This window comes from Oncorhynchus mykiss, chromosome 20 (assembly GCF_013265735.2).
Source record: "Oncorhynchus mykiss isolate Arlee chromosome 20, USDA_OmykA_1.1, whole genome shotgun sequence".
Lineage (NCBI taxonomy): Eukaryota > Metazoa > Chordata > Actinopteri > Salmoniformes > Salmonidae > Oncorhynchus > Oncorhynchus mykiss.
The window spans coordinates 14,286,644-14,337,802 of NC_048584.1; the positions used below are offsets into that span (position 1 = coordinate 14,286,644).

The 51,159-nt window shown below is 43.4% G+C and overlaps 1 protein-coding gene and 1 long non-coding RNA gene across 9 annotated transcripts in view; both read left to right on the forward strand.

Moving 5' to 3' along the window:
* LOC118942038 overlaps positions 1-7,970 on the forward strand; it is a 21,508-nt gene extending 13,538 nt beyond the window's left edge. The window contains exon 3 of the long non-coding RNA XR_005037932.1: positions 7,298-7,970. This is a non-coding gene — a long non-coding RNA (uncharacterized LOC118942038). The remainder of the gene's footprint in view (positions 1-7,297) is intronic.
* A 6,280-nt stretch (positions 7,971-14,250) lies between these two features.
* On the forward strand, positions 14,251-49,985 carry LOC110499018 (pleckstrin homology domain-containing family A member 1). Of its 8 annotated transcripts, none has more exons than XM_036955862.1 (13): positions 14,251-14,393; positions 32,627-32,799; positions 34,443-34,499; positions 35,228-35,273; positions 37,518-37,615; positions 38,872-38,994; positions 42,739-42,879; positions 43,471-43,539; positions 45,011-45,075; positions 45,412-45,475; positions 45,663-45,752; positions 46,484-46,554; positions 48,153-49,985. In XM_036955862.1, exons 2-13 carry the CDS (start codon positions 32,659-32,661, stop codon positions 48,388-48,390), a joined length of 1,203 nt encoding a protein of 400 aa, XP_036811757.1. In that variant the 5' UTR covers positions 14,251-14,393; positions 32,627-32,658; the 3' UTR covers positions 48,391-49,985. The 8 variants fall into 8 exon arrangements, with proteins under 8 accessions (XP_036811757.1, XP_036811758.1, XP_036811759.1 ...); XM_036955863.1 differs by having other exon boundaries at positions 46,484-46,524; XM_036955864.1 differs by having other exon boundaries at positions 46,484-46,541; positions 48,153-48,275.
* Positions 49,986-51,159: the final 1,174 nt, after the last annotated feature.

Consider the following 51,159-nt stretch of genomic DNA (forward strand, 5'->3'; position numbering starts at 1 on the left):
CTTGTAAAGACTTAAAGAAAACATTTGACCTCTGTCATTGCCAACAAAGGGTATATAACAAAGTATTGAGATAAACTTTTGTTATTGACCAAACACTTATTTTCCACCATAATTTGCAAACAAATTCATTAAAAATCCTAAAATGTGATTTTCTGATTTTTTTTCTTCTCATTTTGTCTGTCATAGTTGAAGTGTACCTATGATGAAAATTACAGGCCTCTCTCATCTTTTTAAGTGGGAGAACCTGCACAATTGGTGGCTGACTAAATACTTTTTTGCCCCACTGTATGTAGATATTCCATAAAAATCATCCGTTTATAGCTTCATTAGTCATTTACAACATTAACAATGTCTACACGATATTTCTGATCAGTTTGATGTTATTTTAATGGACCAGAAAATATGCTTTTCTTTCAAAAACAAGGACATTTCTAAGTGACCCCAAACTTTTGAACGTGAGTGTATATATCTATAGTATATATACTGTATATATTCGATTTTCCCAGAACTTTAAAGTGGTCTCATGATGTGGTTTAAGCATTGTTATGGATTTACAATATCCAGTTTTGTTGTTCTATTAACAAAGTGTGACTTTGAGAGCAAAACCCAGAAAAATGTAAAACCTGTGAATTTCTGACTCGGTTGACAGCCTCGTTTACCTGTTCCAATAGTAGGCCTACTATTAGTCTACTTGCACAGTACCGCTTGGGTTGGCCTAACTGTGAAAGACCAATATGGGATTTATAATTTCAAGTCATTCAGAGTGTCACTGTTACTCATAGAATGTTTTGTTTTTTTGTGCAAAATTATAGTATACCCACTTTTCCAGGCACCACTACACCCGGTCACTTAAAGACCCTGGCCTGAATCGTAAATAGAGCAGACATGTATTATGGTCTATAACGGAGGTGACAGACAATACATGTGTGATTGACAGGTGCCTAACGGAGATGATAAATAAGATCAGCTCTTCCACTGTGTGTGACTTTCGTTGGGTACCTACCTACTTGCAAGGTAAGCTGGGGTAGATATGGGTAAACAAGTTGCTTCTCAAAAATATACAGTAGGGGGAGCCAAATCTCCTCAAACACATGTCCATTGCTTGAAAAGCAAAAAAGGAAAGATTATAACCGTAAACAGGTGCTAAGTGGCATAGGACCAATTTGTGGTCATCATTTTTGCTTTTCAAATACGATTCTCCATCAAGAGTACTTGTGGTTGTTGTGGAATACCTGAAGAGCCCCTGCTACTTTTCCTCAGCGTGTACACTTCTGTCTGAATTGTGTGTCCATCCATGTTTGTCTGTTGTTGTTTCTGTGACATTTTGTTTGTGTGCATGTTGATATATGTTTTTGTGCACATCTGTGTGAGTGTGTGTTTGCTTATTTTTCTGTGTAACGAAACCAGTCTTCAGAGAGCACGTGAACGATGGCTGGAGCTTTACCGGGTGACTGCGTTGATATGTTTCATCTACCTTAGAGACTTACCCTTTGAACTCCTCCACGAGACCTTAAGCTCACCCAGGTAGCTGCTAGGTGCTAGTACCACCCTTAGAGTAATGTCAAACTTAAATGACACCCTATTCGAGTCATAACTCACACAGTTGGTTGTCTATGGCCTTCTCTGGCTCCCGAGTGGCGCAGCGCTTTAAGGCACTGCATCTGAGTACTAGAGGCATTACTACAGACCCTGGTTTAATTCCAGGCTGTATCACAACCGGCTGTGATTGGGAGTCCCATAGGGCGGCACACAATTGGCCCAGCGTCATCCGGGTTAGGGTTTGGCCGGGGTAGGCCGTCATTGTAAATAATAGTTTGTTCTTAACTGACTTGCCTAGTTAAATAAAGGTTAAATACAAATATTCTCCAGGGTCTTTGCTGCCTGTGAGTACCAGCTCCTGAAGACAGTGCTGTACTGGGCATTGCTACAGTGCAGCTAAGATCCTGCTCAGATCCTTCCCTACCATAGGTTTGTTATGACCTTTTTCTCCAGGTAAAGATCACATAGGGCTCAAGGTGGGAGTCTTCAGGCGTAAGTTTCGTTTTATGTCCATTCAAGTGGAGGGAATTCATAGACAGTGGTGTTAAAGTACTTAAGTAAAATCATATAAATTACTACTTTAGTAGTTTTTTTTAATATATGTACTTTAATATTTATATTTTGAACTGGCAGACTCACTAAACACAAGTGCTTTGTTTGTAAATTATGTCTGAGTGTTGCAGAGTGCCACAGGTTATGCGTCAATAAAAAAAATAAACGATAAATGTGATGTTTGTTTGCTTAATATAAGTAATTTGAAATTATTTATACTTTTACTTTTGATACTTAAGTACATTTTAGCAATTCAATTTACTTTTGATACTTAAGTATATTTTAAACCAAATACTTTTTCGACTTTTACTCAAGTAGTATTTTATTGGTTATTTTCTATTACGGTATCCTTACTTTTACTCAAGTATGACAATTGAGTTCTTATCCACCACTGTTCGTAGGCAACTGTCCATGGAGAACGTGTTCGTTCTGTTTGTTTGAACATTGATTCTGGTAGACATGTAACTACACTGTCCCACAAGCTTTCTCTCACTCTCTCATGCTCACACTCTCTCTCTCTCTCTCTCCCTCTCCCTCTCCCTCCCCAGTTGGCCGAGGGCTGGCGTCTTCCTTATTTTGCTCTTGTTAACTTAGCGCATTAATTCATGTTCAAAAGGCCTTTCATAGTGCAATGTGTTCATTATTACTATGTCGCAATGGTGTAAGGAGAAGGACTTAACTAAAGACAGACCTGTTGGCCGTGGCCTCTGTACGTGACTACAACACTCTGGAGCCCGTGTCCGTCCCATCGTGCAGCTGGAGACACATGCAATGTGTTGTTGCAGGGGCCGGCGGACTAGTGGTCCTTAGGCGAGCAGACAGTTTTAATATCAGTTTGATATTAAAGAACCACACAACGTGACTAGCCTCCCAGTGTAATTCTGATAAACAGCCTCCTCTACGGTGAAAACCAAGCACAGTACACACCTTGGCAAATGCCTAAGTGGGCAAGCTCCCAGGCAAATTACAAGCTCTCAGCCTCTGCTTAGATTCCTGGAATCATGGTGCGATTCATTCTGAAACTCTGCAGATGTCTTTTCTTTTTATTGACTTGAGGCACTGAATGTATTCGTCAACATTACATGAATCTCAGACCACTGGCGCCAGCCATAGATTATCACTGGCGAGTTGTGATTTTGTTTAGGTGTCACATGGTAACTGTTAACTGCTTCCACGTAGTTGCTTTTTAATTGTTTGGCATTCATCAGAGGTGGTGTTTGTGTGCGTGCGTGCGTGAAAGGGTAAATGTGAGTAACGTTATGGTGAGTGTTCGCTCGATGATGAACCCTTAACTTTGATCCCCAACTCTCTTGTCCCAGCTTCACAGTGGGGGAGACATGCAAGGAACAGATTGCTCCCAACATGCGGTGCGCCTCAGCACGGATATTAAGAGGGCAAGTCTAAATTACTGTTACGCACCTTGGTAAAAATGGCAAAAGGTGAAAACAAATTTGTTTTTTTAAGTCACTGGTGCTATTGTTTTGGCGTCATCCTCCAGGAGCCTCAGTACTGCACTCAAAACCATTGAACTGTATGGCTTCTACTTCCTGCCCAAAGCAGCCGACGTGAGAAAGCCAGACTCGCATGGCTTCTCTTTCCAGGTCAGGGTGCATCGACACTGTGTCTGCGTCTAAAATGGAATACCATTCACTATGGGCCCTGGTCAAATGTGGTGCACCATCGGTGATGATTTTAGCATGTCAATCTTGGTGGGGCAAACTCCCCCCAAATTTATTTTGATGCATGCCAGCAAATTCACTACTAATAGTGACAAATGGTGCTCACAAACTGTTAGGGCCTACATAAAGCTGTCCCGACAGCAGAGCTTTCTTTTCAGCACCATGGAGTGAATCCTTACCACCGCTACACCTGGCTATCAGCGGAGCCTTGTCTGGCAGCGAAACAGCCTCCTTTACTGACTTTCAAAAATATATATTGCTGATATGGCTGACTTGCTTAAACAAATGTTGTTTCTAATGACAATTGAGATGTACAAGCTATGGCATAAGGGAACGATGAGTGGATAAGAGGAAATCCGTCATTTCGATGAAGACATCAATGAGCGCGCTAAGACGGACATAGTCAATATCACGATTTGTTCAGCACTTTGGAAATGTACAGTGACAGAATTCAGAACATGAGCCTTTTCACAATATTCTCCCTGAACACCAAATCAGAACCGTAGGATAAATAAAGGGTGCATATAAGCAGACAAGAAAAGCTCTCAATATTCAATTACATTTCTCTAAAACAGGCTATAGGCTACATGTGCACCACCAAGTCAGAACAGTAGGCTAAGTTATGAAGGGAAAACGGACCAAATTATAAGGGTGAGGCACATGGGATACTAACAGCTTACTACACAACAAACACTTGGTATTACTTTCTTAGCTACGGTATACATATCTCCCTGGCATATTGCATCATTTTTGCAGCAGCATGCAAGACGTTTTTGGACTTACCATGTTGTGCTGTGCTCACTTGAACAGGAAAGTGGCGTGGCGGTTCTTCTTATGGGCAAATTTTGCCTGGCATTCTCTGGATTTATGCTGCTTTCAAGACAACTGGGAACTCTGAAAAAAACAAGGTTGAATCATGACGTCAGTGATCTTCAGGTCTGAGAGGCTTGAGTTCCCTAGTTGGATGACCGTTCAAATGTATTTTCCAGTCTTAGCTATAAAATATATATTTGAGTTCGCACTTGTTTTGAATGCGGCAGAAGTCATGCTGGATTGACAGCATGGCCAATGTATTCAACCTTTTCTGGCCCATGGTGTTGCATTTGAATGTTTATCCTTTTAAGCTTGGAAAAGAGAGCCTTAAACCCAGACTTGGACTACACACCCTCCCCACTGAACAGCAGGCTAGTGATTGCTTTGCAACACGTGCAATTAGCCACTGATTCCTTCCAAAACACTCATTGTTAAATTTGCAATTTACAACTTGTGTAATGCTTATGTCCAATTTGCCGATGAGCACTGATACGTTTTATCTATAATTTCTCTTCATATGACAAGGATTGAAAAGGATTTGCCAGTAGATTGTCGACTTGATTCATGATGAAAAAAAAATGTTTTTGCTTGACAGGTGGGACTCAGCCCCACCGGCCCTGAATGATGGGTCGCCACTGTGCACTATAAAGGGAATAGAATGATATTTGGAACACAGCCTGTGTCATCAATAAATGCTTAAACACATGCGTCAGACAGACAGCAACTCACAAAGAATAATCTACCGATCACTGTCCATGGTCCTGAAATTGCGACATGTGAATCGATGATACACTTTCCGTGGTGCCAGAGCATGTAGCCTACAGCTTTGCTTTAGCTAATGGATAAATGTTTATTGGTAGGCCTATCTGGTCGTCATTGTCTTATGTTAAGCCTAACATTTCACGAAAATATACACAGTGTCGCAAGGCTGCCATGCTGGCTGGCGGCAATAATGTTGTTACTTGTTCAGTAATGAAAGTTGGAAATTCAAACGTTGCAGATTGCAAAATGTATTTCTGTACAACAGCATACTAATTAGCAACCAATAGATTATTTTTTAATTATACAAACATGAACTGTTCTTGTTAGAAAGCTGTGCGTAAAACCAGTCTTGTTTATGCCAGATAACACAGTCAGTCCACCCTCCACACTAGCATACTATGGATTGTTTCATTATGCGGGTCTAGCCAACCATCTATATACAGTATTTAGATGCTATTTATAATATTTTTTTATAAAAATGACACATCAAATAGCCTAAGAATGAGGGAAAAAGTAGTCAGCTTGATGACAAATGAATCCATTATTGTTGAACTCAGCAGGTTTTGTCTGGCTAATAGCCTACACAAATGGGCTGCAATCTCTGGATACATCAATTGAATCAAATTAAATCCAATTTTAGAGACTCTCACCTGGTCTTCTGAGGTCCTGCTTCTGCTTCGCTCTTTCTTTCTTTTAGAAAAACGTCCCCTTGTTTGTACTACATACAGTAGAGGCCTATAGTAGTCAAATGTTTTCAACACGGCCTGTAGGTCCAGGTTGCGGGCCCGTTTTCCTCACTGAGAAGAAACATACTTGGCTTCCTAGTAAATATGGATATTATAGTTTATGAATGACTTTTTGGAGGGTTAATGTCAAAATGCTTTTCAAACTAACACCACTAGGTGTCACTAGGACTATTAGAACCATAAATCAGGATATTTGCCCTCAAAAGTGGAAAGGGGGATACAACTGAATGCCTTCAACTGAAATGTGTCTTCCGCATTTAACCCAACCCCTCTGAATCGGGTGCAGGGGGATGCCTTAATTGACATCTACGTCTTCAGCGCCCAGGGAACATTTGGTTAACTGCCTTGCTCAGGGGCAGAACCACAAATATTTACCTTGTCAGCTCGGGGATTCAATCCAGCAAACTTTTGGTTACTGGCCCAACGCTCTAACCACTAGGCTACCTGCTCAAGTGCATATGGCAAGGTTAAAAGCAATAAGCAGCAGATAAATTACACAAAGTAAACACAATATTGAACGAGGAGTGAATGGCTGTGTACCTGTGGTCCACTGCAGAGACTGAGACACTGGGACCTTGCCATGTCTGTGCGGGCGTGTGAGAGGCACCCCTTCAGTATGATAACAGAGCTGGCCGTGTCCTATCAGATCAATATGCAGGCCCGTGTGCACGGCCAGTTCAAAAGTAGTCCCATCAACCAGGAGTTTGGGCTGAGTAAGAGCACCTGCAAGAGCCAGGTATGGAGGGATGAGAAGGGATGATGCAGGAAAAGGGAGCGTGGAGAAAGTGTTTCTGAGATTTCAAGACAGGAGATAGGGTCTAGTACTTTCAGGATATGAGTACTGCAATGTTGTGGTTTAGTTGGATAAAAGTAAATTGATAATTTGGGTAGCTTAAACAAGCTGGGGAGGCAGGGTAGCCTAGTGGTTAGATTGTTGGACTAGTAACTGAAAGGTTGCAAGTTCAAATCCCTGAGCTGACAAACTCTGACAAGGTACAAATCTGCTGTTCTGCCCCTGAACAGGCAGTTAACCCACTGTTCCTAGGCCATCATTGAAAATAAGAATTTGTTCTTAACTGACTTGCCTAGTCAAATAAACTTCAAGATGATTGACTCAAATACTAGCTAACAGGGCATTGTATTCAAATTGATGTTCTATTTAAAGGGTCCTGATACTGCTTTACCTCTTCTTTCCTCTGTGTGCAGTTGTTCAAGGCCACAGCTTGCCCATCTTTGTGACCTTTGCCCTCGCCTTCCCTGCAGTCTGATCCCCTGCCAGACAGTCTCCATGGTGCTCATTATCACACTTCCTGTCTGATTTAAAGTATACAGACATATCCAGGCAGGAGGACTTGTCTCAGTGGTGTAGCCTTGATAGAAAATAAGATGTGGTTATCTGTTAGGCAAACAGCCTGTTTTAACCCAAGCCAAGATCAACCAAGATATGCCCATTGACAAAACCAGTTAAAAGAGACAGGTCATGGTTTTACTCTGTCGATGTAAAAGGGACACAATTACAGTAATTAGACAAGGAGCAGAGTCATGCACTTGGCAGTAGCGCACTATACAGTGCACTACTTTTGACCAGAACTCTATGGGCCCATAAAGGGAATATGGTGCCACTTGGGATGCAAACTGTGCTGGCTGCAATGTATCCTAACCACACAACCTGGTCTCAGAGCGTTTTGTATTATTATGTATATGTAAATCCGAGACATTCCATTTAGTATGATATGTTAAGTTTCGTATGGTATGTATTAATTTGTGGATGTATGATAAGTTACGAGTTACTTGTATGTATGATATGTTACAAATTTTCAAAAAGTACAATATTTTAAGATTTTGCAAAATGTATGATATGTTGAGAATTCCAATTTGTTGTTGCTAACATTGGGTAGGCAGCTAATGTTAGCTAGATGGCTAACATTAGCTAGGCTAGGGGAATGGTTAGCTAACATGCTAAGTAGTTGCAAAGTAGCTAATTAGCTAAAGTTGTCTTTGATGAGATTCAAACACGCAACCTTCGGTTTGATAGACATTCACACTACATGCCTACCAATCCACCCACTCTCCTTTCATGTTTGCTTCAAGTAACCTTATGTCTTATGTAACCACAAACTATGGTGTTGAACGCTGAGCTGTAGTCAATGAATAGCATTCTCACATAAGAGTTCCTTTTGTCCAGGTAGGAAAGGGCAGTGTGGAGTGCAATAGAGATTGCATCATCTGTGGATCTGTTTTGGCGGTATGCAAATTGGAGTGGGTCTAGGGTTTCTGGGATAATAGTGTTGATGTGAGCCATTACAAATCTTTCAAAGCACTTCATGGCTACGTACGTGAGTGCTACGGGTCTGTAGTCATTTAGGCAGGTTGCCTTTGTGTTCTTGGGCACAGGGACTATGGTGGTCTGCTTGAAACACGTTGGTATTACAGACTTAATTAGTGACATGTTGAAAATGTCAGTGAAGACACCTGCCAGTTGGTCAGCTTAAATAATTGCCGCCATTGATTTCAATTAATTTTACGTAATTTTTTACTTGGTTTGCATCATATTTCTTTGCATACTTTCTGTTGAAGTTTGCATCGATGCATGCTTCAAAATATGTACAAATGGAGTACGCATTCGAGAAGTGCCCTCCGCTTCGTATACTTTGATTTGGACTCATACTCTGACCAACTCATGCTCGGAGCATGGTAGTATGCATTTTGAGAAACACCCATAGTTTCACCTGACTGGTATCACAACAGGTAGAGTAGGGAACTATGGAACATTCAGGAACATGAGAGTATGACGTTGAATCCCATTAAAGGAACACTATTTTGAAAATAGTTTTATGTGAAATGACACTTTCTGTACTGTTTTTTAAATTTAGTTAGGTATACACTTCTGTCTCACGCATCCTAAACAATGCCATATATTCTGTTTTCAAAAAATCGTCAGCCTGAAGGCAAAAAAGAGAAGCATGATGTGAGAACCTGGTATTCCAACTTATTTTAGACTGCCACAGAGTTTTGATGAAAACAGTGGAGAAAATAAAATATCTATCTGATAATCACACACTGCTATTTATTGCTGACAAGCAGATGTCATTAGTGTGCAATGTAAACCGATAATGAAGCTCTGTGTAATTAACTGTTTTCAGCACAATTTGATGAAAGCTCTGAAGCCTTCAGAAAGCCTCGGTCTCCAATCACTACCGCTTACTATGTTACATCTAGTGTATGAGACCAGGCTGAACCACAAGGGGCATTGCACACCCTCTCTGGGGAGATAGCTCTTTGAAGGCAGTTGCTGGCCTTGTGGTGAGCAGTTGTCTGGAGGCTTTATAAATGTTGATCCATGTGGTTCAGGCCCCTGCTCTACCAGGAAGCAGAGTAATAAGTCTGTGTCTAAAAAATGCTGACTGTCAGTGGGTAAAATTCTGACCAGTGGAGTTATGTACTGTAGGGTAAGGTACAGCTGAGAAAACACAAATGTAGAGCCGCCCAGGAAAACAGAGGTTTATTGGCAAACTCATGAGTGAATGCAGTGGCGGTCTGTGACATTTAAGATGAGGGAGGACGATACATTTTTTTATGAGCATGGCCTTATTTCTATTACAGCATATTGGATGACTTTCATTAATTTTCCATTCACCCACCTCAATGTAACATTGACTGGTTTAGGCTGCTACATGATACAAAATGTTGTCCAATACCCATCACAAGGTTACTACAACCTAGCCTATGAATGAAAGTTTACAACGTAGGTGCACAGGTCCACAGAATTGGTTTAGTAATCAAGGTGACAGTGACACATTCAATATAGCAAACTCTTGCCTGCATCTAGCTGATCTTGCGCGTTAGTAAACCTGCTACAATCATACAGTACAGTGTACAGTCAGCAAGCAGTTTAACAGTTATACCGGCGGGCCCCAGTGATAATTAATAAAGCTTACCTTAACTTGGAAGAGTTCCAGTGTTGGATAACTGTAGCCAGCTAGCTAACATGACATCCCTCTGTTTGAGCTGGGTGTTTGAGTAGGATAAACTAGCTAGCTGCATTCCCTAGCGAAGTGAAAGTGAAACAAAATGCTCTCTCTTTCTTATTTCTCCATCATTTTTAAAGGAATCAATTTCTTCAAAACTGTTCAACTATTGTCTTTCTCTCTCTTTGAGTCAACTACTCACCACATTGTATGTACTGCAGTGCCAGCTAGCTGTATCTTATGCTTTCAGTACTAGATTAATTATTTAATCCTTTATTGGGTGGTCAACATGTCAGTTCATGCTGCAAAAGCTCTGAAGTTGTCATAACTACTGTGCATATGGAAGGGGGTGAAAATCATGAGCCTCCTAGGTTTTGTGTGTAAGTTAATGTCCTCCGGCTACACCATGGTGCTACCCTACAGAGTGCTGTTGAGGCTACTGTAGACCATTGCAAAACGGTGTGTTTTAATCAATTATTTGGTGCTGTTAATATATTTAGTCTAGTTTAATCTAAAAAGGATAACTTTTTTAAAGATGGTCATCCCCTTCCACCTCTGAGGAGCCTCCTTGAGTGACGGATAAACATGGTTCGTATTTATATACACCTTGCAGGAGCACTTCATGTGGATTGGCTGTTTATTAGATGTACAGTTTTCGTCAGCAGGTCATTAGCAGGGCCTGCCAAGACTCAACATTTCTCATTTCTGTTACCACGGATCTATCCAACCTTTTTATGCGATAAAAAAACAAAACATTCAAGACAGGCCTAATGGAAACAGCAAATTTGTGTTAACTTCCACAGGGATGCTGGCCCATACTGACGCCAATGATTTCCATAGTTGTGTCAAGTTGGCTGGATGTCCTTTGGGTGGTGGACCATTCTTGATACACACGGGAAGCTGTTGAGCGTGAAAAACTCGGGCAGCATTGCAGTTCTTGACACACTCAAACCTGTGCGCCTGGCACCTACTACCATACCCTGTTCAAAGTACTTAAATATTTTGTCTTGCCCAATCACCTTCTGAATGGCAAACATACACAATCCATGTCTCAAGGCTTAAAAATCCTTCTTTAACCTGTTTCCTCCCCTTAATCTACACTGATTTAAGTGGATTTAACAAGTGACATCAATAAGGGATCATTGATTTCACCTGGATTCACCTGGTCAGTCTATGTCATGAAAAAAGCAGGTGTTTCTAATGTTCTGTATGCTCAGTGTATGTTGCATGCATGGCTAATGTTTAAGAGAGCTTCAAATATAGGAAAAAAGGGAGCATGGTTTCTCTGTAGTTGATGTATTTTCACATGGGCAGACTGCCACTAAGGAAGAGTCCAATCCTGTAGCTCCTATCGTGGACCAGCCTAGAACTGAGTAGATATTTCTACTCCGTTCAAATTCAAAGTTGGTTACACTGCTGCGCCATGCTCCCTAAGGCTGTGCAATATAAAACACCCATCATGTCAGGATGCTGTGCAATATTTAACCGACCACTTATGCCGGTGAGCTAATTGCCATGGAAAAACTGGTGTCTGCATATCACAAGGGACTGTCAAGAGTGGATTAAGCGATGGCTCAAAACCCAAATTGCATCTATATTCCGATCTCTCCTTTGAGCCTATGATCTCCTTTTTTAGGTTAGAGAGACTGAAAATGCACTGTAGTGGAAATGCAGTGCACAGCTCCCACAGTGAGTGGGTACGAGAGGATTCTAGGTCACACTGTCTGCCTGTTTTAGCGCTCGTGTGCATCTTGCTCACATCTTTAAACTTGGTTAAACTCACATCTTCACAAAGACCCTACTGTCTAAACACAGAAATGCACTGCATCCGAGAGCAACTCGCTGCATATTAAGGATCGGTTGAGGGCTGGGAAGTCCCCCTGTCAAATGTAAAATGGTAAACCAGATGTTGTTTCCTTGTTATGCATTCATCCAGTCCCAAGTTGCGCCCTGATAGAGAGCGAGACATGGCACATATTTCAGTCAATGTACAATTCTCAGGAAGGTATTCGTCAGGAAGTAACTGGGATGCTCTGACCAAAGACCAAAATATTTTGTACCCAAGAAAGTGAATGTAACTGAACTAAATGACTATTTCCCCGTAGCACTCACTTCTGTCATCATGAAGTTCTTTGAGAGTCTATTTAAGGATCATATGATCTCCACCTTCCCTGACACCTTAGACCCACTTCAATTTGCATGTAGCCCCAATAGATCCACGGATGCCACAATCGCCATCGCACTGCACACTGCCCTATCCCATCTGGACAAGAGGAATACCTATGTAAAAATGCTGTTCATTGACTATTGCTCAGCCTTCAACACCATAGTACCCTCCAAAATCATCATTAAGCTCAGGGCCCTGGGTCTGAACCCCGCCCTGTGAAACTGGGTCCTGGACTTCCTGGTGGTGAAGGTAGGCAACAACACCTCCACTACACTGATACTCAACACGGGGGCCCCACAAGAGTGCGTGCTCAGCCGCCTCCTGTACTCCCTGTTCACACTTGACTGCATGACCAAGCACGTCTCCAACTCAATCAACAAGTTTGCAGACAACACAACAGTGGTAGGCCTGATTACCAACAACAACAAGACATCCTACAAGGAGGAGGTGAGGGCCCTGGAGGGGTGGTGCCAGGAGAATAACCTCTCCTTCAACATCAACAAAATAAAGGGGCTGATTGTGGACCTCAGGAGACAGCATATTAGGACAAGTCCGGAGTATAAATATATATTTCTTAATTTCATTTTTTTAATTTTTAGATTTGTGTTGATTGTTAGATATTACTGCACTGTTGGAGCTAGAAACACAAGCATTTCGCTACACCCACAATAACATCTGTTAAATATGTGCATGCAACCGATAACATTTGATTTGATTTGTAGCATGCATCCTTTTTTACTGGGAGGCTATGTGAAATAGTTTTATTTTGGTGAGTTAGAGGGGATATAAAAGTCTGTGATAGGTTTGAATTCTGCTGGCAAAGGACCTTAGTGGCTTTTCAGAGAGCAGAGTAGAACAGAAAGGATCCGGGGAGTAGAATAGAATAGACAGAAACCAAATTAAATAGAAGAGAAGGGAACATAATAGGCAAAGGTATGATAGGTTTGAATGAATCTGTCTCATTATACGTTTTAAACATATGAACTAAGGTGGGGAAATTGAATATGTGGCCTCAAAAGTTTTTATTTTTTAAAAACCTAACCTTTATTTAACTAGGCAAGTCAGTTAATTAAGAACAAATTCTTATTTACAATGACGGCCTACACCTATGCGACTCCCAAACATGGCCGGTTGTGATACAGCCTGAAATAAAGGTTGGCCTGCTGCATAAAAATATTAATACTAGCCTACTCTGACCATAAAAACTGTAATCTCTCCTCTACACCCCCCCACCTGCCTGCCCTCCACCTATTCCTAAAACGTTGGGATAGGAAGGAAATGTGTGAAGCTAGCCACAATAGGGAATAAAAGTTCTCCATTGAAAGTCATTTCAAAATGATACAAATAGCGATATGCCATATTTGTGCTAGATAATGTTAAACATTATGATCTTATATAAATTCAACAAAATATGCTATATGAATGTTTAGTACATAGTAGGTTGACTGGTGACTTAATGTTGCTAATTTCACATCGATTTCAAAGTCCAGCAATATGTGCTACGACACAAATATTTGTGAAAACCCTGCATAGTTGTGTTCTGTGGGTGTCACCGAGTAGGCTGATACCCCATTTCATGGGTGCACAATCTCTAGTTTAGGCTGTACAGTCCAATACGTATGTTCAATACACACAATAGGCTGTGTAGTGAGCTGATTTCCCACAGTTAAAGTTCCCTAATAAGCTCTCTAATAAGAGCTAAGTTGCTAATATTTTTGTAAACTCGACGTAGTTGTATTCTGTGAGAGTCACCGAGTAGACTGATAACCTATGAATGTTGCACCCTTGGAATGGGTTGTGCTGTACAGTGCATACAAGCACGCCCCAATGCAATTCTAAAGTCTAATATATCCACAGTGCGATTTTTTAGTGTTAAATTAGTTGTCTTTTGTTGCATATATATTACAACATTCAGACCTTGTTTAGCATGATTATTGTAAATATGGCATGATTCTACTATTTGCATCCGTTTGAATCACTTTCAATGGGGGGGTGGGGATTTTATTTTGAAGGCGAACCGCAAATTCCTCTATTGTGGCTTATCCTTATTGTGGCTAGCTTCACATAGATGAAATATACGTGGTGGAGAGATGTGCTGAAACTCCTTTCGGTTCATCCAAAAAGATATCTCAAGCTGCCAATAGCATTCCCGAAAGAACAGAAATATGTAAGTATACCCGAAAGGTTCTTTATTGTGATAGCATTCGATGTTAGGACACAACGTAGCTTCGCATGAACACGTAGAGCTCGAGGGACATTGCACGCACCCTGAATGTAAATATAGCCTACATAGACCATTTTACAGTAGCCGACTATATTCGATGTTACACTTTTTGATACTGTGTACCAGTACATTGTTATAATCAAAGTTATTTTATGCAATGTTACTGTCGCACATGATATTTAGGCCTATGTGTTTCTCGTCATATCGGGGAAGTATTTTGGTTGTGTGGAACTGTCCTCAATGTGTCTCTACTGTCTGTTATTGTTGTTAATACAAACTGCTACGTAACAGTAGCCTATAAATCTATCAAATTCAAAAACAACCCGCTAAACTTGATCTACAATGGGCAATTCCACGTGAACGGAATTAGGCTGAGAGACTCCGATTTTTCACTTTATGCCAAACAAAAACCATTGATTTCAAAGTTTAACAAATCATACAACTCTATGCACAAGGACTACGTTGGAGCAATTTACACATACATTTTCACAAAAACACATTTACTTGGAGACCTTTGCAGATGCAACGTTTGGGAACAGTATTACGGTTTTAAAAAATCTACCTCACGTTTTCCAAAAACGGTTCATTATCTCCTCAGAATTAAGATTCAAAGATGTCTGCAGAAAGAATGTGGTGTCAGCTATGACATGACACCTTGACTTTCAGAACATCTATTTTGGTTATTGAACTACACTGTCAGTGAAGTGGATTTACACCCAGTAACATAATTAAATCATAGGTCCCCCTTTCTGTACATAATAAATGATTAATTATGGATATGAACGTCATTCTCTACACCGGTGATGCATCCTGAATTGGTACACAAAGGTAGAAATATGCAATATCATCCTTTGCATATATGGGTATTATTCTACACATTGGCTATTATTCTAATGAGCTCCTCCCCCAAACAAGACTACATTTTGGTTGCTCAGTAAAATACCAAATCTGAACTAGAGGTCGACCGATTATGATTTTTCAATACCGATACCGATTATTGGAGGCCCAAAAAAAGCCAATACCGATTAATCTGCCGATTTTTTCCCCCCCTTTTTAACATTTGTAATAATGACAATTACAACAATACTGAATTAACACTTATTTTAACTTAATATAAAACATCAATAAAATCAATTTAGCCTCAAATAAATAATGAAACATGTTCAATTTGGTTTAAATAATGCAAAAACAAAGTGTTGGAGAAGAAAGTAATATGTGCCATGTAAAAATATGTGCCATGTAAAAATATGTGCCATGTAAAAAAGCTAACGTTTAAGTTCCTTGCTCAGAACATGAGAACATATAAAAGTTGGTGGTTCCTTTTAACATGAGACTTCAATATTCCAAGGTAAGAGGTTTTAGGTTGTAGTTTATATAGTATTTATAGGACTATTTATCTCTATACCATTTGTATTTCATATACCTTTGACTATTGGATGTTCTTATAGGCACTATAGTATTGCCAATGTAACAGTATAGCTTCCGTCCCCCTCCTCGAACCAGGAACACATCGGCAACAGCCACACTCGAAGCATCGTTACCCATCGCTCCACAAAAGCCGCGACCCTTGCAGCGCAAGGGGAATAACTACTCCAAATCTAAAAGCGAGTGACGTTTGAAACAGTATTAGCGCACACCCAGCTAACTAGCTAGCCATTTCACATTGGTTACACCAGCCATTAGGCTGATAGACTTGAAGTCATAAACAGCGCTGTGCTTGCGAAGAGCTGCTGGCAAAACACACGAAAGTGCTGTTTGAATGAATGATTAGTCAGACTGCTCTATCAAATCAGACTTAATTATAACATAATAACACACAGAAATACGAGCCTTTGGTCATTAATATGATCGAATCCGGAAACTATCATTTTGAAAACCAAACGTTTATTACTTCAGTGAAATACGGAACCGTTCGGTATTTTATCTAACGGGTGGCATCCCTAAATCGAAATATTCTTGTTACATTGCACAACCTTCAATGTATGTCATAATTATGTAAAATTCTGGCAAATTAGTTCGCAATGAGCCAGGCAGCCCAAACTGTTGCATATATATACCCTGACACTGTGTGCAATGAACGCAAGAGAAATGACACAATTTCACCTGGTTAATATTGCCTGCCAAACTGGATTAGTAGTTATAACTAGTGATTAGGATTGATTGTTTTTATAAGATAAGTTTAATGCTAGCTAGCTATTTACCTTGGCTTCTACTGCATTCGTGTAACAGGCAGGCTACTCGTGGAGTGCAATGGTTAGCGCGTTGGACTAGTTAACTGTGCGGTTGCAAGATCGGACCCCTGAGCTGACAGGGTGAAAAACTGTCGTTCTGCCCCTGAACAAGGCAGTTAACCGACAGTTCCTAGGCAGTCATTGAAAATAAGAATGTGTTCTTAACTGACTTGCCTAGTTAAATAAAAGATATAACAAATATTTTAATTTTTTTAATAATCGGAAATCGGCGCCCAAAAATACAGATTTCCGATTGTTATGAAAACTTGAAGTCGTCCCTAATTAATTGGCCATTCCAATGAATCGGTCGACCTCTAATCTGAACCAATCATAGACGTCTATATTTCACAAGCCTAGACATCACAGTATGGCACAATAGAGTACAGTAGAGTTCAGTACATTATACTGTACTCTAGTGTACTGCACTCTACTGTACTTTTCTTTACTGTACTATACTGTGCTTCACTGTTCTGTCCAAGAATGCATAATCGTGAGGGATCTAGAGAGCAGCTGTAGCTTCGAGGTAACTCTACCTGAAAATACAGTACATGATCCAAGTGATTCGATAGTTGATATTCAGCAGTCATAAACGTATGCCTTATTTACTTTGAAGAACTACAAAATAGGGATTTTGTAAGACAGCAGCTCTATAGAGATGAATGAAATAATAGTCATCAAATAAAACAAATGTAATATTCACAACTGAAATATTTTTGTAAAGTAATGTGAATAAATATGGTTAATAAGCAGTAATGGGCAGTCACTACCATCATGGGACTTTTATTCATTGATTTATTCTGTGTTATAGCATTCAACCAAAATAATCTAAACCAAAATGGAAAAAACTATTTTTTTTAATAATCAAGCCAAAACCACACTGACTTCCAGAAAGCACTAATTGCTCAGCACTATAAATGATGATCCTACATCTGTATATGGGTCATTCTATAGAAGTGGTGCAAATTGGTGGTTAAAAAAAGCACATTTTCCCCAAACTTTCAGTGCATATGTCTTCCAACATATTTCAGGTAGAAACACCTGTACAAAACAGTGACTTGCGAAAGTATTCCCTTGGCCTTTTTCCTATTTTGTTGCCTTACAACCTGGAATTAAGATAGATTTTTTTGGGGGGGGTTGTATCATTTGATTTACACAACATGCCTACCACTTTGAAGATGCAAAATATTTTTTATTGTGAAATAAGACAGAAAAACAGTACGTGAGCGTGCATAACTATTCACCCCCCCAACCCCCCAAAGTGAATACTTTGTAGAGCCACTGTAACGGTTTTCTTGTGGTGAAGGAGAGGCGGACCAAAATGCAGCGTGGTGGTTATTCATGTTTAATTTATAAAGACACTATACATGAATAAACTAACAAAACAATAAACGTGTGAAAACCTAAACAAACACAGAGACAGGAACAATCACCCACAAAACCCAGCACCAAACAGGCTACCTAAATATGGTTCCCAATCATCGACAATGACTAACACCTGCCTCTGATTGAGAACCATATCAGGCCAAACATAGAACTAGACAAACTAGACATGTAACATAGAATGCCCACTCAGATCACACCCTGACCAACCAAAACATAGAAACATACAAAGCAAACTATGGTCAGGGTGTGACAGCCACCTTTTGCAGCAATTACAGCTGCAAGTCTCTTGGGGTATGTCTCTATAAGCTTGGCACATCTAGCCACTGGGATTTTTGCCCATTCTTCAAGGATTTTTCCCCAGTCTTCACGGCTCCAGCTCCATCAAGTTGGATGGGTTTCGCTGGTGTACAGCAATCTTTAAGTCATACCACAGATTCTCATTTGGATTGAGGTCTGGGCTTTCACTAGGCCATTACAAGACATTTAAATTCTTCCCCTTAAACCACTCGAGTATTGCTTTAGCAGTATGCTTAGGGTCATTGTCCTGCTGGAAGGTGAACCTCCGTCCCAGTCTCAAATCTCTGGAAGACTGAAACAGGTTTCCCTCAATAATTTCCCTGTATTTATCCATCATTCCGTCAATTCTGACCAGTTTCCCAGTCCCTGCTGATGGAAAAACATCCCCACAGCATGATGCTGCCACCACCATTGGGATGGTGTTTTCGGGGTGATTTTGGGATTGCACCAGACATAGCGTTTTCCTTGATGGCCAAAAAGCTCAATTGTAGTCTAATCTGAGTACCTTCTTCCATATGTTTTGGTAGTCTCCCACATGCCTTTTCGCAAACACCAAACGTGTTTGCTTATTTTTTTATTTTAGCAAGGGCTTTTTTCTGGCCGCTCTTCCGTAAAGCCCAGCTCTGTGGGGTGTATGGCTTAAAGTGGTCCTATGGACAGACACTCCAATGCCCGCTGTGGCGCTTTTGCAGCTCCTTCAGGGTTATCTTTGGTCTCTTTGTTGCCTCTCTGATTAATGCCCTCCTTGCTTGGTCTGTGAGTTTTGGTGGGCAGCCCTCTGTTGGCAGGTTTGCCATATTCTTTCCATTTTTTAATAATGGATTTAATGGTGCTCTGTGGGATGTTAAAAGTTTCGATTTTGTTTTTTATTTTTTATAACCCAACCCTGATCTGTACTTCTCCACAACTTTGTCCCTGACCTGTTTGGAGAGCTCCTTGGTCTTCATGGTGTCTCTTGCTTGGTGGTGCCCCATGCTTAGTGGTGTTGCAGACTCTGGGGCCTTTCAAAACTGGTGTATATATACTAAGATCATCTGACACTTAGATTGCACACAGGTGGACTTTATGTAACTAATTATGTGACTTCTGAAGGTAATTGGTTGCACCAGATCTTACTTAGGGGCTTCATAGCAAAGGGGGTGAATACATGTGCATTATTTATTTTTCATTTCACCAATTTGGACTATTTTGTGTATGTCCATTACATGAAATCCAAATAAAAATCCATTTAAATTACAGGTTGTAATGAAACAAAATAGGAAAAATGGCAAGGGGGATGAATACTTTTGCAAGGCACTGTATATACTACTGGCACACTTTATTTGAAATATTTACCTGAATTCTTTAACACCACTAAATTTGTCACTACATAAACATAGTGAAAAAGTTGCAATAAAGGGAGAATCATGCACCCTGGTGATCATTTTGATTAAGCTCACATTACAAATTATTTTTAGAGATGTTATTTGCATACCAAATTGACAACATAGTAAAGACATGATTTTTAACCTAATTTTCGAAACCTTTTAAATTTAATTAATAGATATCATCTCTTGTTCTCTGTAAAAAATGTTAAATGTTGATTGTATGAATCTGAAACTTAAATGATTGAGTTATTTATGTATCTAATTCATGATGTTGTTAGATGTTTCAATTATCACTTTACCTATCTTTATTTGGCACAATAACAGGCATTTTGGTGTCAAGTGTCAATCATAGAGAAATGAAGGACTGTAGATGGATATAACTTGTTTTAGTATAGACATTGCCATTGAGGGCTTCCACTGTTTAAAAGTAGTCAACTGGGTGGGAATTCCTATGGGTTGGGAGTGATCAGCCAATGATAAGAAAGCATTGTCTTCTTCAAATTGGGTTGCCTATGGTTTGTAAACCAAAGACTAAGGTAATATCCAGGAGCCAAGACCAAGATCTATACCAGGACATTGGTACCAAGAACAAGACCCAGTGAGTTGAGACCATGACAAGTTAAAGACCGAGTTGATGTAGTCCATTGGCCTTGATCCAGTGTACATTGGCCCTGTCTTCAATTGTAAGAAACTCAAGTACAGTAAACTTGAGAACTGTACATTAGGTTACAGTACAGTGGAGCAGAGTACAGTAGAGTACATTACAGCAGTGGTTCTCAACTGGTTTTTTATCGGGACCCAAATTGAACCAGGTTGTCTGTCACAACCCAATATTTGCATAAAACAAATAGGCCAAAATGCAATCTGGAAAACTATTTTTAGTGCCTAATTGATAGTAAATGTGACAATTATGACAAGGGAACAACATTCCCACCTTTTCCATTGTTTATAATTAAATTTTGCCCATAGTCTTGATTTAAGAATATTAATAAGCTCACTGGTTTGAGACCACAAGATCAACTAGATCAGCTAAATAGCGTTAATAGCTCTACATTCAAAATACTGGGATTAAAGAAAAATTGTTCAGGGATGAAGTTATTTAAAAACTATTTAAAAAAAAAAGTATATTCATTATAATTTCTGAACACTCTCTACCTGGTTTTAGTCATTTCAGTTCAGACTGGGGTATTTTTTGTTCATTAACATTTATTTTTTAGACACCCGCTACCCACTCAGAAACCATTCAAAAATGTGGGTTGTGACCGATCAGGTGAGAACTGCTGCATTACAGTACAGTAAGTAAGTATAGATGTCTATGTTTTGGCCAATATTTGGGCTCTTGGAGAGTTTGCGCTCAGTTGGTAGAGCATGGCGCATGCAACTTGCTGTCACAGACGCCATAATGGCACAGATACAAAGATGAGACCTATATACATACAGTGGGGCAAAAAAAGTATTTAGTCAGCCACCAATTGTGCAAGTTCTCCCACTTAAAAAGATGAGAGAGGCCTGTAATTTTCATCATAGGTACACTTCAAATATGACAGACAAAATTAGATAAAAAAAATCCAGCAAATCACATTGTAGGATTTTTTATGAATTTATTTGCAAATTATGGTGGAAAATAAGTATTTGGTCACCTACAAACAAGCAAGATTTCTGGCTCTCACAGACCTGTAACTTCTTCTTTAAGAGGCTCCTCTGTCCTCCACTCGTTACCTGTTAATGGCACCTGTTTGAACTTGTTATCAGTATAAAAGACACCTGTCCACAACCTCAAACAGTCACACTCCAAACTCCACTATGGTCAAGACCAAAGGAGCTGTCAAAGGACACCAGAAACAAAATTGTAGACCTGCACCAGGCTGGGAAGACTGAATCTGCAATAAGTAAGCAGCTTGGTTTGAATAAATCAACTGTGGGAGCAATTATTAGGAAAGGGAAGACATACAAGACCACTGATAATTTCCCTCGATCTGGGGCTCCACACAAGATCTCACCCCGTGGGGTCAAAATGATCACAAGAACGGTGAGCAAAAATCCTATAACCACACGGGGGGACCTAGTGAATGACCTGCAGAGAGCTGGGACCAAAGTAACAAAGCCTACCATCAGTTACACACTACGCCGCCAGGGACTCAAATCCTGCAGTGCCAGACACTGCTTAAGCCAGTACATGTCCAGGCCCGTCTGAAGTTTGCTAGAGAGCATTTGGATGATCCAGAAGAAGATTGGGAGATTGGTAAAAACTCAACTTGTCGTGTTTGGAGGACAAAGAATGCTGAGTTGCATCCAAAGAACACCATACCTACTGTGAAGCATGGGGGTGGAAACATCATGCTTTGGGGCTGTTTTTCTGCAAAGGGACCAGGACGACTGATCCGTGTAAAGGAAAGAATGAATGGGGCCATGTATCGTGAGAATTTGAGTGAAAACCTCTTTCCATCAGCAAGGGCATTGAAGATGAAACGTGGCTGGGTCTTTCAGCATGACAATGATCCCAAACACAACGCCCGGGCAACGAAGGAGTGGCTTCGTAAGAAGCATTTCAAGGTCCTGGAGTGGCCTAGCCAGTCTCCAGATCTCAACCCCATAGAAAATCTTTGGAGGGAGTTGAAAGTCCGTGTTGCCCAGCAACAGCCCCAAAACATCACTGCTCTAGAGGAGATCTGCATGGAGGAATGGGCCAAAATACCAGCAACAGTGCGTGAAAACCTTGTGAAGACTTAAAGAAAACGTTTGACCTCTGTCATTGCCAACAAAGGGTATATAACAAAGTATTGAGATAAACTTTTGTTATTGACCAAATACTTATTTTCCACCATAATTTGCAAATAAATTCATAAAAAATCCTACAATGTGATTTTCTGGATATTTTTTCTCATTTTGTCTGTCATATTTGAAGTGTACCTATGATGAAAATTACAGGCCTCTCTCATCTTTTTAAGTGGGACAACTTGCACAATTGGTGGCTGACTAAATACTTTTTTGCCCCACTGTATATTTCTATGGTGTCTATTGTTTCAATTTTGACCGTTCCGGTTTGGACAATTTTTTAAAATGTATTTTGGACTTTAAAGAATCCACATAGCTAACATATGGCTGGCTATCTTTAATATGGACAGATGTATGTCCAAGGAAACATATATATTTAAATCCCAAAACGGTAGTTCGAAAAATACATGAAGATATACCAACTTGCGTGCTCATATCAACTTGCGTGCTCATATTCTCCAAAATGTATGCAGACAGACTACTCACCATGTGGCCATGCTGGAGAAGTGTGCAATCCCATCACATGGAGATATTTGTAGGGGTGTGGCTTAAGGCACATTCATTCTACAATATTTTTATGTACAGTTGAAGTCGGAAGTTTACATACACTTAGGTTGGAGTCATTAAAACTCGTTTTTTTCAAACACTCCACAAATTTCTTGTTAACAAACTATAGTTTTGGCAAGTCAGTTAGGACATCTACTTTGTGCATGACACAAGTAATTATTCCAACAATTGTTTCCAGACAGATTATTTCACTTATAATTCACTATATAACAATTCCAGTGGGTAAGAAGTTTACATACACTAAGTTGACTGTGCCTTTAAACAGCTTGGAAAATTCTAGAAAATGTTGTAATGACTTTAGACGCTTCCGATAAGCTAATTGACATACTTTGAGTCAATTGGAGGTGTACCTGTGGATGTATTTCAAGGCCTACCTTCAAACTCAGTGCCTCTTTGCTTGACACCATTGGAACATCTAAAGAAATCAAGACCTCAGAAAAAAAATTGTAGACCTCCAAAGGTCTGGTTCATCCTTGGGAGCAATTTCCAAATGCCTGAAGGTACCACGTTCATCTGTACAAACAATTGTATGTAAGTATAAACACCATGGGACCACGCAGCCATCATACCACTCAGGAAGGAGACAAGTTCTGTCTTCTAGAGATGAACATACTTTGGTGCCAAAAGAGCAAATTAATCCCAGAACAACAGCAAAGGACCTTGCGAAGGTGTTGAATGAAACAGGTACAAAAGTATCTATATCCACAGTAAAACGAGTCCTATATCGACATAACCTGAAAGGCCGCTCAGCAAGGAGGAAGCCACTGCTCCAAAACCGCCATAAAAAAGACAGACTACGGTTTGCAAGTGCACATGGGGACAAAGTTTGTACTTTTTTGAGAAATGTCCTCTGGTCTGATGAAACAAAAATAGAACTGTTTGGCCATAATAACAATTGGTATGTTTGGAGGAAACAGAGGCTTGCAAGCTGAAGAACACCATCCCAACCGTGAAGCATGGGGGTGGCAGCATCATGTTGTGGGGTGCTTTGCTGCAGGAGGGACTGGTGCACTTCACAAAATAGATGGAATCATGAGGAAGCAAAATGATGTGGATGTATTGAAGCAACATCTCAAGACATCAGTCAGGAAGTTAAAGCTTGGTCGCAAATGGGTCTTCCAAATGGACAATGACCCCAAGCATACTTCCAACGTTGTGGCAAAATGGCAACAAAGTCAAGGTATTGGAGTGGCCATCACAAAGCCCTGACCTCAATTCTATAGAAAATTTGTGGGCAGAACTGTAAAAGCGAGCAAGGAGGCCTACAAACCTGACTCAGTTACACCAGCTCTGTCAGGAGGAATGGGCCAAAATTTACCCGACTTATTGTGGGAAGCTTGTGAAAGGCTACCCAAAACATATGACGCAAGTTAAACAGTTTAAAAGGCAATGCCACCAAATACTAATTGAGTGTATGTAAACTTCTGACCGACTGGGAATGTGATGAAAGAAATAAAAGCTGAAATAAATCATTCTCTCTACTGTTATTCTGACATTTTGCATTCTTAAAATAAAGTGGTGATCTTAACTGACCTAAGACAGGAAATTCTTACTAGGATGAAATGTCAGGAATTGTTAAACTGAGTTTAATGTATTTGGCTAAGGTGGGACAGCTTTTTTTTTTGAGAAAGATGTTGAAAAAGTGTAAAAAATTCCAAGTTAGATCAGTATCTTTCAATGTAATAATACTCAGTGTTTCCCCTAGGATATTTTTTTGCATAGTTGGTAAAGTTAGCATGGGTGGCGGGGTAGTGGGCGTGGCCAATGCTGTAGCCCTCTCCTCAGATTGAGTTTATTTTTTTTTAAAGTTGATGTCTTGCAGTTGTACACATTTTGGCATGGGACTGAGAACATTTTACAGTTTTAAAGCTAATTTCCTGCAATTCTACACATCTTGCCAGGGATAATGCCGTGTTCTTATGCGATCTGAGTAACTCAAACATTATAACAAAATCTATGCCATTTTTTTTTATGTTAGAGTCTCTCTTTTTTTTGTGGTTGTTGTTAGTTCTCAAAGATGATCTTATAAGTATTATCTTTTCTACAGACTTTATCTGGTTTTAGTCGTTTAAGTATACACTGAAAATGTTTTACCATCCTTATTGTTATTTAATCATATATTTTGGAGTAGCGGCAAAGATTTAGCAGTGGCGTCCCGCTAAATTAATATAGGGGACACATTGATAGTAATATTAGAACAACTCAAGATGTTCTATTGAATTTAAAAAATACGAAAATCAGTAAATTCTTTAGTTTCAAACATGAAGTTTGGGAGTCAGAGTTTGGGACAGCCACCTCAATAAAAAATAACTGTATAAACAATACATTTAACACTAAATGAATTTAAAAAATATGTTTCCTATTGCCTTCGATTAAATGATAGCATATCATGATGTGAATAAATGTTGGGAGTTGGAGTTGGGACTGCAATTTGCAGCACTTCTGTAGAATCACCCATTTAGGGAGTAGGTTGCCATTTGGTACACAGACCAAGTGTGCTGTGCTGCTATGTCTGATGGAAATAGTGATGCATACTTCAGCCGAGGCGATACTCCCACAAGTCCACTGTAACAAGGTTGAGGCTGCGCCCTTCAACCACAAGACAGCTGTTTGAATACAAGCCAGCACAAGTGGGCAATGCTGTAACATAGTAGTCACACCACTGTTATGGTTTGGGGTTTTATAGGGAAATAGATGTCATACATTTTGAAAGACCATCTCATCATTCTGAAGACAAATGGGAGACATTTTAAAGTTGCTAGGCCTGAAGAAAGTGGAAAAACAAACACACATTCATACAATGTGTGTAATCAACCACGGCAAGGAGGGTCTTTCCACCTGTGCCGATGTTTGTGTGTAGCCAGCCTATATCATTCTGAAACATATTAACATATCTACCATTGTCTGGAGCTGAATGCAATGGAACCATGTCATTTGCATCCTTTTCATATAGGCCTACATAGCACACTGGCTGAGAACACCTACGCCAGAGGAATTTCAACCTTTCCAAATGTAGCAGTAGGTCTTCATATACTGTACAGTCAACTAAGCAGACGATTGTATTCAGTGAAGTGACAGGAAATGGAAATAACACATTGAAGTATTACAATGCAAATGTACTTTTTCAATCCGTCTGTCTGCGTATTTCAAGACCTGGCATATGAGGGTGCAGTGAGATACCCGATGGGTTGGACGATACTCTTCTCGTCAATCGTCTTCAAATCCATTTACCCGTAAATCAACCAATCCTCCAGCGTTAACACAATGGAAAGGTCAAATTCTTTATTATCTAAATGCTGAAAGTGCGTGGGCGACGGAGAGAAACTGATGGTGCAGTTTGAGGCCATGTGGTGGAGAGTGATACGGGCGCTGGAGATGGGGGGGTGTGAGCAGGTGGGTCCGGGCAGAGCTGATGTCGTGCATGTTTGTATGCATCTGCATTGTTATCATTTTGGATGTGCATATTTTGTGTTATAAAAAATCAGTTATCACAAATAAAATATTTTATAAAAAGAAATAACACATTGTGAATGTGAATCAGTGGTGTGAGCAGGTGGTTGATGTGGCCAAAACCAATAAAGGCCAATCGTCTAGAAAAGAAACTCCACATGTTTAATATAATAATATTAGCTAAAGTAGGCCTAACCATGTTATTACACCAATCAATTCAACACTGATGGGAGTGAAGAGTGTATTTCTGGCAAAGTCCATTTCTTCTTACTTCATACCTGTACGTTACTCGTTTTGTTTGCCCAAAAAACACACAATGACTCTTTTGAATAACCGAAAACCCCAAACCACACCTTTTTATTGCGCTGTTCCATATGTCCCATATACTGTCCCCCTATCAGTGATACGCGAAAGTAAGCATGTAACATAATGTAGGAGGGCGTGTGTTGATAGGTATTGGTTACAGAGCGGTTGAGTTCAAGGCCTTGTGCACTCGCAGTGGAAACAAGGACACAAGTCAAAGATGTGTGTGTGGTAGCTTGCATGTGTGGTCGACTATAAAAAATAAAAATAAAGGTTGAACGTCAGCTCGGCCACATTCAGGTTCTCTTTTCTTTTTCTTGCTTTCTCTCTCTCTCTCTCTCTCTCTGTTTTCTGGTCCTAAAAATAATACCAAAAACCCAATTCCCTGGAGGGTGTGTGTGTTCAGGCACCCATGAGATTTGGGAGGCTAGGACTAAGTCACAGCTGTACACATACAAAGAGAGGGTAGGAAGAGAAGGGAAAACTGCATAGAGCGAGTGTAAGTAGGGATAAAGTCAGAGGGACGAGAGAAGCAGATGGAGAGGGAGGGAGCTATTCTGAGGTTCTGGTACTTTTGGCCCCAGGAGGGCCCCTGCTCTGCTCTGTGTGTCGCTCTGGACACAGGAGGTCTACAGCCAGGTGGCTAAGTGGTCTTGCTTTTGTTCCAGCGCAGCACTGACACCTGATTTCAGCTTGTCCACTTATTATGGTCTTCAGTTTAGATAGTTAATTGAAGTCTTCAATTGTCTTATATTTTGACAGTTCGTTTTCAGGAATGTATGCTACACAGGTAGCATACAGTGTTGGTTTTCATTTGACGGTTTAGCCTTCTTTGGAAGCTGGTGTACAAAAAAACAGCGGTGTATCTATCTTTCTCTTGCTCGCTCATTCGCTCGCTCTCTCTCTCTCTCCACCCCCTCTCTTTCTCCCTTTCTCATTATCTCTGGTTGGTATGCAAACACTGTTTATCTTCCTTGTGTGACCCCATTAGACAGATATTTTTGTTGCATTCCAAACGCACTGTAATTAGGCTGAATGACTGAAAGCACATCCAACTTGTTACACTAGGCCTACCGTACACAAGTTGGAAATTAAAAGAGCACCCAGTCTAGTAACTTAGTGCGGGACCCGTCCAGGCAGAGGGCACATTCGTAATGGCACTCTGTTCTCTAAAGTGCTCTACTTTTGACCAGAGCCCCTGGTCAAAAGTAGAGCACCATCTACAGAATCGAGTGGCGTTTTCAAAAAGCAGCCTGAGAGTATGGCCCAGGGAATGCAGTGAATGAACCATGAACACCAGAGCTTTTTAATGGATATGTGCTGTAGCATTCAGGCCCATAGCCAGAGAGCCAGTCAAGGAGCATGTCACAGGTGGAAAATTTGTCGCGGAAATCAGCCTGTTTTACATAGCGGGGATGAAAAGAACATCCATTTTGACTGTAATGGTCTTCCCGAATTAGAAGCATTAGCGCATCACACTGTTCATATAGCACTGGACGCTAACCGCTCAAATCCCGTTGTGACGCAGTGGTGGACACGTTGGCGTGACAGGCCCCACGGAATGTTTTCAAGGTTTAAAATATCTGTCCACGACGCCTCAGGCGACCTGTCTTCTCGACACCCTAACCTCACGGGAATGTCTGGAGGCTGAGAATGCCTGCGCTCTCCGCTTACATCTTACTTTGCGTGCCTCTGCTTCCTCACCACAATACGCACACACACACACACACACACACACAGTCACACACACACACACACGCAGTCACACGCACACACACACACAGTCACACACACGCACACAGTCACACAGTCGCACACACACGCACACACACACAGTCACACACACGCACACACACACACACACACACGCATGCACTGAGCCGTGCATTGTTTGTACCGTCACTGCAGACTCTGTTCCTCATTTCCTTCGTTATAGCATAGCAGCAGTGTCCTGTTTGTAGGACACCGCTGCTGTACAGACCTGTGTGTGTGTGTTTTTACGTTTTAATGCCACGGCCACAAGTAATGTGAAATGGCTTTATTGCAAGCTTCAAACCCAACAATGCAGTAATGGATATCAATGTAGTACTAAAAATAACAAAAGGTAGAACAAAAACACACAAGGTATGACGATAAGAAGAGCACGAGGAAGTAAGAAAGCGTACTATATACAGGGTCGGTTTCAGTACCATATTTACAATGTGCAGGGATGCTGGAGTGATCGAGGTAGACATGTAAAGGGGTAAGGTGACTAGGCAAAAGGATATATGATAAACAGAGTAGCAGCAGCGTATATATGATGACTGTATGTGAGTGTGTGGCGAGTCAGTATAAATGTGTGTGCATGTTATGTGTATGTGAGCAAATTATGGGCGTGGGCGTGTCGGTGTGCGTGAGTCAACTCCGATTGTCTGTGTATCCATTTTGTTTGCTATTTATCAGTCTTATGGCTTGGGGATAGAAGCTGTTCAGGATCCCGCTGGTGTCAGACTTGATGCACCGGTATGACTTGGGTGTCTGGAATCTTTTCAGGACTTTCTTGGCCTTCCTTTAACACCACCTAATATAGAGGTCCTGGATGGCAGGGAGCTCAGCTCCAGTGATTTACTAGGCTGTCCCTCACCAGCCACTGTAGCGCCATGCGATCGAGGGCGGTGCCATACCAAGCAGCGATGCAACCATTCAAAATGGTCTCAGTGGCACAACTGTACAACCTTTTGAGGATTTAAGGGCCCATGCCGAACCTTTTCAACCTCCTGATGGGGGAGAGGCACTGTCACGCCTTCTTCACGACTGTGCGAGTGTGTGGTCCATTTTAAGTCCTTAGTGATTTGGACACCGAGGATGCCTACCACCGTTGTGTCGTCAGCAAACTTGATGATGGAGTTGGAGGCGTGTGTGGCCACACAGTCATGGGTGAACAGGGAGTACAGGAGAGGACTAAGAACACATCCCTGTGGGGCCTCAGTGTTGAGGGTCGATGTGGCGGAGGTGATGTTGCGTACCCTGGGGTCGGCCTATCATGAAGTCCAGGATGCAGTTGCAAAGGGAGGTGTTCAGTCCCAGGGTCCTAAGCTTGGTCACGACAGTGGTGTTTAACGCTGAGCTGTAGTCAATGAACAGCTGTCTCACATAAGAGGAATACCTATCTAGTTGGGTGCGGGCAGTGTGGAGTGCAATTGAGATTGCGTCGACTATGGATCTGTTGGGGCGGTATGCAAATTGGAGTGGGTCTAGGGTGTCTAGCATTATGGAATTGATGTGTGTCATAACCAGCCTCTCAAGCACTTCATGATTACATATGTGAGCACTAAAGGGTGGTAGTCATTGCGGCATGAAGCCTTAGAGTTCTTGGGAACAGGGATGATTGTGGTCATCTTAAAACATGTGGGGATTACAGACTGGGACAAGGAGAGGTTGAAAATGACTGTGAATATGCCTGCCAGCTGTTCTGCGCATGCTCTGAGAACCCGCCCTGAAATACCACCCTGCAGTGTGTGTGTGTGTTGGGATCTCCAGGGCACCTGGCCAGGCTAAGTGTGTTAATCCCAGTGTGTTTACTCACCCAGCAGTGCTGTTCCTGAGCCACAGCCTTAACGCTGTGTGTTAGTTATTCCCACTGGGCCAGAGGTCACCACCTAGCAGCCACTCTGAACACCAAACGCTCCCCCCCCCCCAACGCTTCAGGCTCAACTTCAACGTACCCCGATGCCCGTGATTGACGGAGGAGGGCGACAATGGAAACTGGCCTTGGAGAGATCCCATGGTCTGGGGGCATGCCATCCAGCCTGCTGAGCCTCGCACTGGAGCGGAGCGGCCTGTTTGTAAACAATCCCATGCCTCAGCCACGCTCACACTTCCTCCCCCTGGACAGACCTGGGGCGGCAGGAAATTTGGACCGTTGGTCTGCGTACATGCGTGCATGGCCGGGCCTAGCTTTCAGCACCATTACCTCAACACCACATACAGGAGCTGGGGCCTCAGGCCTGGGCCCTTTGATGTCAGAAGGCTTTAGATAGTTGAAGATGCAGTCTGGGATCTTAAGCACTTACAAATTCGTAACATATTGTACAAATTTGAATTGCATTTTTGTTTTTAATATGCTCTATATATTTTTTTGCAGGATGTAACATTTCATACTAAATGGATGACACAGAACACAATTGTGCACAATTTTTGGGGACCTGTTTTGGCTCGTGAGCACTCCTTTCAAAACTCCTGGCTGAAATGATAGAAAATCGCTAGAGCGTCACTTTAAGCTACACAGGGACAGCATATACTCTACCCTGCCTGTATGGCCTCAATACAGCACGCTCACCATGGTCGTGTTCACGGGCACACTAAATGTTCAAACATTTTGCAACTAAAAGAGCGTGTCTTATTGGACAGTTCCAGGTAGTCCATCCCCGTTTGGTGCCTAATGAACACGACCCAACAGCCTCTGGTGTCATTTTTAAAACCGTCGAAACATCTGCAGATTCACTGTTTGAAGCTTTGCACGGTGCGACAAGGACAGGGACTATGTGGGGAGAAGTTGTGCCTACAAGGACCGGGACTATGCAGGGAGAAGTTGTGCCTACAAGGACAGGGACTATGCAGGGAGAAGTTGTGCTTACAAGGACCGGGACAATGCAGGGAGAAGTTGTGCCTACAAGGACAGGGACTATGCGGGGAGAAGTTGTGCCTACAAGGACCGGGACTATGCAGGAAGAAGTTGTGCCTACAAGGACAAGGACTATGCAGGGAGAAGTTGTGCCTACAAGGGCAGGGACTATGCAGGGAGAAGTTGTGCCTACAAGGATAGGGACTATGCAGGGAGAAGTTGTGCCTACAAGGACAGGGACTATGCAGGGAGAAGTTGTGCCTACAAGGACCGGGACTATGCGGGGAGAAGTTGTGCCTACAAGGACAGGGACTATGCAGGGAGAAGTTGTGCCTACAAGGACAGGGACTATGCGGGGAGAAGTTTTGCCTACAAGGACAGGGACTATGCGGGGAGAAGTTGTGCCTACAAGGACAGGGACTATGCAGGGGGAAGTTGTGCCGTAGTTAGTTTGACTTTTTCCATGGGGACAGTGGAAAAGGTCACTGAACGTTACCACATTAACATTTAGATGACCTGTTTTTCCTGTGCTCCGCGTATCATTTATGGAAAGAAACACTTTTTTTGTTTTCAGAGAGATTATAAAGCGAGTTGGACTTGTGTTGAACTCATCAGTGTTTGGCTGCCATGACCTTTTAACGGGGCAGTCTGGGATTCAAGGGGCTACAGGTGAGTGGGAGTGCTTAAGCAGGATAAGCCTTCCACCCCTCTCTGTAGCCAGCGTTGAAATGTTGACTTATGGCATTATAAACCCTCCCTAAGCCCCTTGTGAAATCTGCCCGCTTATATTCATATCAGGGATAAGCCGTGCCTCTCTGCTATTGGTGTGGTGTAGCGAGAGAGATGGCGAGGGAGGGGAGTGTTGAATGTGACTGTCCCATAAAGAGTAGGAATGGTGTAGTAGCTGTGTACCGTTGTCTACAGCTGTCGGCTAGACTAACTACAGCTTTAGACTAGACTAACTTATCGCTTCTTTGGCTGTTTAGCTGAAAGATCGATTTTTGACTCCTGCTCGCTCTCTCTCCCTCTTGTCTCTCTCCTATTGCTCTTCTACTTCCTCTCTCTTTCTCTCTATCCCCACCCCCCCCACACACACACACTCCTCTTCCTCTCTCTCTCTCTCTCTCTCTCTCTCTCTCTCTCTCTCTCTCTCTCTCTCTCTCTCTCTCTCTCTCTCTCGCCTCCTCATCTCCTCCTTAGCAGCAGTGGAATGAGCAGGCTGAGGCGGGGAGATGCCTTACGTGGATCGGCAGAACAGGATCTGTGGCTTCCTGGACATCGAGGAGAATGAGAACAGCGGCAAGTTCCTCCGACGCTACTTCATCCTGGACACCAAGGAGGGTAGCCTGGTGTGGTACATGGACAACCCACAGGTAGGACAGCAGAGGAGTGCACACAGAAGCAGACTCAGACACAAGTACACAGAACAGATACACACACGTACCCTGGGACGTGTAGTTCTGGACTACATACATTTCACAGGGTAGTGAGTGCTGTGACGCTCTCACTACCCTCAACAGTCGTCATTGTCTGTCTGTTTGCTTAATGCATGCATTTAGGCTGATGTCATTACTTGAATGGGCAGCGGCTGAAGCCGACTCATGTACTTCCTGTGTGCACTGTAGTAGGACAATGGCAGTAGGATGGATTGAATAGCTGCTTGTGTTTGGACTGAGCTAATCTCATAACGTGTTGGACTGGATTGATCTGTCTGGTCTGGCCAGACCACTCTGGGCCCCATCAAGAAGAAATGTGTGTGTCATCCGCTGGGGAGATGATGTTACATCTGGGATAACAAACCCCCCCCCCCACACCGCAACCCGTACGTCTGCCCAGCCGCCCCGTAGGTCCATTACCTGTCCATTACCTGTCCCCCCCCCCCCCCCCCCCCGCAGAACTCTACTCTCGTGACGTGTGAAGTAAGGCTAATGACTTGAGCTTTTTCATCTTCGAACTTCTTATGGGATTTTACGCTGCCGTCGATATAAAGTATAGCTGCTTTACAGTTGGAACAGTATAATAGTGCTCTATAGCAGGGGTACTCGCGTATTATTTGAGAAGGTCCGGTCACCCAAATTTTCTAGGTGGCGAAGGTCCGGGTGGATAATGTAATTCATCGGCGTAGTAACAAACCCCCCCAACGCAACCAATGCCCCCCCCCACAAACTGTTCACACCCCTCTTATTGGCGGAAGTAAATGTTTCTGTTTTAAAGCTAATTTCCTGCAATTATATGCATTCTTCCATGTCTTGTGTGCTTGTGATACCGGGGTCGAAGCCTAACCGTTTTGGTCCGTATGGACCCCGTTCTGGTCCGTATGGACCCCGTTCTGGGTCCAGATCCGGTCAGTGGTCACCCAGTTGAGTATGGAGGCTCTATAGTATAACAGCAGTGTTACTGATTTGGACATTCCTTTACGTGGCATAAAATGACAAGAGAAAGGATTCATCTTGTAAACCTGATATAGATGCTAACCAATCAATCAAACATTGGTGTAAACAGAAAAAAAACTCTCCTGAGAATGCTGCTTTGCAGGCCCTTTAAAGCATGTCATCTTGTTTGGCTGGGAGTGGGAGCTCAGTGAGGAATACTTGTACAAAGACCGATTTGGTCATGCCCCCCAAAAAAAGATGTAATTTATTGATGCTGCCCTGGGCTCTGAATTATTTAATTCAGTTTAGTTTCCATCTCGTTCTCCAAGACCCGCTAAAAGATTCATGCTTTATCACTGTTGAATTTCTTTGATTCTCAGACAGTTTTCAGACTCTTTAAGTTCTGCTCCCAAGTTCACTCCGGTTCTATTCTCCTCCGAACCTTCTCTAGCTGTCCCTTTTGATTTCCTGTTCTACCACTGTCCACTTTATATTATATTATTATATTATGTTTTCAGGTTTGCGATCTCACAATTTCTCTCTCTCTCTCTCTCTCTCTCTCTCTCTCTCTCTCTCTCTCTCTCTCTCTCTCTCTTCTCTCTCCTCTCTCTCTCTCTCCCTCACTGTCTCTGTCTGGTGTTTAGAACCTACCCAAAGGAGCTGAACATGTTGGCTCCTTCAAACTCTCTTACATCTCGAAGGTCAGTCAAGTTGTCCAATTATATCTTGTCTGACAGACACAGACATGGCAAACCACAGTCTTAGGTGTGAACATCTGGTGTTTCCCTTCGGTGTTTATTTATTTGGTGGTGGCAACCGTCGTGGGGAGCTGTGGGGGTCGTAATAGCCGTGGTCAGCCCATTGGTGTGGTTTAAATAGGTCCGTATTTGGCGGCAGAGAGAGAAATGTGCACTTTTTTTTTGTTGGCACATTTGCTATTATTCTGTACATTTTTCCATGGAGCTGAGACATTTTTTTTTTTCCTTTGTGAAATCACATTTCCTGCAATTTTATGCATTTTTCCATGGCTAATTCTGTGTTCTTATGCTCAAACATTATAATATTAAACCATTGGGGAAGCCAATCGGGGGTCCCTAGGGATGTGCCCTGCGTGTCCTGTCAGTAATCCAGCCAACACAAAAAATCTCCTAAATTCTTATTTATTTTTAAATTCTCCTTGACAGTCGAGCTTTTATTTATGGGGTTTTCTAGTTGTTAAAGATGTATATTATAAAACAATATATAGGTAAAGGACCTAGTCTACATACTTTCTGTTTAGTCATTTTAAGGTTCTACTGAAAGTGTTTTTCTATCCCGAAAATTAATAGTAGTGGTCTGGTGCCGTTGCTAAGTGCATATATGGGAAACATTAACATCTGCCCCACTTTCACTCATTATCTTCCTCTCTTCCTATCACTCTCTCTCCTAGGTGAGTGATGCCACCAAGCTGCGACCGAAGGCGGAGTTCTGCTTCGGTAAGTCCTACAACCTCTGGATTTGACACAGTGGATCCGTGAACCAAATGTTTGCGACACTGGACGGTGGTTTTTATATGTGTAGGAGTACTGTATGTTTTGGCTAGCGCAGTGGTAAGTATTGTCTCTCAGGTTGGCGCTGGTTGGTGGCATTGTGCTGTCTGAGGGGGCTGTGAAGGAGGAAGCAGGGGGCACTGGGGAGGGAGCGTTCAGGGTTTGGTAGTAGGCTTGTAGCAAGGAGGCTCTTAACCTTCAGCTATTGTTCATCAGAGTAGACCGGACAAACACACTGTAGGGGGCTTTGTCAACTGCTCCCCAGGGGATTCAAATGAGAAACCAGGGCCTCGTAACATGTGCTTTACACACACACACACACACACACACAATACTTAGGGTCTTCAGTGTCATTCTCTCAGGGCCCCTTCATACTAATTGGACTAGAATGAGTTAGTTCACTGAGGTAGATGATGTGAGGTCCCGTGCAGCTCATAGATGGTAGCCAGTAATTGCACTGTTCACCTGTCCTCTCCTTCCACAGTCTCCTTTTCCCTCTTTTCCTCCCTCCCTTTGGATGGGACAGTTTCCTATATGACGTGCTGTTGTTCAACAGGCCCTTTGTCCCTCAGCGGCAAAGGGCTCCCCCACACTCAATAGAAGGAAGCAGTAGGATGACCCGCCTGTGACTGCAAAGCGCTGGCTTGACCCAAGCAAGTCATTGGATGAGGGCGGTGTTGGGGTCTCGCGCTTTCCTGCATGACAGGATGCTGGCGTCCCAATCGGAGCCCACCCTCTCTAAATCTCTGGGATATTTTTAGCCTCGTTATTTGCATGAACCAGATCCACTTTTGGATTCCTCCCCCAATAGTCCCATCAATCTATTCCGCCACTACACAGGGGGGGGGGGGGGGGGGGGGGGGGGGGGGTGCTCTGGTGAAGCATTGTGAGGCTCATAGAAAAACTGAGAAGTTGAGTGGGATGGTGGAAGACTGATACACTGAGTGTACAAAGCATTAGGAACAGCTGGTTGGCATAGACATAGACTGACCAGGTTAATTCAGGTGAATGCATGATCCCTTATTGATGTCACTTGTTAAATCTACTTCAATCAGTGTAGCTGAAGGGAACTGAAAACTAGCTGAAGAAAACTGGTAAAAGAAGGATTTCTAAGCCTTGAGACATGGATTGTGTATGTGTGCCATTCAAAGGGTGAATGGGCAAGACATACGATTGAAGTGAATTGGAAGGGGTATGGTAGTAGGTACAAGGTGCACCGGTGTGTGTAATAATGGTGCTTAACATGCATTTTGAATGATTACCCCATCTTTGTACCCACACATACAATTATGTGTAATTAACCTTTGGATGGTGCATCAATTCACCCAGTCACTGCAAAGATACAGGCGTCCTTCCTAACTCTGTTGCCAGAGAGGAAGGAAACTGCTCAGGGATTTCACCACTTTTTAAAACACTTAGTGTTTAATGGCTGTGATGGGAGAACTGAGTCAGCTGTTGTATAGCAATGGCCAGCATTCTAAAGGTGTCCTCTGTCATTTGTTGAGTTATCCCAGGAAGTTCCAGATTTGGATCCCTTGGACTTGTATTATTTCCCAGTATGACAAATTTCACTAAAACAACCCCAATTTATGTTTCGTAATGTTATTGTTTCAATGATAGTGCATCATCATATTTACCAAATTCCGTGGTTTTTAAGACTAGATCCACCCAATACAATGTTCCATTGTTGTTTGAAACGGTCATTTTCAATGAGAACGTTTACATTCCAACGTGTCTCATCATCCCTTCATCAGCCTGCAAACATTCTATTGCGTAGACTCCCATAAACAAGACATAGAAAAGTATGACTATTTTGGAGTGGCTATCATATTTTAATACCATCAAACCTTTGCCACCCCAAAGCGGACACATTTTACCTCTGGCCCGTAGACTAGTAGATTGCTATTTGGGATGAAATAAAAGTTCTCTCTCTGGATTCTGAACTTGGGATCCTGTCGACTGTTAACCGCATGATATTCTCTGAGTGTCAGACTAGTTAGCAGGAATATATTACAGCGACGACATGTGGACCTAACTGACAGACTCTTTTTGAAAACTGACCGGAATCTATCTATCTATCTCTTGCTTTCTCCCTCTCTCCCTCTCTCTCTCTCTCTCCCTCTCCCTCTCCCTCTCCCTCTCCCCTCTCTCTCTCTCTCTCTCTCTCTCTCTCTCTCTCTCTCTCTCAAGTCATCAATGCTGGTATGAGGAAGTTCTACCTCCAGGCCAACGATCAGCAGGATCTGGTAGAGTGGGTCAACGTGCTCAACAACGCCACCAAGATCACAGTGAGTGCCCCGCCCTGCTACCTGTCATAAGTAGCACTTTGTCACAGCACCACCTCCTGTTGTACAAGACTGCTCCCATCTCAACCCCTCTGGGAAGGATCTGTTATTCACAATAAGGATGTGTTAGCCCATTTCAGCCAGCGTGAGTGGAAGTTTTTACAGGACAAGAAGGGCGTGATGGAGGAGGATGACAAGACAAGGGCATACCACGCATGTGTCTACTGTCAAGTCAACAGGGGAGAGACATACCTTATGAAACAGTCATTGCACACAGTGTTACGGTCTGCTGGGACCAGGAGCCCATATCTGTCTCCTAGAGGGCATCGAAACCCCTCTGGACGGGGGGGATCATTTCCATGAGTGCGTCGCTGAGGGCCAGGGCAACGAAAGTGGCTTACTCTGCTCCTCTCCCTCTCCTCTGACTAGCCCTGGAATGCACGCATGCACACATACACAGGCAGGCACTTACACGCGCGCACACACAGACCAGAGTAGGCAGGACAAAGGGGAAGGTGTGTGTCGTGAGTCACGGACGGTCTCTACAGATTTGAGGGCTTCTGAAAATAACGCTCTCTCTTTGAAACGGCAGTGCAGGGACAGAGCAGAGCTGTGTGCCTATGGATCAGCTTTCACAAAGATGCATAGAGAGGATGTCTCACTCCAATTACTCTTAAACCACATCCATGTATGAGGCAGGGACTGGGCGTTGAGTATAGTAACGTAATAATTAACTTTTATAATGACTTCAATACAGTGTTGTGCTCGTCATTGAGTTATATCCTGCTGCTGACAGACTGCAAAACAGTCTCACTGTTACTCAACAAGCTCCCATACACAGTCTCACTGTTACTCAACAAGCTCCCATACACATTCTCACTGTTACTCAACAAGCTCCCATACACAGTCTCACTGTTACTCAACAAGCTCCTGTACACAGTCTCACTGTTACTCAACAAGCTCCCATACACAGTCTCACTGTTACTCAACAAGCTCCCGTACACAGTCTCACTGTTACTCAACAAGCTCCCATACACGGTCTCACTGTTACTCAACAGTGTAGCAGTGTCTCTCTGAAGCCCCCAGGCTAGAGTTGATGGAAATACACTAACAAGCAGGCAGGGAGTACATCACATCACTACAGAGACTGTAGAGGGACACATCTAACAAGCTATCAGAGAATGTTGTCCACACTGCTGGTCCTGGACTCCTGGCTCCTGGTGCACTCTGGGAGTTGATGTTTATTTAACATGTTCCAGGTGCCAAAGTCGGGGGACGGCCAGCCCAGTGCAGAGATGCCTCAGGAGGTGCTGGGTTCCATGAAGCAGATCTCCTATAAGACGGAGATCATAGGAGGGGTACCCATCATCACTGCCACACAGGTAAGGAAGGATCACCAGTCTGGCCCAGCACTTAACGAACCCTAACCTTGCCCACTCATATGAACATGCGTAGAGTTGCAAAAAAATTAAAGTAACTAATGAAGTTCTCAGGTTTTTCAGAAGTCCTGGTTAGAATATTCCTGGAATCAAGAAGGAATAAGCAGGATATCCAGGATTCCTTCACCTGGGATTTTGGGAGAGTTACTGAACATTTCTGGACATATCTGACATATTTATGTCATATCTGACATATATTTGAAGGCCACCTGCTCTGATGTGGCATGGAGCACTTCAGTCAAGTGTGGTTTCAGACAGTTACAGGCAAGGACATTCCGAGACTTGTCCCGAAGCCACTCCTGCATTGTCTCGGCCGTGTGCTTAGGTTCGTTGTCCTGTTGGAAGGTGAACCTTCACCCCAGTCTGAGGTCCTGAACGCTCTGGAGCACGTTTTTCATCAAGGATCACGTTGTGCTTTGCTCCGTTCATCTTTCCCTCTCGGTCTCCCAGTCCCTTCCGCTGAAAAACATTCCCACAACATGATGCTGCCACCACTTCACCGTAGGGATGGTGGCAGGGTAGCCTAGTGGTTAGAGCGTTGGACTAGTAACCAGAAGGTTGCAAGTTCAAACCCCCGAGCTGACAAGGTACAAATCTGTCATTCTGCCCCTGAACAGGCAGTTCACTGTTCCTAGGCCGTCATTGAAAATAAGAAATTGTTCTTAACTGACTTGCCTAGTTAATTAAAGGTCATCAAATGGTATTGGCCAGGTGATGAGCGGTGCCTGGTTTCCTCCAGATGTGATGCTTGCCATTCAGGCCAAAGAGTTCAATCTTGGTTTCATCAGACCAGAGAATCTTGTTTCTCATGGTCTTGAGAGTCCTTTCGGTGCCTTTTGGCGCCTTCTCATGCCTTTTGCAGAGGATTGGCTTCCGTCTGGCCACTCAAACAAAAAGGCCTGATTTGGTGGAGTGTTTCAGATATGGCTTTCCTTCTGGAAGGTTCTCCCATCTCCATCAGAGTGACCATCTTGGTCACCTCTCTGATCAAGGCCTTTCCCCGCCGATTTCTCAGTTTGGCCGGGCAGCCAGCTCAGGGGCCTCCATCATTCTATTTAAGAATTATGGAGGCCCCTGTGTTCTTGGGGACCTTCAATGCTGCAGAAATGTTTTGGTACCCTTCCCCAGATCTGTGCCTAGACACAATCCTGTCTCTTCGGACAATTCCTTCGACCTCCTTGCTTGGTTTTTGCACTGACATGCACTGTCAACTGCGGGACCTCATACAGACAGGTGTGTGCCTTTTCTAAATCATGTCCAATCAATCGAATTTACTACAGATGGACTCAGTCAAGTTGAAGAAACATTTCAAGGATGATCAATGGAAACAGGATGCACCTGAGCTCAATTTCAAGTCTCACAGCAAAAGGTCTGAATACTTACTGTATTTAAATAATGTATTTCTATTTTTTTTTTCTATTTTTTTTTTTCTATTTTTTTTTTTAATGAATTTGCTAACATTTCTAAAAACCTGTTTGTCATTATGGAGTATTGTGTGTAGATCGTTTTTTTTTTTTTTTTTTTTTCAATCCATTTTCGAATAAGGCTGTAATGTAAGAAAAAGTGAAGAGGTCTGAAAACTTTCCGAATGCGCTGTAAATTGACGGTCTGTCTGAAGGTGTCCATGGATCAGGCCATCTTTTAGCTAGACAGACAGTGACAGACATTGAACATAGTGCTCCACTGACTGAGGAGCTCAGTCACTGTATGTTTGCTGCTGTGTATGAGCTATGAGCAGTACAAATCATATCCTGTCTTGTGCTGGTATCTGGTGTATAGCCAATAGTAGCTGAAAGTGAAAATTCACATCCAGATGCTCAAGCAATGGCCTCTGATGTCACTTCCTGTGTGGGTGGTGGTGGTGCAGTGGGCCTCAACTTCTGCTTGACACATGCAACAGGCAGTGAATTCTCTATCATATCTCTAGTCACTGTAGACGATGTGGTGGGGGGCTTTTCCCACACTCATCTGATTCTGCATGTCTGTCTGTGCGTTGGCGTGCCAGATTGGTTTTGTAGTTGTGTGTGTTTTATTTATTAAACTTTTATTTAGTAATGGGAAATGCAATGAGACCAGGGTCTCATTTTCAAAGGTGCCCTGAGCACAGCAATACAAGAGTATGAAAATCGAACTAAGATTAAAAATATAGATTGTGTTTGTACTTCGTACACTTATAAACTCAGCAAAAAAAAGAAACGTCCCTTTTTTCAGGACCCTGTCTTTCAAAGATAATTAGTAAAAATCCAAATAACTTCACAGATCTTCATTGTAAAGGGTTTTAACACTGTTTCCCATGCTTGTTCAATGAACCATAAACAATTAATGAACATGCACCTGTGGAACGGTCGTTAAGACACTAACAGCTTACAGACGGTAGGCAATTAAGGTCACAGTTATGAAAACTTAGGACACTAAAGAGGCCTTTCTACTGACTCTGAAAAACACCAAAAGAAAGATCCCCAGGATCCCTGCTCATCTGCGTGAACGTGCCTTAAGCATGCTGCAAGGAGGCAGGAGGACTGCAGATGTGGCCAGGGCAATAAATTGCAATGTCCTTATATGAGACTCCTAAGATAGCGCTACAGGACAGACAGCTGATCGTCCTCGCAGTGGCAGACTATGTGTAACAACACCTGCACAGGATCAGTACTTCTGAACATCACACCTGCGGGACAGGTACAGGATGGCAACAACAACTGCCGAGTTACACCAGGAACGCACAATCCCTCCATCAGTGCTCAGACTGTCCGCAATAGGCTGAGAAGCTTGACAGGACTGAGAGCTTGTAGGCCTGTTGTAAGGCAGGTCCTCACCAGACATCACCTGCACCTATGGGCACAAACCCAACGTCGCTGGGCCAGACAGGACTGGCAAAAAGTGCTCTTCACTGACAAGTTGCGTTTTGTCTCACCAGGGGTGATGGACGGATTTGCGTTTATTGTCGAAGGAATGAGCGTTACGCCGAGGCCTGTACTCTGGAGCGGGATCAATTTGGAGGTGGAGGGTCCGTCATGGTCTGGGCGGTGTCACAGTATCATCGGACTGAACTTGTTGTCATTGCAGGCAATCTCAACGCTGTGCGTTACAGGGAAGACATCCTCCTCCCTCATGTGGTACCCTTCTTGCAGGCTCATCCTGACATGACCCTCCAGCATGGCAATGCCACCAGCCATACTGCTCATTCTGTACGTGATTTCCTGCAAGACAGGAATGTCAGTGTTCTGCCATGGCAAGTGAAGAGCCCGGATCTCAATCCCATTAAGCACATCTGGGACTTGTTGGATCGGAGGGTGAGGGCTAGGACCATTCCTCCCAGAAATGTCCGGGAACTTGCAGGTGCCTTGGTGGAAGAGTGGGGTAACATCTCACAGCAAGAACTGGCAAAACTGGTGCAGTCCATGAGGAGGAGATGCACTGCAGTACTTAATTCAGCTGGTGGCCACACCAGATACTGACTGTTACTTTTGATTTTGACCCCCCCTTTGTTCGGGGACACATTATTCCATTTCTGTTAGTCACATGTCTGTGGAACGTGTTCAGTTTATGTTTCATTTGTTGAATTTTATGTTCATACAACAATTTACACATGTTAAGTTTGCTGAGAATAAACGCAGTTGACAGTGAGAGGCCATTTCTTTTTTTGCTGAGTTTATGTGTATGTGTCCTCCCTCCTTCTCCGTGGTGCAGGAGCAGGGCGACGGGGGGCAGAACGGAGCAGACAGGGGGGGCCTGCGGAAGGCCCACAGCCAGCTGCCCTACTTCCTGGGGCGGGGGGTGCAGGACCAGGCGCTCATCAAGGCTGGATACTGTGTCAAGCAAGGAGCCCTGGTAGGTAGACAGTAGAGGAGGATGCTGTCTGGGGAGAGGGGAGAGAGTGCTGTAGCAGCCTACACTCAAAACCATGGATGTATTCAGGAATGTAGTGGAAAATGTTTTGCACAGACAATGAAAATGAGTGTTTCTTATTGGACAAGTCCAGGTAGTCGCTCCCTGTTTTTGTCCGTTTTTCCCTTGGATGGTACCTAATGAATACACCACAGGCTCGGAGAGATTCTCTGTCAGCTACAAGCATTTAACACTACCAGTGCTGTGTGTTTGTTGTTGTGTTAGGATGATGATGAGTTAGAAAGCAATGGGATTCTGACCAGATATTTTGGACACAGCCAGGGTGCTGAGGTTGAATTATATCTCTCATTGTTGTTTTACCCTTAACCTACTGTACCTTCTCGTATCCCCTATAAATAGACCATATTAACCACAGTGATCCAGCCATTCTAAAGCAAACCGTGGTCCTATACAATATCAGAATAGCAATCATTTTGCCACGCTCTTAGCAAGTGGAAGGATTTGGATGTGCTGGAAATGTTGATATCCACTTTGTATATGACTTTCGAATGTTTGTAACTTTCTCTTGCGCAGATGAAGAACTGGAAGAGGAGATACTTCTTACTGGAGGAGAACGCAGTCAGCTACTTTAAGTCAGACCTGGTGAGTGGGAATATCTCTTCTTTCCACCGCTGCGGCTGTGAGCGAGGTGACACACACTCCACATAAAGTGTCCCTGAGCCACCCACCCGCCTGCCCCATCACACACACATACAATACAAAGGCGCTGTGTGACCCCGTTGGCCAGCAGTTCGTCTTTGTGTTGCACCTGTGTTTCACAGACCCCTAGAGCCCCGGACAGACGGACACACACACACCAATCAGATAAGAGTTGACTCCAGGCCTGTGCATTGTTCACGGCTCCCAAAGCTTTTGGCACAGCCACTAATAAATAGGACTTTCAAATCGAGAAGCCTGGTTTTGACTTCTCCTCTATGAGGGAAAGGTTAGATTCCTTGCGTTCACATTCTGAACTGTGGCTAAGTGACTGCTAGATTGTTGATATATCTGTTTTGTCCCGCTCACATTCTGCACCTCCTCTCTCTCATGATCTGAGAGGTAGAGAACGAGTTCAGACAAGAGGGACACGTTGTCTGCCTCTTCCCCCTCCCTTAGGAGTGGTTGGTGTGCTGCTGCAGTGGAATTAGCTTGACTCCCATTGGCCCTAACACCGGGCCTGAGTGTGTGCTTTCTCTGTTCAGACCTCTTTGTCTCTCCATCCTCTCCTACTGAAATGCCATTAGTGCCTCTATCCCAGGGCCAAAGACATGGTGAGATACGTCTCCTATAGAGATGATAATGCTGGGGTTGCGCTATTGACTGTCCCCGGGCTTGCAACATCAACATATCCAAGTGTTACTGGTCTGAAATGGCTTGCTAGTTTAGCGGTGGTGCGCACTAATAGCGTTTCAATTGTTGACGTCGCTCGCTCGGAGACCTTGAAGTAGTTGTTCCCCTTGCTCTGCATGGGCCGCGGCTTTTTGCGGAGCGAAGGGTAACGATGCTTTGCGGGAGGCAGTTGTTGATGTGTGCAGAGGGTCCCTGGTTTGAGCCCAGGTTGGGGCGGGGAGAGGGACGGAAGCAAAACTGTGACACAAAGCAGACACACAACATATCCAGACAAACACACACACTGTAATCTCATTGTGTGTGTGTGTGTGTGAGGTTATAGGGGGACTGGGGTATTGCCTTTGGGGATTGTTGTCTCAGCACGTTGTGGAATGCGTCGTGAATTCCATTCCTGGTGCTCCACTTGTGGACAGCGTAGCATGTCCCAGCGTGTGTGTGTGTGTGGATGGATGGTTGGCAGCAGGTGGGCAGGCATCCTATTATGTTCCTAATAATCTAGCATAATGTCAGAGAGCCTATTGTCAATGATCATATGCTTAGTCCTAGAACCTTTTAGCAGATGGGGGGAAATGAGGCAAGTCCTCAGTTTAGTTGTTGTTTATGTCATGTTGCTTGTGTTGAATTAATGATGTGTTGTGATGGTGTAACATGTTCTGTGGCTGTTTCCTCTTTCTCCCTTTCTCTTTTCTTTCTTTCTTTTCTCTCTCTTTTCTCTCTCTCTCAGGAGAGAGAGCCACTGCGTGTGATCCCACTGAAAGAGGTTCACAAAGTTCAGGAGTGCAAACAGAGGTCAGTGTCTTTTTACTCTTTAGTCACTGAGCTAGAGAGATTGGCTATCGACACTGGCGGGACAAGTGCCAAGGTGATAGGGGCTGGGAGGGAGATGTGGGCCATGTGGGATGCAGACCTGGCTGCCAACTGTAGCGTCCTCACAGATGAGAAGTGTAAATGAGAAGTGTAAATGTTGGATATGGATGAGAAGTCTAAATGTTGGATATGGACTCACAGAATTGGCTTACTGTCGTCCTTCGACGGCGACGCGCTCTCTTACGTTCACACCCAGTGATTTACGCTACTGGGATGTTTGAATGTTATTGAAAGAGGTTTTCATGTCTTTCTATCTAGTGACTTAATGCAGAGGGACAATCTATTTGAAGTGGTCACTAGCTCAAGGACCTTTTACATACAGGTGAGAACATTTCTTTCTCCAGTTAATGTCTGAATATATGGACTGAATTCCATTGAAGAGATATAGTTACTGTCCATTGCCATTGGCACACAGTAACCTATTCCTTCTGTCTGTCTGTCTGTCTGTCTGTCTGGCTGTCTGGCTGTCTGTCTGTCTGTTTTTGTGACCCCTCTTCCTTCCTCTGTAGTCGGACAGTCCAGAGGAGATGCACAGTTGGATAAAGGCCATCTCTGGAGCCATTGTGGCCCAGCGGGGGCCTGGACGCTCAGCTGCCTCTGTACGTATTCAGTCTGGGGCTGGGCCTGAGCCACTGGTCCTCCATACTGGCTCTGTCTGGCACCCACAGGGTGTCACAACTTTCAACACTTTAGTTCCAGCCTTGTATTACATGACACACCTGGTTCACTAACCAAGGGCTTGATGGTTAGTTGGATCAGGTGTGTTTGTGCTGGGCTGGAATAAAAGCCTGCACGACATGTGGGTGCCCAGGAAGAGTATTTGGAGATCTCTGCTCCGAGGGGGAGAAACTTGACTGTTTTCGCAGGGAACCATATTTGATCTAAATCCGCTGTTTCGGTTTGGCTAGAATGTCTCCAGTTAGTCTGTTTCTGGCTGTTGAAGAATAAACGTTAAGATCCGGTTTGGATGTAAACCATTCACCCACCCACCACCCCAGCTTAGAAACCTAGACACTCCAATCACAGTTGGGGGAGGGGTTACAGGTTTTTCATTGACATACTGCAGGTGTAGCTTTCACTACAGTACACAAGGCAGTATTCTATCTCTACTCGACCTGGTGACGCTGCTAGATACCCCACCTCGAACCGTAACCGATGGTCGCACCCGGCACAGAATAGAAACCCCCACCTCCAAATCCAGCCACTCTCCTGTCCTCTCTCTCTCTCTCCTCCTTGCCTCTCTCCCTCTCTTGGCCGGAGTGTCCTCCCCCCATTCTCTCTTTCTCTCTCCAAACTCCTAACTAAGCGGTGCACTACTGTGTTGTTGCAGATGCGTCAGGCCCGTCGGCTGTCGAACCCTTGTATACAGAGGTATACATTCCGCAATGGTGAATGCAGCACGTATGTGATTCCCCCGTGTCGGCCAAGCAGCTTCATTTCTGTTTTGCCAAGTAGTAGTCCTAGGTTGCGTCTGAAATGGCACACTATTCCTTAAATAGTGCGCTACTTTTGACCAGGGTGGAGCTCTGGTCAAAAGATGTGCACTATGTTAGGGAATAGGGTGCCATTTCAGACACAGTCCAGTGTAGTGGAATGAAGCTTTGACTGCTTACTCCCCTCTGAAACACCCAAGCAAGCCCAGTTACTAGATAGTAGATAGACTTCCATCTCACGCTTGAGTGCTGATCATTAGCCCCTCCCCCTTCTCCATCCTAACTGTTCTGGACAGACATCCTCTAATCTGCCGTTGATTGACCAGACTAACTCGCCTGATCCACATGACCTCACTCCTCCTCCTTCCAGAGATCAGTAATCGACTGGTCTGTTCTTGACTAGGCTTCTTGGAAAACTCCCTCTGGCATCATTGGTTACCTTCTTCCTCAACTGATTTGAATGCATTTCTAACACATTTTGTGACTTCCAGGTCAGTTTTAAGATTTTTTTTTTACCGAGTTCCCGTTCCTTTATACAGACAATGGGAAAGGGGAAAAAAAGAAGAAAAGCGCCATCTATCTGGTCTCTTTCTATTATAGATAGAAAACACTTACGTCACTGGGTCCAATGTAGGGTGGGGCGCTGTAGTGCAGTAGTCTGTAGTACAGTAACCTGTAGCTGGTATCTAGGCCCAAGGCTGGTGTTGCATGTTCCCCGACCTATCCTAGAAACACACACACACAGCAATCCTCAAGGTTGACCATTACAGTATATCTTCATTCCTTCTTTCATTCATTCTTTGTCTTCAACATCTTACACTTACCAACTCTGAGACTTTTTAACACTTCCACATGTCTTTTAGAGTCTCTCGTTACCGTTTTGGTTTGGGGAAAGTGTGTCGAGTAGTTTGCTCTCTAATGACCCAGTAATGCTGTGATTCTTGTCAACATGTCGTCGTGCACCCCCACCCCTTCAATACACACTTACGTTCTCCGAGCTCTACCCATTTATTCTGATTTCACATCCCTCTGCCCTTCTTGTCTCGAATCTCACCCTGTGTGTCACTCTTCCCACTTTTTCACTCCCTTGCTGGAACTCGCCATTCCTCTACGGGTTTTTAGCTCGTCGTAACTGGTCATCTTTTCGCTAACGGTTGGCCATCTGTTTTCTTTGTTTTGTCTCTGTCGTGTTTTTCAGAGAGTCAAATTTGACAGTGAGATACTAACATTCCCCAAGTGAGCTCTACTGTACATTCACTGTCTACTGTACCACCACTGTCTGTGCTGCCATCCTCCTCCTTCAACTACATCTGCTGCCTCAGTCTGCCGCTGCTTCCCTCCAGCTTCCTCCACTACTCCTCTTTGCTCCTGCACCACTATAGATACTACCACTGCTTCAACTACTGCTGCTGCTGATGCTGTCCTACCTCCCTTTGCCACCCTGTGCCACTGCCCCTGCTACAGCTCTGTGACTGACCTAACTGACTCCCCTGCATCCAGTGCTTCTGAATCTGAATGACTTTGTCCCCCTCCCTACCTCCGTTCCCTCCCCCCAACACTCTGCAGGAGCACAGTGACCACACCCCCTCCGCCTTCTACTGTAGCAGCAATCAGGCGGGACCCCTCGTCCCTCGCTCGCCCATCCAGGCAGAGCTCCCCTACCACCAGCCACAGGGGGGCCCGGGCCCTGACCTGGGACAGCCAGGACTTCTTGGGCCTGCTGCCCTGGCGAGGCCACCAGGGGCCACTACAACCGCACCGCTCCCGCCTCTCTCTCCAGGAGACCCCTCGCCTGTCCAAGTGAGCGCCTCGTTCTGTTACCCCACCAATGCCCACCAGGAGGAGCTGTCGCCATGGAGACGGCGCAGCAAGGTAGAGGGCGACCAACCGGAACTCTCCTCCCTCGGCTTCGAGGACTCAGACCTGCATGTCAGCCAGGTGTGAGCCTCTAACCCTGACCCCTCCTGTCAGGATTCACACTGACAGAAAGGGGACTGGACATAGTGGACAGTCATCAACAACGACAAGAGGAAAGCCAATCAAACGTGACCAATCAGCGCCAACCTGGCCCTCAGGAAGACAGGAAGTGGTCCCTGGCTGTGACCGTTGATCGTCTACTCTCCCCTGTATCCAGACCCTCTCTTAACACAGCAAATGGCGTGACGTTTCAGGGCAAGGAGACACCGTCAGATGTTCTATTTCAGTCTCTTTCGTTGTTGATATTTCTGTTGGGTGTTGCTCTTTCTCTCTTGTTGTTGGTATTGTATGATTCCTGGACATCCTCCCCTCTCCATTGGCTCAAGAGGTTTCAAGAGGTGGACTGGGTTGGCTACTCTGCTGAGAAACTCACAAATCATTTTTTGTCATTATTTCTCACTCCACTTCCTCCTCCCAGACGTCACTTGATTTACTGTTATCAGGGTTGTTGGAACTAATATATATAATAAAAAAAAAAAGGGGCTAGATGTTATTTGTGTTCATAGTTATGTAAACGAAAAAGTTGTAACCGGTGTCAATGAGACAACCCCACTCACACACAAAAACATACACGCGTGGTGTAGACTTGTGTGTACTTTTAACATGACCATTTTGAGTTTCTATCCAAAGCAAGCCGTTGTTGAAGCACATCATGAATCCTCATCGCATCCTAAAGATAACTTTTAGCAGATGAATTTCCCTGCAGCTTTTTCTTATTTTCAGCTGCGTTTTTAGAAAGGAAGTGGGTGTTACGTGTTTCTGTTTCTATTCATCATTTAAAATAGATACGCTTTGAGTCCTTCTGTTCATATGAGAGTTACACCTGTTGTGTTTTAGTCCCTCTCTCTCTCTTTCTTTCTCCCTCTCTCTCTGTCAACCACACACACACACACACACTGTCCCACCTCTGTTTTTTTTTTGTTGCCAAATGAAGTCCTGCTCTGTATTGTATGTGCCTGCCAATGTTAGCATGCATTTGAATAGAGACTTCTCCCTCAGGAGGACATAAACAGGACATGTATATGTGCACAACATCTATAGGCCTCTTGGCAGGGCCTTTCAAATGGCACCTTGTGGACACTCATGTGGGCAGACGAGCTGCTCACTGCCCTTGATCTGTTTTCTGGGTGTTCCTTTGTGGTCCTCTTCTCTTTTCTACCGTGGGACTATTTTACTACTTTTCCCGTATGCTGTGACAGTTTGTGTGTCTGTGGGGAGGCCTTCTGTGCCTCTCCGCCGTACTCTTCCTGTAACTTGTTACTGTGTTGCACACCTCTACTGTAAAGCTGGTAAAGTGCCTGCGTTCTCTTTTTATAGAGAGAAGAAAGAAAGATATTTTGACCCTTTTAATTGTGTACCTGATGCTCTGAATCATGTGCATTATTTATTAAGTGGAGTTTGAGAATAAATCAATGGATTCAAGTTGGAGTGACTTTGCTTCTTTTTTGTGTTGACTCAAATCCTTTAAATGTTTTGGTTTTTTTTGAGGTTGGACGCAGTCAAAACAGAAAATTGGGACTAGTGCTGAAGGAAAGAACTACAAGCCCGTGTTTTGCTCAAATATTTTTCTATTACATACAATGTCTGCTATGTTCACTTCTTTTGTAACCCCCACCTTTTCCAGCATGTTATTGTAGATTGCATTTAGAGGTGTAACCCTTTTTTATTTTTTTTTACAGTGTTTTTAAAAGTTGACACATCAAGGCCTGGTAAGACCAGAGGAAAGGACTTGGCAATGCAGGGCTCTACTGCCACCTGTTGGCCTTGCTTTTTGGCATCTGTGGCCAACGGAGATATTTAGCAAATGTCTCTCATTCATCTCAATTTGGTGTTCGGAACAAAGGTGAATTCCATCAGTCTGAATGATCAAGGCCACATCATACACTTTATGCTGCGTCCAAAATGGATCCCTATTTCCTGTGTAGCGCCCCAGAGCCCATACGGATCTGGTGAAAAGTAGTGCACAAAACCTCAACTTGGAGATGGCCAGTCCCCCACACTGACCAGTTGGCAGGAGCTGTCTGTTGTGACCGAGAGGTCCCTGCTATCTCGTAGTAAACCCAGCTGGAATCCGTCGTGCTCTGGGAGCAGGCCAGGCCTGACTCACTGTCACAGTGTTGTGATGCACAGAGCCAGGTATGAGGAAACAAACCCTGCTCTAAAGCTCTTGTTTGGATGGGGAACCAATTGAGAGAAAGAGCAGGGGGTTAATCATTCCAACCATGTACTAATGATGCTAGGCCCTCCTTTTCTGCCTCTATTAGTCTTACTATTACACAAACATAGGTCAATTAAAAACACTCAGAAAAAAACTGTTTAAACATATTGGAACGGGTCTCAGAGTTTGGATGTTACTTGCAGGGACTTGGTGTGGCCAAAGCTTGTTGTAGCAAATTGCATTGAGGACTCAACGATTGGAATCCCTCGCCATTCCCGAGGTTCAGGTTTGAGTAACTCTGACTTTGGCTCAAACGGACATTCGTAGTGCTTCATTAGAAGTGTCCGTTCACACGTAATGGGCTCTTATTGAGAAGGATGCGCTTGCCGGATAGTGGAACTCTAAAGAACACAAGCAGGAGACCCACTGGGCACAGAC

Coding starts and splice junctions, on each gene's coding strand:
- LOC110499018 (XM_021575822.2), top strand. CDS start 32,659: ATGCCTTACGTGGATCGGCAGAACAGGATCTGTGGCTTCCTGGACATC. Junction 43,540..45,010: donor GCTACTTTAAGTCAGACCTG/GTGAGTGGGAAT, acceptor TCTCTCTCTCAG/GAGAGAGAGCCACTGCGTGT. Junction 45,076..45,411: donor GTTCAGGAGTGCAAACAGAG/GTCAGTGTCTTT, acceptor CTTTCTATCTAG/TGACTTAATGCAGAGGGACA.